Source organism: Phaseolus vulgaris, chromosome 9 (genome assembly GCF_000499845.2).
Source record: "Phaseolus vulgaris cultivar G19833 chromosome 9, P. vulgaris v2.0, whole genome shotgun sequence".
Lineage (NCBI taxonomy): Eukaryota > Viridiplantae > Streptophyta > Magnoliopsida > Fabales > Fabaceae > Phaseolus > Phaseolus vulgaris.
This window is the reverse complement of record NC_023751.2, coordinates 22,260,227-22,320,949: the sequence shown is the minus strand read 5'-3', so window position 1 is coordinate 22,320,949 and position 60,723 is coordinate 22,260,227. Positions and strand designations below refer to the sequence as shown.

Below are 60,723 nucleotides of genomic sequence, written 5' to 3'. Positions count from 1 at the left end.
TGAAGGATAACTTAAGTGAAATAAAGATTTCCAATTAGTATTTGAAAAGAGGAATGTGAAAGACTTGGAAGGTTAAAAAAATTACAACTGACATCGAAGAGGATGATTATAAAATGAAATGCACAACTATGGTCATATGCACAAAGATAAGAAGTTGCTATTATTTTCTTTAGTTAGGAAGGTCTTCACCTACTACACGCCTAATATTTAGAAGATTCTATATGTTCCTATAAGATTTAGAAGTTTCTACTTGTACCTATAAGAGCAAATTTAACATTCAAAATAAGATGTCATCCCTTAGTTTGTGTTTATGGCTGCCACCTTAAGACCAAATTAGGTGGACAATTATTTTTTGTTGTAGAAAGACATTTGAATGATGAATACTTTCTCATAGTGTTTGCAATTTCAAAAATAAAATTTAAAGAGAATTATAAATTGTTCATAAACTTATTATTCTATGATTTTACTATAGTTTAAAATTAAATATACCTTTATTAACTTATTCATACATTATCATTTGAAATTAACTTTTTGAATCAAATTATAGTTTATCAAACGGAGGAGCAATACAACTTTATTTTAGGGGTGACGAAGTGGATCAAACTCAGTGGACCGATCCGTTAACTCATCGCCACTTAGGTGGAATAGGTCATCATTTTGAACTTGTGAACCTATATTGGTTCATCTTGCCTAACCCGTCAACCCGTTTGGCCACAAGCGGGGCAAGACAGGTCAGACATTAGTCCATCCGCATTTATTTATGGTGTTTTTTAGGAAGGATGTCATATTTTTAGAATAAAAAATTAGTGGTTGCCAATATTTTATATGAAATTTTATTTACATTAATTTCTTTATTTATCATTTATTCATTATTTACTTTTTTGTTAGGCATTAAAATTTTGTTTTATTAGAATATTAAAGTTTTATTGTTGTTCCTTGTATTTTTATTGTAAAAAAATAATATCAATTACTACAACCAGATAAATAGGTCCAAAAAAAAAACAAAAAAAAAAACTATAAAAACAGAGAATTTTTAAAAAATTGAAAAGTGACGGGTCAAACCGTTAACCCGTCAACACATCCTATGATGGAGCGGGTTACCAATTACAACTCATATAACCTAGAGATGGGCTAGTCTGGTCTACTCCCGCTTTTGGCAGCGAATTGGGTCAAAACGAGAGATTGACTCGTTTTGTCACTCCTAATTTATTTTAATTAATTTTTTAGTTTCAAAATATATTGATTTTTGTTTGTCTTGAAATGTTTTTTATTTTATGTATATAATTTTTAAATTGAGCTTTCACCATTAGTCAATTGTTAAGTGTTGATATGGTAGTTTTAGGATGTCAATTTCATGTATTTATAGAGAGAATGAGTCACCTATCCACACAAATGTCACATATATTATTTTTTATTCATTCTTATTTAATATATTTTTTTACTTTTTGAAATAAATATTGTTGATGTTTGACAAGGTAAAAAAAAGGCTCATTTATTTACTCCTATGAGTTCCCCCTTTTCTTTTGGCTTCCTCAATTTTGTAATGACAATATCCATTAGTAAGTGGTTGAAGACCTTGTTGGTTATGTTCAATAGAGTCCGAAGTGTATTATGTTGTTAGAGATGGTATGTACACATGGTAGATTCATTGTATCCATAAAGTAAAGGGCATTTAAAGAAGCCATGTGAATTGGTTTCGTGCATTCCAAGGTAGTAAGTAATCTCCTTTTTCCTTTTTTTCATTTATTTAACTTGTATTTGTTGTCATTTTGTGATCATTTGTATTGTAATAGTGGTCCCTATTAACCTAGTTTATATTTGGTAGTATGGTGTAATGACTTTTGTTTTATCTTTTAATGTTTCGAATTATTGAAAACTTTGACTTATAAAACCTATTCTTTGAGCATTAGGATTTTGTGGTTCCATATTAGGATTTTTTTTGTTAAAATTGAAACAAGTTATTAACAAGCGATCATTATTTAGGCTGTGGTATTATGAAAGTGAATTTTGCATACACCAACCTTACGAAATTATGGTGGGAGCTAAAAATGGTCATTTCAAGGAGTTTACATAAAAAAAAATCATGCATTAGAGATGTTAAATTATGCAATGACTAATTTAACAATCATTGACTTATACATGAAGTGTGAAGATCATAATGATTAAGATAATTTTATTAAACTATATGGCAAAAAGGATGGTAACATGGATGGTGAATCCATGAAGGATGTGTAGTTAGATAAGTCTAAAGAATAAAGGAAAAACAAATTCGATGATGTTTTTTAACATAATAGTGGTATCCATGAATTTGGTGAGTAGAAAGGAGCAATGCATTTGACTCTAATTGATTCCCAAAGTGCAGAATGTGCACCAAACTAAATTTCAATTACATGGTGATGCGCATTTCACATTGTATGTTAGTATGCATATAAAAAGTGCATGTTTAGAAGATGGTGAATGCAACTTGATAGTGGGAAGGATACACCTAAAGATGATATTCAAACAAGTGATGTTGTTATTTTTATTCATGGTGGTGTAGGTGTTGTTGGTGGAAATATATTGGTGGAATATGTGTGTCAAGTAGTGAAAGGGGTGAAATTTATAATGGTGGCCATGTTGGTATATGAGGATCTAGTCCAAGTACATTTGTCCTTTATAATGTGGATGATTTTGGAAAGTAGAGATTCAGAATGTGTTAGGCCTAAGAAAAAGACTCAAGAAGAAACTACTATATAAAAAATTTAAGTTCAAAGTTGAGCATGAAGTTCACTCATGTGAAAGAATTCAAAGAATTTATCCTTGAACACTCAATGTTAAATGTTAAAGAGACTAAAGTTACTAAGAATGCCAAGACTAGAGAAAAAAAAAGCATAAGATTTAAAAGTTTTCTACATGTGCCTATAAGATTTAGAAGTTTCTACATATGCCTATAAGAGCAAATTTAGCATTCAAAATAAGATGTCATCCCTTAATTTGTTTTTATGATTGTCACCTTAAGACCAAGTTAGGTGGACAATTATTTGTGGACAATTATTTATTAGTGTAGAAAGACATCTAAATGATCAATACTTTCTCATAGTGTTTGTAATTTAAAAAATAAAAATTAAAAAAAAAATTATAAATGTTTCATAAACTTATTACTTTATGACTTAGTTGTCAACAATGAGTCATCATAAGCTATCAACAAAAATGAATCATAGTAACCCATCAACAAAAACAATCATCATAAGCTATCAACAAAAAGTAAGTGATCAATAAAAGGAATGATATTTCCATTGCAAATAAGTATTTTATTTTCTTAATACACAATGTATTGTTTGAAATAACATTATTTGATAAGGATAAGTATATCCATGGAAAAATTTAATGACAAAAAAGGAATAACTTTTAAATTTATGGGGTGTTTTAGGATTTTTTTTCTTACTTAAAAAATGTATTTATCCGAATGTACAAGTGTTTATTTTTTAAAAAATATATAGAAATATTCTTTTAAATTTTCAATATATTACATGTTATGCTTAAGAGTGACAATTTTCCATTTTCTACTCCTAGAACACGATTTTGTTGGTATGACTTCAAAGATATTTATTACGTATATTTTTTATAATTCCTAATGTATTTATTATATTTGACTTAAGCAATGCAATTTTAACAAAAAACTAGTTATTATTATTTTTTAATCAATTATGTGTTTTCTATTTGTGGTACGAGAATGATTATGTGGATCTCACATCTTTAATTAATTTTTTAATTTTACATATATAACAATTTAACTAGTGATTGTTTTTTATTTTTAATTTAATCCTTGTAAAATAATCGATCATTAAGATATGTGAATGCTAAATTATTTATGAGTTTAACATGTAAATACTTTCACTACAAGAAATAATGATGGTAGAATTCCAAAAAGAGGAAAAGAGAAACACAACATGAGGTTAGTGTGAGCTTAGTGTCTCAATAGAAATGAAAGCTAATATTTTGGTGGTTATGCATTAGACACGACCTTCAATGGGACACAATAAGCCCAACAAACAATCGCTAGGATATACTCGAAATGACTCTGATATCATATTAAGAAGTGAACTTTAAGCCTAACTCAACCTCATAAAACCAGCTTATAAGGTGAGGTTTACATCCATTTATATACTATGAAATGTCATAATCTCTAGTCGATGTGGGATTTCTAGTCGATGTGAGATCTCTAACAATAATTAAACTTAGCGTCACCGTTGAGGACATGAGAAAACAAATGTGAGTAAATTGTCATCATTGGAGACACTACCCGAGAAACAAATATTAGTGTCGCCTATACCTACGCTAAATGTAATAGAAAATTAACTTGCATCTACTTTGTGTCCCCAATCTAGACTCAATATTATTATGTCACTTAATTTTTTTCATTGCATCTACTTTGTTTCCCCATTCTAAACGCTAACTTATTATTATTTTAATAATTTTTAGTGAGTTAAAGGTCCATTGTGGACACAATATTTGACATTTATTTTTGTGTCTAACTTGAGTAGATTTCACCCTTCATATTAGCCTTTTTTTATAACCCTCACATTTTTTTGGCAGCTAAAATGAATTTTTCTTGTAGTGTTTCATTGTCCTTTCTAAGAAAGACACAATGTGACCATTGTTGAAGTACAAAATTAATCAACCTAAGAAATGATAGTTGAATCTTAAAAACATTACTCAAAGGTGGATATATAATTATTGGTACTAGACAATAAGTGCAAATCATCTTAATGGACTTTAGATACAAAATAGGATCACACAAAGTATGTGAATTCATCCAGATGAATACATCATCACCTTGGTGAAGTTAGGACTTAGTGTAAGACTCTTTTAGCCATATCTCTTTTTATTATTATAAGATCCACCACTATGAGTTTTTATCACTTCATCCTCACCCTATAACCTCTCAATCATTTTAGTCATCTTTATCAATACTTTATTATCTAATAGACACGATAATTGTTAAAATTAGGACAAACACAAAAATTGATGATTGAATTCTATTTTTATCAAATTTAAATATTTTTCGTAAACATTGTCTGATTAAAAATATTTAGACGATTATTTAATTCATCAAGTGATCAGATTATAATTCTTTGATTTGATGGATCATATCAAATGCACTTAGGTAACTCAATCGAACACTTGCCCAAGATATTTTTATAGTTTGCTTTAAAAAATTGTCAAATTGTATTTCTTGCATTTGATAGATGAGGACTGATGCAACTTAAAACCATAGGTATAACGATTGAATAAAAATAATTCTCAAATGTGTTTTCACAATAACTCTTTGTACTTGATTAGTACAAATGATAATAACATATAATGAAAAAATAATACAAAAGAGAGAAATACACACAATATTTTTTATTGGTTCATCTATCGTAATAGAGTACATTAAATTATCAATCAACAAATTGAGTTCCACTAGGCAGACTAATGTTGCAAAATACGTTTCGAGTATTCTTTGAACTCATAGTCACTCTTGTCAATCCCTTGAGTATTCTCGACACAAGTCACTCCTAATTTAACTGAGTATTATTTCGGTTCACAACCACTATTGGTTGACCTTGTTGCGTGTTCTTTCCCAAACCAATATTGGCTCAACAAGTATTCTTCCGGATCACAATCATTCTTGACTAACCCTGTTAAGGAGTATGATTTCTCAAGTCATTTTTGACTCAACAAAGTATTCTTTACCAAGTCACTATTGGCTAACTGAGTATTCTTTGGACACCAGCCACTCCTGACTACTTCCTTGAGTATTCTTTACCAAGTCTGATTGCAGAGCCCATAACAAAGGACCAACCACCAGGGCAATGGCTAGAATAATACAAGAAGAGTGAGACCTAGTTACTCAAGTAAAGACATACTTTTATACATTTTTGAAAAGCCATGACCTAGTTGTAAAAATTAGAATAGGATTTTAATTCCTTGCAAAATAAATTTGTTCAAGTAGGTTTTGGCTTGTAGTTTGCCTTAATTAGACTAGGATTAAAATTAGGGTTTATAAACCCACATAGGATTTAATTGGGCTCAATTATGGCTCATCTTAAACCTTAGGTCGATCATGGTAAACTAATTGGCGCACATGAAACACCTTGCATTCACATAACAAGTGTGACTTGTAAATGCCGCCTAGATTGAATTTAAAACTACCTCCACTTTTTTTCCTTTGCCTTGGCCAGACTTTTCACCTATAAATGAAGGTGTTTGGCTCATTGAAATTTAGATAAAAAATATCAAAGTTATGCTGCCAACATTGCAGCAAAAGCTCTCCTTGTCTTGCCTCTCTTTAGGTTAGACACCTTTGTTGATCGTCTCTCCCTCTTCAAGTGATTAGGCCTCACTTATTACTCTCCAAAACACCTCACGACACTCCAAGCTCCATGAGAACTCTTTGAGTTCTTCCTTGACTTCTCTCTTTCATTGTTTTCGTCTCTATCTACACTTCAATTGGTGTTAGTTTTCAAATCATGAAGAAGGAACTCCATCAAACTCACTCTTGACTTAATGAGTATTATTTTCCAAACAGTCATTTATGGTTAAGATATGAAGATTGTGGGTTTGAATGATCATCAGATCGCAGAGTTTGACTTCTGAATAAGGTTTGTGTTGAAGAGTGTAAGATTTATATTCTTTATCTTAATTCAAATAATTTTCTTTGGTCTTTAGGAGATGATTGTATCTTTCAATATAGTGAGTAACCTCTCTAAGTTCTTCTTGAAGCTTTTTGCGAATCTATAGATTTAACAAAGTTTATGCTTTTAAAACCATTTGGTAACAAGATTTGTTAATTTTTTAATTAGACAATTTTATCATTTAATAAATAAGAAGTAATTTATTTATTAAATAATTGAATAACTCATCTACATTTTAAAATAATAAAATAAATTTTTATTTTAAAAATAATCATTAATACATAAATATTTTAATACTTCTCTTACAAAATATAAATATATATATATATATATATTTAATTTTTTTTTAATTCTCGTATTATTCAATTAATTAATCATAAAAATAATAAATTTATAAAATTATATTGTTTTAATATAATAAAAATATGCATATGTGTTTTCATTGGTCCCATAGATAAAGACCATTTTTTATAATTAAACTAATTATTAATTTTTAACATGACTTTTAAGATATGTATTATTATTATTAGTTAAAAAACAATTTAGCGAGTGGGTCTTCACTAATTTGAAGTAATGGGATTTGAGGTGATAAGATCATTTGATGTTATGGGAATAGTGTATTTGGGAGTGCGTGTAGGTTCACATAGAAAAATTTCTAAAATAAACCTAAAAAGTTTAAAAGTCACAACAACATCTACCGTGTCATATTGGGGGCAAAATAATCATTTACTCTTTCATATTACTGGAAAAACTCGTCATCCATGATTGGTGATCGCCATAGACTTTGAAGCATGGTATAGTTTTTGTTTGTTGTTTTTTCTGGACAGTAATAACCCTGTCAGATTTGATTCATGCAGATTTGGGTTCATCACTTTGGGTAAAGAAGAGAAAGGTTAGGGCAGAGATGGTAAACAGAGGCTCCCATGGCTCTGGCGGCCTCTTCTCTGGTAGGTTCCATGCTAGAAAGCTAACCCCAAGCGTCATCACTTTCTATACCATCATCATGTTTGCTTTCTCCATCTTCTTCTTTTTGTTCTACGCGAGGAACGTCACTCTTGATCAAGATCCACGACGCCCTTTGCTTTCTCGACAATCTAATCCTCATCAGGTACTCTGCTATCTCATCTATTCTCTGCGTTGTTTTTCAATTCTATTAAATTGAATCTCATTTAAGAATCTGGAAGGAATTCCTGGCTTTCCTCAATCTATTCGATCCTTTTATCTTGATTTGCATTGCTGTTATTATAGATTCAAATCAGATATTGATTTGTGTAAATTGAACTGGCTCTGTCAAATTGTCTTAAGTGAATTTCTACATCCAACAAACGAAAAATAAAATTCTGTTAAGAGAGGCGCGTTTTTGCAGTTGTGGATTGTGACCGTTTTGATAATTGATAGGCAGCATGTGTGCTTGTCATCTTTTTTCTTCATACACGTCTTCCAATATTTATCTTTCTCAGAACCATTGCAGGTAGTAATATGTGTGCGCAAAGTGATTGTTTGCTTACGTATTTAAGAGTATCGATTTTTATGTTTGTCATTAGGTTTGTTGGTTCTAGCTATATATTAACTAGCACACTGTCAATTCAGGCTTCACTTTTCTTTTTCCTCCCTTATTCACACTCCATAAGTGCTGCATTTGTTTCAAATCGCTACAGGTACCAGAGTTACATGCGCACTATGCGAAGCAACTTTGGGATTCTCCGTTCAATCATAGCTTACACCAGTGTGTCGAGCCAACAACTAAATATAAAGGTTTGAGATGCTGACATCTGTTCTTGTAATAGTCTTTTTTGTTTAGTTTTTTTTTTCTTTCACTTGGTTCCATTTGTTTCAGTTAAGTGTTTTTTTTTTCAGCCACTTCTATAGTTGGCTGTTTGGCAACCGGAACAGTGTTGTTATTGTTTTTTGCATTTTTGTCTCTCTTCCTTTCTCTAAAACATGTTTCCACATTTCTACTTCGTCAGCTGCCAAAGGGTTTGATCGCTATCTAACTGTGAGAAGTAATGGAGGACTAAATCAAATGCGGACCGGTGTAAGTCACTTTTTCCTCTCTTGCACCGTCTTGTAACTCGGATTTAATAGCTTAATCATGCCCTTATACTCGTAATTGCATGTATAGCAAATATTTAGATCCAATTACAGTTTCCAACTTCAGTACTGAAGAGTTACTATTTTAGTTTTCTTGTATCTGTCTAGCTGTTTGAGTTACTTTTTTGTTATCAGAGGCTGGAATTTAATGTTTATTTGTTGTCTTTATTCATTATTCTTTTCCTTCAATACTTCAGCAGTTCATTGTATTTGTTAAATAGGATGGGTTGTTATGGTGGAATGCAGTTCAAGTTTTGTTTTTGTCTTTTATGTACAAGGGTTACAGTTTGTTTGCACTGATGGCGCCTACTCTAAGATTGGTAGTCATTGAGTGAAACCAATTGTTGTTTTACTTCTATAATTTATTTGCATTATAAGTAATAATTAAGTTGTCTATAGATATCAGACATGGTGGCTGTGGCACATATGATGAATGCAACTTTAGTCATACCTCAATTGGATAAACGTTCATTCTGGAAAGACTCAAGGTATCTCTTGTTATACACTATTCTAAGATGTGTGTTGTATCATTTTCCAACTTAATCTTCTCATTGGGTTGGATGTGTGCACAGTGTATTTTCAGATATATTTGACGAGATTCATTTCATTGAATCCCTCAAAGGTGATATCAGGATTGTTAATGAGCTTCCCAAAAACTTGGAAGGTATCCCCCGTGCCAGGAAACACTTTACTTCCTGGGCTGGAGTCGGTTACTATACAGATTTGACAAGGTTATGGAGTGACTATCAGGTAATCAAGCTTTTCCTATATGACTTCAATTTCTTTGTGGTTCTCATTTCTGGAGTGGCTTCATTGTAAAACTTCTAATTCCCTTAAATAGATTTTTTGTTTAGATCTAAATCTCAAATTTGAACATGTGAAAAAAATTAGGTGTAATTAGAAAATGAATTGTAGGTATAGCCCTCGGGGATTGTTATATTCTAGAAGTATTCAATGTAGTTAATCACCAGAGAAGTAGAAAAATGCAATGTTCTTACAAGAATTCATAGTTATACTCGAGCAAATTTTAGTATAACATATAAAAGAAACAGTCAAAGAAAGCTGTGATTCATATTTTATTGAAGAATATAGAATGATCATACTAAATTTCTGATCAACGACCACATTAAATTTACTCTCTATTTGATGATTACTTATTTGTGGAGTGTGTACAAACTCAATGCCTCTTCTCCTCAGTGAAGGGAATTTCTATTTTATGTTCATGATTGGGAAGTGATCATCGTATTTGTCATTGTTCCATGATCATTAAAATTCACTTTTTGGTTGTGGACCTTGTTTATAATTAAAATGTATTGAACAAATAATGATTTGATCTTCCAGGTGATACATGTTGCAAAATCAGATTCTCGACTTGCAAACAATGATCTTCCTCTGGACATACAGAGGTTGAGATGCCGTGCAATGTATCAGGCACTTCAATTTTCTCCTCCTATAGAGAATTTAGGAAAGGTTTGGCTTTTTTTCAGTGGTGTAGTTAGCATCCTAAACATCTTGCAAAAATATTATGTGTACGTTGTCATATTGCATTTAGTAATTGATAAAATGATGATGTAATCAGTGATTCAATTTTCATTTTGATTTTTTTCTTTATTTAAAGAAGCAATTTAGAGAGATTGAAGAAAAGAATGCATTGGCAAGGATACAAATTGAAATCAATTGAGTTTTTCTTTATTTTGTGCCTAAATATCTGAGATTTTAAAGGCGAAATGGTTGGACATTAAAAAGTGAAGGAAAGACATATCATTCTTTGGTCTATTATTGGTTTCATATTTATAATAAAATGTTACAAATCCGGAGTGTAACAGTGCACAAATGGAAAAGTGTTGATTTTAGAGGATTTGCTGGCACAAAGAGTATTGACTAATTAAATATTGTTAGTTTAGGATTTTTTGGGAAATTTGGTATATAGGGCTGACTGACGTAGTTGTCTCATCTTTTAGTAGGGGTATATAGGGCTGACTGACATAGATGTCTCATCTTTTAGTAATATAGTATTAGAAGTATTGGAATATAAAATTGAATTTTTTAAGTATTTTGAATGTCCATTAGTTGTTAGGTTAAACATTTTGACGATTTAAGTCCAGTATTTTTGTACATCATGCTAGAAAATGATGCATATGGTCCCAGGTTTGAGATGTCCTTTTCACTTTTGATGCATTTAAGATGTCTACATGGGGCTTCGTGTTAAATTAGGTTCTGAGCATACATGACGATTACAAAACAGAGGTTGGTGGATCGGCTGAGAACACATGGAGGAAGATATATCGCTCTCCATCTGAGATATGAGAAAGATATGCTGTCTTTTACGGGTTGTGCTTATGGTCTGACAGATGCAGAATCTGAAGAGCTTAGAATTTTGAGGTAGAGTGAATAGTTATTGTGTATCTGCTACTATGTGTTGAAAAAAAATGTACGTTTTTGTGTAAAACTCTAGAATAACCAATCAGTTTTCAAAAAATGTTTCAATTCTTCTAGGGAGAATACAAATTATTGGAAAGTAAAAAAGATAAATTCGACAGAACAGAGAATTGGAGGATTTTGTCCACTGACACCAAAAGAGGTGGGCATTTTTCTTCGTGCTCTTGGATACCCCCCATCTACACCAATATACATAGCAGCTGGAGAGATCTATGGTGGTAATACTCTTCTTTCGGAGCTCTCATCCCGCTTCCCTAATCTAATCTTTAAGGTTTGTAAAAATCAATGTTTTTCTGTGTTAACATGTAATCCAACGCCACATAATTTGCGAGTGAGGTGTAATGATGACTTGGTTAATTTTTGGTTAATGGCAACAGGAATCCCTTGCAACTCCTGAAGAGCTGAAAGATTTCACTAATCACGCTTCCCAATCTGCTGCACTTGATTACATAATATGTGTGGAGAGTGATGTATTTGTTCCGTCATATTCAGGAAATATGGCAAGAGCTGTTGAGGGACACCGCAGATTCTTAGGTCACCGCAAGACAATCAATCCAGACAGGTACTGAATTCATGGAACTAAAATTCTGTGGCCCGTGGATACATTTTAACCATCTGTAGGTATCCATTCTTGTTTTTCTTTCTTTTTTTTCTGATAATTACATGATTTACATCTATTCGCATTGGATGAGTGGACATACTGGACAATATGGGGTTGGGAATGGATGCATTGGAGACAATGCTGGATAGTATTTGTTGTAAAAAATTGATAGAATCTCAGCATTGGACATGTGTAACAAGGAAAACCATCTAGAAGGATTTAGATGTTAATTATTTGCATATAGAATGATTCATAATAGAATATTATGGCATCATTTGATTCAGGTAGCTACTCCCCTAGTGAGAAGACGCTTGGTCATTGTTATTGTCCCTGTTTCTTACACTGTCATTTGATACATGTTAATTTGTATCAGGCTAGTGCACCATGCTTAACGATAATGTTTGTTATGCCATAGAAGTTTTAATGATCTAATATCTCATTCTGGATTTCACTTATGTAGAAACATACTTGAATTTATACCTTCTATTCCTCTTTTTTACCCCTTTCTAATTTCTTGTTCATTTGATCTTCAGGAAAGGTCTGGTTGGAATTTTTGATAAGCTGGAAACTGGAGTGCTTGAAGAAGGAAGGGAACTGTCGCATATGGTACAGCGATTGCACAAGAACAGGTAACGTTCTTGCATACCATTCTTTAGATTCCAATCCCCTTTGGTGCCTCTATGACGTTATTATCCAATTATCAAGATGACATGATGATTAGAAGTTAAAATTGGTTACAAACTTCATTTTTCTTTTATTTTAGAATTATATTTCCTTTTGTCCTTTTAATATGCAATTATTCTCCGTTCCATCTAACATGCTTTACTAGTTCTTTCCCCTTGCAACCTTAGTTGATTTCATTTCCCCTGTAATTAAAATAAAAGAATTTACATATTTTGCAATGTTATACTCGTAGGCAAGGAGCTCCAAGGAAAAGGCATGGTTCTCTACCAGGAGTCAAAGGCCGAGCAAGATTTAGGACTGAAGAGTCCTTTTATGAAAATCCATATCCTGAGTGTATATGTGGTTCTATAAGCAAACTACAAATAACATGACGACAAACCAAACTGCAGTTATCTTTTATTTTTTGAGAGACAGGTTAATATGTAAATTTAGTTTTGACGAACAGTAATTCTAATTAGACATATCTGGTCTGCCTGATTTGTCTGTGCCCTATCTATACCCATGATCACGAACACGTGATGTTGGCAGCTTGGCCAACAATTATCTTTATTTAGCATTTATTAATTTTAGAACCCAAGAAACGAATACTTTGTAGTTGGATCACGCAGGTTTTATAAGACATTATATATTCGTAGATATATAATATATTGTCTTTGCTGCTTACATATGAACTGTAGGACCCAAGGTGAGCCCAGGGAAAAGAGAGAACAGGGACGGAAAAAGATATGATCCGAAAGTAGGGGTCAAAATTGAATAAATATAAAAGCATCATAACTGATAAAAAAATAGTGATTTTCAAAATATCTAAGAATATAGGAAAATTTATCAAATTGGTGCAGTTTCTTTTCAATTTTACCAAAATGAACAAATATTTTTTTAAATTACCAATATGAGTAAATTGTATTTATATGTCACTTCCTTATTATAAAGAAGTTCCGTTTAGGTAGCATAATAGTTGATTCTTTAAGGCTATGTTTGGATTGGTTGAGATTTGTGAGGATGGGAGGGAGTAGATTTATGAAGATTAAAGAGGATGTGTGAGAATGTGAGGTTGTTTGGATTGAGGGATGATAGAGTAAATTTGTAAGGATGATTTATTGAAATTTGTGAAATATATGATAGTTGGAAGGAATTTATAAATTTTTTTAAAGGTGTAAAATGTATGTTTGCAAGGGTATCAACGTAAAAACGTATGCTCCTACATTTAATCCTCTCAAATCTGCGCATTTTTGTGAATATGACAATTTGCTATCTACTCGCTCCTCCATTCACACAGGTACATCCAAAACAGTGGAAACAAACAAGGTAGTCACCCGCTCACCAATCCTCACTCCAACCTCATCCGCAGAAACAAATAGAGCATAAGTGAAGTCATGGGCCAAAATGACTTAAGTGTTGCAGAAAAAATCGTGTGGCACAAATACAAATTTAATTAACTTGAGTTGTTTTTGTTTTATTTTTTTATTTACAATAAAATCATGTAAAGAGACACGACTTCAATTCAATACCATTTAAACTAAACTAGTGCATGAGGGGACACAATTTTAGTATTGTGATCTAAGGTGAAGTCAAGCAAGTGAGACATGGTTTCAATATGTATTTGTAAAGCAGAAGTCGTGTTTTAAGTTCACGACTTCTTAGTTTTAGGATATTTTTTGAATTTTATAATCTGTTAGATTTTTTTTTATAATTTTATGTTTAAGATATACTTTTGTAAGAACGTTTTCAAAGAAAATTATAATTATAGAAATAATTTTTTTATCTATAAATATAAATATGTATTTGATAATATTTGTGTTAAATTAAGTGATGGTAATATTTTTTTTTAAAAATAGAAGTTTTATTTGGTAATTTTGAGAAGTTTATAACATGGTGAGTTTGTCAAATATTTTGAAATTAAAGCAAACTTTAAATGAAAAAAAAGTAAAAAATTAAAATTGCAACAAAATAACTAAATAAATATTACAATTTAATTTCTATACTAATCCTAACAAATCACTTTTGTATCTATAGATATTACAAAATATTACCAAATAAGCTTCTAAAATTTGTTGAATATTATCATCAACTAATTCAACACAAACATTGCCAACTGAAGTCATGTCCCTTGCAACTTTAGTTCAAATGACTGCTGAAGTGTAGTTATGCCCCTTGCAAAAACTCTTCACTGTAAGATAAATAATATAAAACAAAAATGAATTAGGCTAATCACTTGAGAATGAGCCTTCTTCAGAAAGTCATATTATCTAAACACAAGTTGTTTATGATGAAGTTGTCACACTAACACAATTTACCATGTTGATAATTTTTTAAAAATTTATCAATTTCAGTAAATTTTTTAAAGAATAGACCTATTTTAATAAATTTTCCAATAATATACTCTCTACTTCTCATTTCTTATGAAAGATGAGAAAAACTTAATTTTGAAAGATACAAATTTAAATGTTTCAGATATATTTTCATTAGATTTGATCATATTTGCTTAATATTTTTAGTTAAATCCGTGACTTTCTTTTTATAATTTTAGTGTGCTTATATTTGTAAAGTATTAATTATATGTTTGTTGTTTATTTATTTATTTTGGTTACTAAATAAGTGTTACGATTCTATCACTCATTGACTATTAATAAAACGTCATTTTATATTAAAACTCACCCTATAGCACATCTTAATTAGACAAAAAAAAAAATATAAACTAAGATAATAAATTTAATTTATTTATAAAATTAACATATGATAATATACATTTTTTATTATATAATTATATTACAAAAGCTGCACAACTGCTGGGTTGCAAATAATTACATTTAAAATAAGACACTCATTTTTCTCAAATACAATCTCTTTTATCAATATAATAATAAATATAAGAATTTAAAGATTTTTTATTGTCTTATTAATAGAAAGGATTTTCCTATCTAGTCTTTATTAATAAAAATGAGATTTAAGGTGAATTTTAGAAATGTGCTCTTTAAGTGAGTTTGCTGTGTAAAAGTGTTTCTAATAAGAATTAATTTGGTAAATAATATTAGATATAGTCAACGTAATTACTTCAATTATAAAAAATTAAATTTATGAGATCCAAATTAAAATATGACTTTCATTATTCAAAATGATTGTTTTTATTCCTTATAATTTTTTTTTATAAATAATTTTTTTTGTTGTCTTCAAATTTTGAAATCATTTTTTCAATATTCATTTCGAAATAATAAATTATACTTATTTTATAAATTTAAAAAAGTGTTTAAAGGTATCACATAAAATCAAATCAAATAATAATCTAATCTATATAACTAATGAATGCTATAACATATAAAAACTTATAAAATAATTTTTTATTTTAAAAGGACCAAAAAATATATAATTTTTTGATAATAACCAAGGTCAAAATAATTAATTTTACAGAACTAAAATTAACTAAAAATATATATTTATACTTTATATGTAAATTAACTAGAGTGAGATTGAGTCCATGGTGTATAAATAAAATTCTTTGGACACTGGGTGTTCATAAAGGTGAAGAGCTCTTCTAATAAAAGATAAAATAAAAATAAAAATATATAAGAAGAATATTAAATAAGAAAATATTATTTATTTACCATTTTCCTTATTTTTTTGCTATTATGTTATTCAGTAAGCAAAATAAGATTATATGTAAAATAAATAAATAAATAAATAAATAAATAAAACGATAATCTTCTTTCCCCTAAACCCCAACATGAACTTCAAAATGCAGAAACTTGATAACCACTCTGCAATTGGGAGACATTGTTGAGTGAGCTGAAGCGAAGTGTGGTGATAAGAAGATATGAACATAGCCAAAAGCTGAAACTCTTTTTGCTTATTTGATAATCGCAGAACATGAATTCTTCAATCGCAAACACCATCGATTGGCTCCAACTCCCAAAGCCCTTCTTCCCTTCCAAAACCCATTTCCCCCAATTTTCCATCTATTCACCTCGCTTTCTCACTAATGCATTCCCCCCTCGCAACTTCACAAATCGATGCAAACTCAGAATCAACGCTTCCAATTCTCTTTCCGACACACCCAACAAAGAGCAAGAGCAAGAACAAGACGCTGAATCCGCGCAACTATTCGAGGTTTGTCACAGAAGGAAAAAGAGAACGATTTTAGGAAATTCTGGAAATTGAGAATTCAGCGTTATCTAGATTGTGGGCACTATGCTGCAATGCAAATATGCAATTTTTGATATTTATGCACGTGTGCTTATTTCATTTGGAACTTGTGTGTTGATGAGAAAAGTGAACTGTGCACAGAAACTGAAGGAGGCGGAAAGGAAGAGAATGGATGAGTTGGAAGAGCTTGACAAGAAGGCGAACGTGCAGTTAGAGAGGCAGCTTGTGATGGCTTCTTCGTGGAGCAGAGCTCTGTTGACTATGCGTGGAAAACTCAAGGGGACTGAGTGGGATCCTGAAAACTCACACGGGATAGAGTTCAGCGATTTTTTGAGACTTCTTGACTCTAATAATGTACAGTTTATGGAGTACTCTAATTACGGTCAAACAGTATCAGGTGGGGTTTTTTCCTTTCCTTTTCTTTTTCAGGAGTAGAAAAAATAGTTAAATGAAAAAGTTTCTATAAAAATTAATTGCATAGTTGATTTTAAGTTTTTATTTTCTTTTCTCGTAAGTGCTTGTGGAGAAATTTGTGCTTGCCGGACACGAAACTATTTTGCTAGTTGTGAGGAAGATGTTTAGTGGGTATTATTAGTTTGATTTTTGGCTTGGTGATTTGAATATGTTGAATGAGGATCTTATGATAGTTAATGCGGAAAATGTGATTGTGTTTAGAAGTTTAGCTGAAAGAGATTAGAGAAGACTCTGTTTTATATTGTTTTTGCATTTTTGTCACTCCTGAGTTTAATTCGGTGCATTATGAGAAGTTCTTAGTGTTGGGTTGAACATGTTAGTTGGTCGATGAAATTAGTTTGTGTTTATTGCCGTTTATTTGCTGTCGGTTTGAGACAATCTTGTTTTTGTTTATTGCCTATTAAGTAATGAAGATGAAGGGATGTCATTTTTTCATTTCTTCTCCTGAAAAGAAAAGGTGGAGATACAAGGTTGGCTTGGTGGTAGAATTTGAAGGGAGAGAAGGATAGGGCATTGGTTCAAATCCCCTCACTAGCAAAAACTAACATATTGACAACTAACATTTGCCGATTAAAAAAGAAAAGAAAAGAAAAAGAAGGTAGAACAAAGAAGAGTCAGCAGAATTAACCGCAGAATGGCATAATAATATCAATGGTCCTTCAATCTGCACTTCTGCATTTAGGTTTGTTAAATTTCTGTTTTGTTGAGTTTGAAGGTTTCGTAAGCTTCACATCAGGCAATGTAAACTTCTGAAAGCATGTGCTATCTGGCATTTTATAATTTTACAATTTGTATTGCTGTGTATTTTACAAATTATTGTATTGGTGCGCTGCACTGTGGTCCATGCTATTGCTTTCAGCCCAGCTATGTAAAGCTGTATGCTGGTTGAAATGTTGTTTTGCTCATATTTGTTCCCATGTTTCTGCAGTTGTTCTACCATATTACAAAAATGGGACAGTGATAGGAACTGAAGGGAATCCTGAGGATATTATTTTTCGGCGTCATCCAGTCAATCGAATGCCAATTGATAGTTGGAATGACGTATGGAGAAAATTACATCAGCAAATTGTAAATGTTGATGTCATTAATGTGGATGCTGTGCCTGCTGAAATATACTCAACTGTTGCAGTTGCTGTCATATGGTCTATGCGTCTTGCTCTGGCTGTTGGTTTTTATGTGTGGATCGATAATTTGATGAGACCAATATATGCAAAGTTGATACCTTGTGATTTGGGAACTCCTAGCCAAACGACTAGCCAGCCACTCCGAAGTCGTGCTCTTGGATCTCTAGGACAGAGTCGGTAAGTGGATAAATTTTTGTATGTTTCCTGTTGGTTGTTAGAATTTCAGTTATGTCATTTATGACAGGTTTTTAGCTGGCTGATTGTTAGGACTATGGGAAAGGAGGAGTTAGTTAAGACAATCAGGATATCAATTAGTTAGGGGCTAATAAGTAGGAGGATGGAAATGATTTCATTCTTTGGGGTGTCATTTGTAAATTGAGCATTAGCTCTTTGTGAGTAAGAAACCCTTGGAGGAGAGATTGATCACTTGTTCCTCCTTCTTTTTACTCTACTTAAATAGAATAATTCTGGTTTGTAACCGTTGGAGATCTCACATCGAATTGAGATCCTTAAAATCCACTTTTTAAGCTGATATTAGGACATATTAGATTTTATTCCCATGTTCAATGTCCTCGGCATGAGGGCATGTGTTAGAGATCCCATAACGACTAGGGTTATGACCAAAATATAATATATAGGCGAGTGTAGACCTCACCTTACTAATCAGGTTTTGTGAAGCCCAATTAGACTTAAAATCAACTTCCTAATAGTGACATTGATACTTGTCATTCAACTTTTAATTTTTTTTTTTTATAAAAAGGTTCACATGTATTATTATGAACAATAGCCCCAACTGGCTAATACCCAAATATTCAACAATCATGTGCCATCCCATGGAAAGCATCACAAAAGGGAGAAAAAAGATACAAAAACATGGGGAACCAAACCAAACCCATGCTACACTCCCACAAAGTATACAACTAAGCAAAACAAAAATCTAGGAGCTGATACCTATTACGAAAAAAATCTAAACTAAGACTATAAGGAAAATCATTAACCCAAGTCTATTGTCAACAAAACGCTTGCCTTCGCGATAAATGTGAGAAATCTTAAAGTCCAAGCATCACAACTTTAAGACACTTAATCCATCTTCCTCTAAGAACACAAGGTACACTCTGAGGAGAAGAAAAAGCTTGACAAACCAAGGCAGAGTCACATTCTAACCACAAACATCTATAACCACGATCTACAAAAATCTCTATTGTAAGATTTGCTAGAGAATATTTATCATTATTTGGCCTTACTCAAATAGCTACTGCTTTTGGGCTGGACAGTTTTTTATTTGAGATTTAGAATTAAATTGTGGGGAAGGGAAATATGAAATTGACATTGTAGTAGAATCTATGGGTAATGCCCTTTGCCTTTTAAGTTTTTCTAGCTAAATGGTGGCTAGACTACTTATCACTGCTGTCAGAAAATTATCTACTATTATTATTTTTGTTTCATAAATCTTTATCCAACTTTGGAATAGTCTAGGCTACTGGATATGGCCACTTACTGTTCACATCCTAAATGCTTTGCATTTGCTTGACTGTAAACATGTGGGTATTAGCTCTACTCACTGCATAAATTATTTAGAACTTAGACGATATGTACTTTTCAATTAAACTTTCGAGGATTGAATTTGCCCAACCATTATTATTTATTATTTCTTTCTTGCTTGATATATGGACAGCTACTGTTGCTGCTATGTGTTGGGTCTTTGTTTTCCTTTATCTTTATGATGATATTTAGGTCATGTTGAGGGGTACACACTGAGGCAGCTATATTTGTAAACCTTGTACATTATAAGAAATGTGGTTTTGTGGTGTCTGGCTCATGAAATGAGTTAAGTTTCAAATGTTGTTGGGAAATTTTTAGTGCAACTTCTTCAAATAAAAAGAAAAAAGCATTAGGTTTTGACAGCCAATTTCTTTACACCCAGAATCTCATTATTATGTTTTCCCCTCAGGGCTAAATTTATATCCGCAGAAGAAAGAACTGGTGTTACATTTGATGATTTTGCTGGCCAGGAATATATAAAAAAAGAACTACAAGAGATTGTTCGAATTTTAAAGAATGACGATGAGTTTCAAGACAAAGGAATTTATTGTCCAAAAGGTGTACTTCTTCATGGGCCTCCTGGAACTGGTAAAACCCTACTGGCCAAAGCCATTGCAGGTGAAGCAGGATTGCCTTTCTTTGCAGCCAATGGCACAGATTTTGTAGAGGTGCTGCCTCTTCTCCAAAGATGTTCATATGCATTGAATTGAAATTTGCAAGTAGAACTTTGGAATTTATTTGGTTCACTGTCCAAATCCAAACATAGTCATTATATTTTTGAAGAAAGAGATTGTAGATAAAATTTAGGCTAAATTATACAAATGGTCCTTTATGTTTTACGTTTTATTCAGTTTAGTCCCTTATCTTTTAAAATTTTTAATTTAGTCCTTTATGTTTTTAAAATGGTCCTTCCTTCAGCTTAAACTTAACTCTATTGACATTTAAAATTAACCCACCATCCCAACCTCCATCTCCCTCCTCCCTGCCCCCCTCTTCTTCCTCAACTTCTCAACTGCACTTCCTCCCTTTCTCACCACATCCAATCTCTTTTTCCCCATCCAATCTCTTTTTCCCCCTACCCCACCTGATGCAATCCTAGGTTGCATCTTCATTTGTATCACCGCACTGTAAACTACCCCACTTGCAACTACACTTAACCCCTTCCTCTTCCCCCCTCCCCAACTTGTACCCACACCCAACACAATAGCAAACACAAAAAAAAAATAAACTTCATTTTTCAAACAAATAAAGAAACAAGTTTTCCTTTTGTATCCTTTTTTTAAATTTTCTCAAGAACAAGAACCATAAGGGTTACCTCAATCTAAGAGATGTTAAGTTGGGGTGACATTCCAGGCTGAGTACTAGTTTAAAAAAAACGTCTGATGATAATTCATTGTCTATTTTTACATCATTTGGTCCTTCAAATTGGACTATATCAGAAATTAACATTAAAGGGCCATTTTGACTTATTATTATTAAAGGACCAAAGTGATGCCATTTTGACTTATTATTATTAAAGGACCATTATTTGTTTTTTTTTATTTAAATTAACAAGGTTAAATGGTGACATCAACATATTAATCATTAACTAATAATATGGAATATAGTATTCCTCTTTCAATCAGTTATACACAGATAATGAGATAAATTTGACACTTATTAGAGTGTGCTAAGTGCGAACTATTTGTATCTACATCATGTGCTTCACAATATTCTTTTTGTCTAAATGAATGGACTTCATGATGGTATGCCCCCATGGAATGCGAAGTGTTGCATTCGATAAGGCTTGTCCTAATTTTTGTTTATATCTTATTTCTTTGGAACTTTACAGCTAAACGAAATTGACACATTTAATCTGTCTTTTCTCCCCAGATGTTTGTAGGGGTTGCTGCATCCCGTGTTAAGGACCTCTTTGGAAATGCAAGATCATTTTCACCTTCTATAATCTTTATTGATGAGATAGATGCTATTGGTAGCAAACGTGGAGGACCTGATATTGGTGGAGTAAGATATGAACTACTTTTACTTTGCTTTTTTTGTACTCCCAAATCGATATATAGAAGTTTGTGTGGGAATAAGGGAACTACAGATTTTATGTTTCTGTAGCAATAATCTTGAATCGACTTAAAATTGTCAAAGTTCTAGTGTCCTATAAGATATTATCAATTTTCGTAAGGCTTGTCTTTTTGGATAAAAGAAGAAATTAAGGCAGAAGGAGAATACATATAGAAAGAAGGATAAGAGTACCTGTTAAAATAAAAGAAGTGAAAAAGAAACCTAGAAGGAACAAAAGGCATCAATATAGGAAAACTATCCAATCCCTTAACGTACTTGCAATTTATGCCCTTTTAAAATGACATTGTGCTCCTACATGGAGGCCAAATGCATATTCTTTTCCTACAAAGCAGCTTTACTAAAGATATATACTAATAAATGCTAAAGTTACTCTCCACCTATGCAGCGTGTATCAAGTTAATAGGAAAAATGATAATTATTAAAGGGAAGACATAAAGTGGACAGGATATTGAGCGTAGCAAAGTTGATACCTTTGTGTAATGCTATGGACAATCCCAATGAAGGAGGCAAAGGGAGAGAGTCTGATGGTGTAGGAGATGTGTCTCTAGGAAGATGGGAAACAATTGGGTCAGAAGTAGTAGGTATCATTTGTAAACAACAAAGGGGTTCAGTGTAGAGAAATGTGTGGAAATAATTCAAAAAGAAACCATGACCAACTAGGAGCATACTACCAATGTCATGAAACACATCTGGAGTGAATAGGAAGAAAGGACAAGCCTAAAAAAGTCTAATAACCGCAAAATCAATATATCTGTTGTGATCTTAATAGTAGCACTTTTAACCTATTTGCAATTGAGACTATCCAAGAAATGACATGGGATTTCATGGCCAGTTTTTTTTTTATCGGAGTTAAGGCATGAACAAAACAAGTGTGAATGGAGAGGTAAAGAAGAAGAAAATAGAAGTCCTGCTTTGTGAACAATAGAAACTGGCTCACCTGGTTTTGGAGGATGGGTGGTGGCATACAATTGATCAGATAGCATGTAGTGAGTATGGCATACCCCCAAAATTATGGTATGTTGAAGGGAAAGAGCAAGGTATAAGGTATTTCAACTAGATGTTGATTTTCGTTTGGCTATGCCATTCAGTTCAGTTACTGGGTTATGATCACATGATTATTGTTGTAAAGTGATCTTCGGAAAGTGGAACACGAAACCACTGGTATAAAGGATCATTATTAAACCACTGATACCATATAGAGTTAGAAGAGGATTTGAGGGAAAACTATATGTTAATCAGTCCTTGCAGGTACACATTTATTCTACTACATTAATCACAAGAGAAATCATGTCCTAAGTTACAGCTAAGTATTAAGTACTAATCATCGATGAGTCAGTTACAACTAATACAATAATACAACACATTAAACAGGTGTTTAATATTAACAATTTATTCTAACAGTATAAAAACTACGTCTAGGAATCATCAGCATGGTAAGTAACAAAGCAAAGAAAACTACATATTTCCGTGTCTTCAGATTTGTGACATTTATTGTCTGTAGTTCAATGGATTTTGAATATAGACATCTTTAGAAGGTACTAAAATTTTCTTATTAGCTATCAGCTTTATGAAGTAGAGTGATGTTGGAATTTAATCCAATGTAATTTGAAGACCTTTTCTTGGTACTTTTGGGGCTATTCTGATGATTTTATGTCATGCAAGGTTGTTGATAAATGTTCCCGGCAGAACCTGTACATTTTTTCTAGGCTAGGACATGGCTTATTCTTTTCTTACTTCTCCAGTTCTCTTGACTTTTCTAATGAAACATCTGGAATTGCATTATGTAGGGAGGTGCTGAAAGGGAGCAAGGTTTACTTCAGATACTGACTGAGATGGATGGATTCAAAGTTTCCACAGCACAAGTAAGTTTTTAATTCGTTGCTGGGATCATATAGTTGTTATTTGATACACTGAATTGGAATTTCAGGTGCTCGTTATAGGAGCCACAAATAGGTTGGATATTCTTGATCCTGCTCTATTGAGGAAGGGTCGTTTTGACAAGATCATCAGAGTAGGTTTGCCATCCGAGGATGGAAGATATGCCATTTTGAAGGTATTTTACCACTGCAATTGTTATTTGCCGAGATCTTGTTTTCCTCTAGTATTTCATCATCTTTAATTTCTTTTTTCTCATATTTTTATAATGCACACTAGGTGCATGCTAGGAATAAATTTTTTCGCTCAGAGGAGGAAAAACATACATTACTGAAGGAAATTTCCGAGCAGACCGAAGATTTTACTGGGGCAGAGCTACAAAATATACTGTAAGTAATCTTTTTGGGATATTGCTTTACTAGTCTGTCATGAGAATATAGGCTGATATTATCTTGAACTAATTGATAGGAATGAAGCTGGAATTTTGACAGCTAGGAAGGATTTGGATTACATTGGACGAGATGAACTGCTTGAGGCATTAAAAAGGGTAGGTGTTTTCTTAGCTTCGTTGTAGTTGGGCAATAATATTATTTCTTATGACATTTTGAATCATCTTTGGTTCAATTTTATACCGTCTGATAAATCTTATGGATTTACAGCAAAAAGGAACATTTGAAACTGGGCAAGAGGATAGTACTGATATTCCAGAAGAATTAAAACTGAGATTGGCATACAGAGAAGCAGCTGTTGCTGTTCTTGCATGTTATTTTCCTGAGCCCCACCGTCCTTTTGTAGAGGTCATTGATCTCTGTTTTATAGCAAGTTCCATGTGTGTGGATATATTATTATTTCAACCTTGTCACTGGGTGTTTATCTTTTACAGACTGATATAAGTTCCATCCGTAGCCAGCCAAATATGCGTTATACTGAAATTTCTGGTCAGGTTTTTGCAAGGAAATCAGATTACATAAACTCTATAGTGCGTGCTTGTGCTCGTAAGTTGTTTTTGAGTTTCAGGTCATTTTGGAAAGTCTTATTTGCAATCTGATCGTAATTTGATTTATGTGACTTTCATCATTTAGATATTGTTCTTTAAAACATTTCAAATTCTGTTTCTTTTAATAATAATTATAGTAGATTAAATAAAAACCACCGAAGTCCAGGTTCTTAATGTAAACTTAAATTTGTATTTCATATACACTTTAACAGAAGGATACAAAGAACTTCATGTAGCTAGCCACAAGATGATTATCTAAGATTGGTACTTTTATTGATCTTTTTTGCTTATTAAAATTTGTTTGTAGCAAGAGTAATTGAGGAGGAGATGTTTGGGATTGACAACATGTGTTGGATCTCTGCAAAGGCAACATTAGAAGCTTCAAGGCGTGCAGAGTTTTTAATTCTGCAGACAGGAATGACTGCCTTTGGGAAAGCATATTACAAAAACTATAGTGATCTTGTGCCCAATGTATGTCTATGGGATCTAACAGATTGTGCTTTAATACACTTTCTTTCGCTTAACAGAAGTGTTTGATGAGTATAGTTGTATCACAACTTATGTTGAACATTTTATACAGCTTGCAATGAAGCTTGAAGCACTTCGAGATGAGTATATGCGTTATGCTACAGAGAAGTGTTCATCGGTGCTACAAGAATACCATTTGGCAGTTGAAACAATCACAGGTCTGGTTCTCTTGTGAGTTTTTTGTTAACGAATGAACCATATCTTGGGGGATTTATTTAGTTCATGATAATTTATACCTGCTTTTAGAATTTAACTTTTACTGTGTTGCATTAGTTAGCAATTTTTGATAATTTCACATGAAGAGGTGCACAGCAAAAATTGCTACATGCTTACTTGTTTTGCAGATATTTTGCTTGAAAAGGGTAAAATCCAAGCTGAGGAGATTTGGGACATCTATAAGAGCGCTCCTCGTGTAGCTCAGGTTAGATCTTAAACTAAAGTAAAGCAGCACGTTGTCCTGTTTTATCATTTGCCGGCCATTACCATTGTTATACTTGTGCTTGTCTGTGGGATTGAGATTTTCTAATGACACATTTTTGGTATTTAATGCACGATTTGGAAGTATTCTCGCATTTCAACAAGTGATTTGGCATATATTTATTACTTGTGTCATTTGTTGGATTTTTTACGCATTACAAAGCTTTTGTATAGCAGGCCTATCCTCAATTTTTCTTTCTTTCTTTTTCTAATATCTATCTTCTTGGTTGAATAAATGATACTCTTTTGAGATTCAATTTTTTTCCGAGTCTTGTTTAGCCTCCTGTCAGTCCAGTTGATGAATATGGAGCACTGATTTATGCTGGACGATGGGGAATCCATGGGATCAGTCTTCCTGGAAGGGTTACATTTGCCCCAGGCAACGTTGGATTTTCGACCTTTGGGGCACCTCGCCCTACAGAGGTACAAGTCGAAACCTTGTTTTATATTAAGGTGCCATAGTTTGTCATACAACTGATTTGTGCTCTTTCATTTTTCCTTCGTTTTACTGCAGACACAAATGGTTAGTGATGAAACTTGGAAACTAGTTGATGATATCTGGGATAAAAAGGTTCAAAACATTAAAGATGAAGCTACGAAGGTGATCGAAGAGGAGAAGGAAAACCCACAACTTTTAATGGCGAGCCATTTTCTTTGAGAGGGACTTAAACTTGACATTCAGGTTTGTTAGCGTTTGGTTATATTCCAACTTCAATTATCTTTAGTGTTCATAATTTTGGTTTTGGTTGTGGTGAGTAATTGAATAAGGTGACAATTGGAGCATGCTTTATTTAACATCAATTGTCATTTACAGATGCATCTATTTATTGGGAAAAGAACACAATCAATCTTGTCCAGAAATAGCAACAATGGGTTAACCTAATTAAGCTTGTTTTCTCTCATCTGATCTAATTTGCACGGTTAAACTTCGTGCTGCCCTGTTCTTTGAGAAGCTGCCCTTGCCCACTGTTCCTTTTCAATATGAATATCAACTTGGGATGCATATTATGAAAAGGAAGATTGATATATTCTTGAACAAGCTGAAGGGTACTGAAAAATGTTCAAATAATTCAATTTTGTGTACGCGATACCTTTTTTGCCACAGATGGAGCTCTGAGGGTTTTGGTGTGAGCTGTTATGTGAAATGCATTACTACCCACATTGTAATTTCTCACGGGGATTTTTGAGAGAATTGTAAATTTATCAAATTGTTTCAATAGTTTCATTGTAATCGATCGTACTCTTTAATGGTAAATTAAAGTGGAAAAATTGTTGCACCACTTTTCCTTTACATGCTTTTTTGAATCACCAACCCTGCTCCGCAGACAACAGTTAACTCATGTAGATCTCTCGCTTTAGATCTGATGTAAAAGTGTAGTGATGTTTACCAATAGTGGTGTGCCAACATTAGTACACTAAATTTTATTAATCCAGTAGCCTTCATGTAAAACAATTCTTAATATTGATATATACCAATCACTTTGTTGAGTTGAGGATTGTCTTGTATACACATCTTTGATTCTATGCAATACCATGCAGCCCCTCCTCTTTAGCATTGTATTATTTACTCCATTCTGGAGTTAGGGCCTTGCATTTCTGAATCCTAGATGTATTCACTGTTTGGACTCTATAATTTACACTTATAATAGTAACATCAACAATTATTAAAAGAAGATCAAGTTAAAAATTACTCTTTATCTTCATCTTTTATTTTCATTAAATTTAACGATTAAAGATGAATCACTTGTTAGAACTCTTGGTAAGAAAAACAATGTTCTTTTTTAAATTTTTTCTGAAAGTTATTATTATTTATAGCATAGAAATGAGAACGGGTGCTGAAGCAGAGTTTTATTATTACATTTCTACTTTATACTGTTTAGTAATTAAAAATTATTCTATGATTTTCAAAATAATTACAAAATCTTAACATGACTGTAAAATAATTACCTTTAATGACTGTAAATTCATTTTTTATTCAACTGTTGCCTCAGTAAGTGATTAATTACCAGTTGTTAAAAATCAATTTCATGATTGATTAGTGAGACGTTTACGAGGCCTAGAACTGTCCGTCAACGTGTTAATTTCTTTACAAAGAATGCTTATAGTGAGATTCATATCTCTGAGGCGTTTATCAGTGTTACTCTTACATCTATCTAAAATTCAAATATAACAAAAATAAATCTAACTTCCAAAAATAAAAATAAAAATATGATTTGTTAATTTCATCATTTCTTTTATGATTTAGGATTTAGGTTTAAGAATCATAAAAAACCATTTTAGTTTAAATTCATTTAAAAACAATATTTAAAAGGATAAATATAATATTTAAGAGAATAAATATAATAATCTTTTAAAAATTAAAATTTATTGTATAAGTTTCTATTATTATAGAAATAAGTAACAATTTCAAAAAAATTGAAACTTATTTAGATTATATATGTATTATCCAGAATTTTTTTATTTAAGCTCTTATTATATCTTCATATAATGTGAAATTTTTTAAAATTGTTAATTTGTCTTTAAATAAATTTAAACTAAAATATTATTTTCAATGAAAGAAAGGGATGAAATGACTTAAATAAATCATATTGTTTTTTTCACTTTTTAGATTTTAGACCGATAAATTAGATTTATTTTTGTTATATTTGAATTTTAGATAGATGAATTAGATTATTTTTTGTTATATTTGATTAATCTTGTTCATAATGATATACTATATGAATATGTCACCGTCCTACATTTTGGAGATTGGACGAAGTGTGTTTGTGTCAATATTTTAATTAAGAACCTTACAAGTTGCGTCTAATGTTATGTAGTCTGTTAGGCCTCAACCTGCTTGACTTGTTCAGTTCCTATTGAATTGAAGCCTTTAGAAGTGAGGTTTCACAAGTTGTAGGATATCTGCAATTTGGTTTGTTATTATATCATACATAAGTTCAACCACCAGAAACCAGACATTAGAATTAGAAAGACCAAAGGCGCCGCTGTTTGTAAACTTTTGTTGTTAGTCAAGGGAACCAAAACCAGTGGATTCCATGGTTTTTCTTTCTCCTACTGTTTTGATAATTTTAAACCTCGGAGATGACAATTCTTCTTCATTGGTGCACTATATATATTCCACAGAAACCAACCCGTTTCTGTACATTGAAAAAGAAAAGTACTTGTGTGTTCTGTGCAAGTGATTACTGATCAAAAAGTCAATCAAGGAGTTTAAAAGCAAAGAAAATGGCTTCAAGTACTGCTGGAAAGGTCATAAAGTGCAAAGGTAACTGCATATTTACAACTGTACCTGTTGCATTGCAATTGTTTTATTTTATTTATTGCTTTAGTTTTTACTGCGCAAATGGTCTAACTAAGATATCCATTCATTGCTTTCCCAGATTGCATGCCTATACTAAGAGTTATTTGTGGAGTGTTTACTTTAGATACTACAGTGAAGAGTATAACCAACAATTAAAAATCTTATGAGTCTTGTGATTTTCTTTTTCCACTTTTTTCCCTAATTATGAGTCTTCCAATGTGTTTTCCTCATATGCTTGCCCAGTTGTTCGTGTTGAGCCATGCAACCATCAACTTTCTTTAATTGCGTTGCATGCATTTGTCTTATCTGCTTCTTCTTAATACACATAATATGTTCCTTTTTTGTAACTTTTAGTGATTAAATAATATGTTTTCCTCTCTTATGGCAAAGTGGTAGCGCTCTCACATAAGTGGTTACTTAAAAAGGCTACTCATCCCTAAGACTTTAACTTATAACCTTGATCATACATGAGTTGATTAATAGTACTACATTGCAGCTGCGGTGGCATGGGAAGCCGGAAAACCGCTGGTGATAGAGGAAGTTGAGGTAGCTCCACCACAGGCTAATGAAGTTCGTCTGAAGATCTTGTTCACCTCACTCTGCCATACTGATGTCTACTTCTGGGAAGCCAAGGTAATCAATGGTTCTAATTTCTAAATCATAGTAGTTCTGTAAGTATAACTGAACATATGCTGAAATTGTTAGATTGGATGTTTTACAGGGACAGACACCTCTATTTCCACGGATATTTGGTCATGAAGCAGGAGGGTATGCACAATTTCCATTTATAAAACAACAGCATCTTTCTTAATCTCAAATTTGATTGTATATATCTTATGTTTTAAACCTTGTTTTTTTCTTTGCTTTCAGAATCGTGGAAAGTGTTGGTGAGGGTGTGATAGATCTCAAGCCTGGTGATCATGTGCTTCCAGTCTTCACAGGGGAGTGCAAGGAGTGTGATCACTGCAAATCAGAGGAAAGTAACATGTGTGACCTCCTTAGGATTAATACTGACCGTGGAGTGATGCTGAATGATGGCAAGTCAAGGTTTTCAATCAAAGGACAACCAATATACCACTTTGTTGGAACCTCCACTTTCAGTGAATACACTGTAGTCCATGTTGGCTGTGTTGCCAAGATCAACCCCACTGCCCCACTTGACAAAGTTTGTGTTCTGAGCTGTGGAATCTCAACAGGTTAGAATAACTACATTCTGCTCTTTTAGTCAATTGTAGACTTTCTCTTTCAATTAAGTATATCATTGGTTTTGTTATTGAAGGTCTTGGTGCTACACTGAATGTTGCAAAACCAAGAAAAGGTTCATCAGTAGCTATATTTGGATTGGGAGCAGTGGGGCTTGCTGTGAGTTGCCTTGCCTCTTCCCAATAAAAGGAAATTTTGGTGCATCTATCACTGCTCAGTAACTGTTTTTGCTTTTACATTTTCTGTAGGCTGCCGAGGGAGCTAGACTTGCTGGAGCTTCCAGGATAATTGGGGTTGACTTGAATTCCAAGAGATTTACTGAAGGTGAGTAACAGTTAAAAAACCTTGTACCCGCACACACATGCGCTTACATTACATACGCACTAGGAAGAGTTTATTTGAACTCATGGAAGATGCTCATCATATTTCTGAAATCTCCTTTTAGCTTATTCTGATAAGCTTGATAGACTCACATCACTTTTAATAAGAATTTGTTAAATATATGCGTAGTTAAACTATTTCTCCAGATATGTTCATAAACACCTTAATCAGCTTGCTATTCAGGATCCTGATACATCAAGAACTTTAAATAACTCTGCATTGATTCTGTTCTGAATGTGCTTATTCTGGTCTACAGCTAAGAAGTTTGGAGTTACTGAGTTTGTGAATCCAAAAGATTATGACAAGCCAGTTCAAGAGGTTTGTCACCAACTATTAACTGACCAGTCATGAAATTATACACATCTTTTACGCTTACTTGAATCTCTTTAATTCATTTCAGGTGATTGCTGAAATAACTGACGGGGGAGTGGACCGAAGTGTTGAGTGTACTGGCAGTGTCGGTGCTATGATCTCAGCATTTGAATGTGTGCACGATGTAATGTTCCTCAAGCTTCTTCTCAAGTCATTTGATTTTTCCATGATTTTAACTGCAGTGTATCAATGGATGTCTTCAAATGCTAAGTCCTAAATTCTCATTCTGACTTCCTCTGTATAACTCTTTAGGGATGGGGTATAGCTGTACTTGTTGGTGTGCCAAATAAAGACGATGCTTTCAGAACTCATCCAATTAATATCCTAAACGAAAAGACTCTCAAGGGTACTTTCTTTGGCAACTATAAACCACGTTCTGACCTCCCATCAGTGGTGGAGATGTACATGAATAAGGTCAGTGGGTACATCATTTAGGAAGATTCTTAGTAGAATTTAAGTTAAAACTCAACCTTATAAAACTAGTAACTTATAAGATAAGATGAGTTCACTTATATGTTTTATCATTGTTTGTTTGAATTTGAAACTAGTGACTCACTTATATTTAATATGCATCCACACATTAGTTGAGATTCGAGATTGTTATGGTTATTGGTTTTTCTGTGATTGGAAACCATCTTAATCATGTGAACATGTTACATGCCACACTGTCACCTGATCAATCTCGGTAATTTCAACCTTTTCTTCATACCTTGTCATTGTGGTTAATGACTACACATGAGAGTTTCTTTAGTCAAAGCATGCTGGAAAAACAGTGCATAGCAATTTCTTTGTGAAAAGTAGCTTTCGTTGACTAAATGGCACTGTTGTTGGATTTAGACACTAAAATATATGTATTGTCAACCTTTTCTCATAGCTTTTCAGTGGGAAACTTCCGTTTGTTTTTCTTCTGATACTTCATGTCAACCTTTTGTAACTGCTCCTGACTTGGAAACTTACTCCTTTTCTTCTTTATTGTTTCAAATGTGACAGGAACTTGAACTGGAGAAATTTATCACCCATGAAGTACCTTTTTCGGAAATCAACAAAGCCTTTGAATATATGCTTAAAGGGGAGGGCCTGCGTTGCATAATCCGCATGACTGCATAGAATTATTCAAACAACTACTTTGATAGTCGGAAAATAAGTAAATAAAATATAATTGATTATGTCTTTAGCTGTGGTCATTGTAACGAAACAATCTTCATAAGTTTGCTTTAAATTTCATGGGGGAAGTTCAGTACTCATGTAAATATCGTGTTTATACAGAATAAAACAAACTACTGATGTATTGCTGGGATTGAAGTTGATAATCTTAAGTTGGAACAGTCTACTAAAAATCTCTAGAATGCTAATAACAATGCAGGATTGAAAATTTAACTTTCAATAAAGTTGAGTCACTAAACACAAAAGTTGTTACTTTTTACTTCTGTAAAAAGAACCCAATAATTGGAAGCTAAAGCTTCTGCAGTGACCAATCCACTATGAATTGCCAGAGCAGGAACATTTGAGACCATGCTTATATTGGATTGAGAGTCTAAATTTCTTGTTGGTTTATGACCCGTGACTCTAGGCTATAAAATGTTTGCTAGCAGACAACATAACATTATGAGTACCATACTTTCTACCTTCCAAATAAAGCCTTGAATCTATCAAGAGTTTAGTAAATACAAGAAGAAAAAACCAACTAGTTTTGACAACTTAAGGCTATCCCCCCAAAAAATACTTAAAAGCAAAAAATAATTTCCAAAGAGATTCTTTCACGAACAGAGCTTATCACGTGACTCTTGATCAAACCCTGTACATCTGTTATATGCAATATATAAAATATTGTGATAATTTCACATACCCTTACCCTTACAAACCTAAAGATTAAAGTAAAGTATACATGTAATCATGAAAACACAAGACAAAGCAGATCTAAATAAGATCTTAAGAAGAAAGGAATCATATAACTCTACTTCTTGACTTTATTGCCCCACTTTTCTGTATATGAATTGTCTCCTCTCTTTTCACCCCTCCCCCTCAGAAAATCTCAAGATAGCAAGACCCTTCCATACTCTATATGGCTTCTAAGATCTTCTTCCTGTTTCTCCTCTTTCTAGCATACCCTCATCAACATGCTTGTGTGAATGGAGATGCCACTCTGATCAAGAGAACTTGCAAGAACACCAAGTACTACAATCTATGCTTCTCTTCCCTCAAATCCGATCCAAGTAGTCCAAACGCAGATCCTAAGGGCCTAGCTGTCATTATGATCGGGATTGGAATGACCAATGCCACTTCCACTTCTTCCTATTTGTCTTCCAAGTTGCTTAGCCCCTCCAACAACACAACCTTGAAAAGGGTCATCAAGGAGTGTGCAGATAAGTACACATATGCTGGTGATGCTCTCCAAGCTTCAGTGCAGGATTTGCTTAATGAGGCTTATGACTATGCTTACATGCACATAACTGCTGCCAAAGACTACCCAAATGCTTGTCACAACGCTTTCAAACTGTACCCTGGTTTGACTTATCCTCTGGATCTTGCTCGTAGAGAAGATGGTTTGAAGCATATCTGTGATGTGGCAATGGGGATTATAGATAATCTTGATTGGTAGGTGTATACATTTCAGTATAGCACTTTGTTATGCAAAACCATGTTAGTTATATCCTGTCTCTGGTGTTAAGTTTGACAACTTTGTATCTTGTTATGTTCTTGGTATAATATATTAGACATAAAAGGATTAGTCTACTTGAATTTAACTAACCATCTTAATGTATTTATATACGGAGTACCAAAATTTGAGAAAATATTAGAAAAAATCCACATTCATACTTATATACTCATGTTTACAAAGTTTAACATTCTTTTAGTATCAAAACCGTTGCAATGCACACACTACACAAACAAAACAATCTTTCAAACATGTTATGTTATATGTGTATATATTTTAAAGTTTTTACATACAAATTATGAGCATCATATATTTTATTTACATATGAACATCACTATAAAAATAAAATAGTATCCACATATAATTAGTCAAAATAACTTTTTCCACCCTTGAAAATGGAATATGCAATCAGAATATCTAGTTCTTTCATGTCAATTGTGTATGTTGAAGACTTGACAGTTGATGTATACAGGACATAATAAAAGATAAAAGTTAGAAGAAAGCTAGCTTACACCCTATGAAATCTATTTATATTTTTGGCTTTCTTATACTAGGTAAGGTTGTAAACTTTTTCGTCAATCCTTTTTTTTTTTACTAAAAACAAAAAATTGAAAATTGAAAACTTTACATGCAATAGCTATATAATCAAAATTAGTATTAATACACATTTTCCACTTCTCACACAAAGAAATACTAAAATGTAGTGTCCTTTGGATCTCAATAATATAAAAAACCGTAGTTTGTGGATTGCTTGATATGTTTTTTGTGATAAAAAGAATTTGAGACTCAAGTGAAATTAAATAAAGTTTAATAACAACACTGAATGATTAAATGATTTAAATAACCTGAAAGCACAAAACTTTTTCTTTGACTTTATTGTTAGAATATAATTTTCAAAAAGAAATAAAAGATCTCACACTACATTTCTAATATGTCTCCTCATCCTTTCTTTTGGTAAAAATGGAAATAAACTTTCCTCATCCTTTTTAAGTTTAAAACCAAACAAATATAATAAGGAATTTCTCTAATAAAGGTTAAAATATATGGCAAACATTTATTCATTCATTTCCTTACCTTATTTTAAATAAAGGATATTGTTACATATATATTGAATTTTGCAATATATATGCTAACTCATGCATTCTAAATTAATATTGCCTTTTATAGATATACTTACATCTATACCCTGTTATAAATTGTACATATTAGTAACGTGGAAGATTTTAAAAAATAATTATTAATGTTTTTTTTTTTCGAAATTGATGTCTTCCTTCTAGTTTTATGCATTAAATCTACATCCACTTGATCAAACATTATTTTTATACTCAGAATAATTTTTTTGAATAAGAGAAATAAATATAAATGATCTAAAGTTTAACATCAATGTCTGAAAATAGGTACAATATACATGAAAGAAGCATCACAACCTTTGGAAGACCTTCTTCAATGACATGATTTCCATTGATCTTCTTGAAACTTTGATTATCATATAGTTTTTAGAGCATAATATATGCATGATAATATAAAAAATGCTATTATTTTAATTGTTATATATGTTAATTTTTTTAGTTTTTTGTAGTTGTTATCTTAAAAGTCATACATTTAATTATGATTTAAAGCTTTTACAGTAATAATATAAAAGGTACTAAGTTATAGTTTTTTAACTTATTAAAAAGTTAATATGTTTTATTATTAGTTTTAATAAAAAAAATATTAATAATGGGGTAGTTGGGGTATCCAAATCCATTTACTAAAAGACTGTATATATTGAGTAAAGCTATGCAAAAGCGAATCTTTTTCAAAAATGTGTACTCAACAAAATTACTCTTATAAGAACAAAAGTTAATTGTCAAGCATATATATTTCTACAATTTCAGCTCTCCCAAATTAAGATGCAAAGTACTTGTAAGCAACTCTAGTGAGGGTTGATTTTCTTCTTGAGTTGTAACTTTGGATAACTGTGTTTGGCTTTGTCTTCAAAATATTTTCTAATATGTAGCATTTCTATAAAAAACAGACTACTTTCAACCCAAAGACCAGTGTCACTGTTATATTTTCTTGTTTTTCTCTGTCCTTTTGAACATGCATTTCCCATATTTTCTCTGTCCCATTGTTAATATGTTTTATTGTAACAATGGTAACAAAGTAAAAGCTATTAAATCTGACATAAAGATAAAGTTGGGAGTGGTTGAAGTTGTTCATTTACATTTACGTATAAACTTAAGCACTGTTAAAAGGAATGCTAAAAGAACATTGAACTAAAGAGTAAAAGTGTATTAAATTTAGTTATCTGTATAAATGATAAAAGTTAAAAAATTCATGCCTCAACTTTTATTTACTATAATAATAGATAAATAATTAAGTGATTGGGTTAATTTTGCATGCTTTATATAGCGCTTGCCCACTTGTTTTGCAGCTGTTTAATGCTGCCAAAAAGGTAGATAAGGATTGTTCAAATAATTCATTTCCCACTAATGAAAGTGTATGAATTATTTGAGAGATAATAGTGCTAGGTCATAGTCAACTAAAGAAATTATGAAAAAGGTTTAATCATTGTTTCAAGTTACTGTACCACAATAGATATCCCTGTGGAAGCTTGTGGAAGTTTTGCCTCTATTCTCCTTATAAAGAATCTAAAGATCTTAAACAAAGTTGATTGAAATATTTATTAAAAGTTGATTTACGATATTTTAGCTCAATTTGCCTTTTAACTATGCCTTTAGAAAGATATCTTAATTAAACCATCGAATTCATTTATGAAAGTATGTGAGATATTGTCAACTAGGTTTTTAAAATATGGAAAATAGTGTCTTTGAAATTGTAGTCCATCAATCAAATTAGTCCCTCCAACCTGATTTTTAGTGACATCCTCAATCAATAAACATTGTTGAATACGCTAAAAGTTTGTTACCTTTATCAAGCATAGCCAAAGTAGATTTCAATACCTACGTCCCACCAATAGATTCCAACACCAACCAATTCCTGAAACCTAGAAGTTTTGTTCTCTGAATGTTAGTTAACATATGTTTCACAAGAAAGTCATTAAGTAAAATAATTTCTTTAACTTAGATAGGAAATTTTACCATTTTTAAGACATTCAAATTAATTGAATTCGGATTGATCTCATTTTTTTTCATTTTTTAAATGTCTTATTTGAAAAATATAATTTAAATTTAGTGAATTTTAATTCTTTTGTTTAGATAAAAAAATATTTAAGTTACCACCAACTTCAAAAAAATCATTTAAATATTAAATAATTGTTAAAAATTCAAATAATATCAATATTGATAATATTTTGTAATAGATCTTGATTGATGTTATATTTCAAAGTGCTTCAAGTTTTTTTTTTAATTTTATATTTGCAAAACTTTTTCTCAATTTATGTTAACCAAATTATTTTCAAGTTTTGATATGTTAGATCGGGTCAGACCTAGGTAGGATAACATCAGGTTAGATTAATACAAGGTTGAGTTGAGTCAGCTCGGGTCAGAGTCAAGCCTAATTGACCTAAGCTTAGGTTTCGAGTTCGTTTGGACCAAGTTGAGTCGAGTAGGCCCATACTAGGTTGATCTGGGTTGGTCCAGGCCAGGTCAAGCTGACTGGACCCAAGTTGAGCTGATTCAAACCTAATCAAGGTAAAATTGAGTGGACTGAGCCAAGGTTGAGTTGAGTCGTCCCGAGCCAAGGTCGAGCTGAGTTGGCTCGAGTCTAGGTTGAATTGAGTCAGCCTGAGTCTAGGTCGAGCCAGTTTAGGTTGAGCCACCTCAGGTTGAGCCCAATCGAGGAAAGCCCACATTTAATCAGGTTGGGGCAGGTCAATGTTCATTTGTGTCGTTCCACGTTCAGCCGAGTTGGGCTAGGCCTAGGTCGGTCCTAGTCCGGTCAAGACAAGATTGAGTCGACTCCTCTTGGACCCAAGTTGAGCCAAGTCAACCCATGCTCGGTTGAGTCGAGTCAGGCAAGCCTACATTCAGTTGAGTTGGAGGGGATCCATGTTCATCTGAGTCGGGGTGACCCATGTTCAGTCGAGTTGGGCTAGTTGAGGTTGGTCCTAGTCTGATCAAGACTAGGTTAGGCCTAGCCCGATAAAGACAAGGTTAAGTCGAGCCTACCGAAGCACATGTAGAGTTAAGTCAACCCGAGCCCGGTCGAGTTGTGTCAGCCCGAGCCTAGTTGAGTCAAGTCAACCTAGGCCAAGGTGGAGGTGAGTTAGCATAGGCTCAGGTTGAGCTGAGTAAGGAAAAACCCACATTCACTCAGTAAGGGTGGGTCCACGTTCATCTGAGTTGGGATTGACCCATGTTCAGCTGAGTTGGACTAGGCCTAGGCGTGTCCTAGTTTGATTAAGACCAGGGCATGCCTAGGCTGATCAAGACCAGGTTAAGTCAAGCTCCGATTAAGCCAAGTCGGTCTGAACTTGGTCTAGTCGAGTCAGCCTTGGCCCAATCGAGTCGAGTCAGCTTGGGCACAGTCAAGACGAGTTGTCTTGGGTCCGATCGAGGCTAGTCGACTTATGCTTGGTTAAGCTGAGTTGGCGTGGTTCAAGTCAGGTGGAGCTGAACCAAGTCCTAGTCAAGCCAAGTTAGGGCGAGATCATGTTCAGTTGAGTTTGCTTAGGCCCATGCTGAGTCAAGTTCGGTTGGGTCCAACTCGAGCCATTGTTTAGGTTGGGATTCAACCTAGGTGGGATCGAGACAAATTAGGCTAGGTTTAACCAAGTCAAATTGGTTTTGTGTTGGGCCAAGGTCTCGGGCTGGGGCAATGTCAAACTAAGTTAGGTTGATCTCACATTAGGTTGGACCAAGTCTACCTAGGCCCAAGTCAACCCAAACTACATAGACCAAAATATGAATTTAAGAATATGAAGAGTTTTAAATTCTTACTTTTAGATAAAATTTGAAATTCTTTTATTGTAAGTAATCCAATTACTCTAATGAAATTCTAGGATTTCAATTTCCTAATGCGCTATCCAAGCACAAGGTTAAGCATTTTTAATTTTAGTTTTTAAAGGAAATTTTGTTAAATATGAGTGCGCTATCCAAGCACAAGGTTAAGCATTTTTAATTTTAGTTTTTAAAGGAAATTTTGTTAAATATGAGAATCATGTAGTTTGTCACTTATGATTTAATGCCTTTTTAAGTCATTTCTACATGTAGTTATTTTGAAAATATTTTCCCAATTTTTTTATTCTTTTCCAAAAAACATCTAATAAATTAAAATAGCTAAAATTTTGAGAAGGACATTTCACTGAACAATTATTTATCCTTTTGACTAAATTTTTATTTTAAAATCTATAAATAGGGACCTTGGAGTAACGTTCAAAACATCGAGAGGTCTCGAGAAATCGAGAGACATTAAGAGAGGTATTAAGAGATGGAGAAACACAAAGGATAAGAGGATCAAGTGAGATTCGAAAAGAGGTTTATATATAGAGGTTCTGTCGGATTAGACTCAAAGAGTCTAAACTTCTGAATCAATCAATATACAAGGCCAAAACCTCAAAAGAAGTGAAGGCCAATCTTTAGAGAAGGAAAACTTGAACCCAAGCTATCAACAACATTCAAGGATCCGTGTTTGTTGTGTTTCGCTTCTCATCCTAAACTATTATTGTAAGATCTTATCATGAGTTGCTAAATCTATATTGTTGAGATTGAATGACTATGTGATATTTCAAAATTATTGTTGTTTATAGATGCATGTTTCTCTTTTATATTCAAATTCTTTGGGTCTGGTAGTGTACTTAATGCTCAATGGTGAGGAATGACCATTGATTGTCCATAGGGCATGGTGATTTCATGTTTATGGATCCTATCTAGCCAGTCATATGATTCAATGGTCGTAGAGCGTGGAGCTGAGACTATGGTGAATTATTTCATACTAATGCGGAGATAAGTCATAAAAGTGACTTATTGCTCTATATAACCTTGCACGAGGAATCGACTTGGTTTGGCTAACCAAGGAACATGGATTTTGAATAAAACATTGCATTTATAAATAACAATAACAAAGAAAAAAGCACAAAGCTATGTCTTTCCCAACATTTGTGCTCTATTGTTATTTCCTTGTTTCAATGATTTGTCTAAGACTTCACCTCTCCATCTAATTATTATTATTATTATTATTATTATTATTATTATTATTATTATTATTTATAGTTGCTATTTATAAATATTACATGTAAATCATCTCCAAATCACATATTACTTTTCTTAGATTATACTAACTTTTCTAACCACTAACCCTTTTCATTTTTTTTTATTAATTTTCAGTTTTTTTTGTGTGGAAAAGAATCACTTTAATTGCACTTGCATGGTAACAAGAGGCAACTCCTTTTCAAAAGATTTGTTGTTTGAGTAGAACATTGAGAAATTTTTGAGATTTGAAAGAAAGAAGCTCAAACAAAGAAAGGAGATTCAGAAAAAAGATCAGATCCAACCTCCCCAACCTCACCTAACTCTCAATCCCACATAATCCAAATTGAAGAAATGACTGAAAATAGAAAAAATGAAGTTGGTAGACTAGGCTATTCAACAAGGACCAAAATATTTTTAAGCATAGCCATGTCCACTGCAACAAGATCATTAAAGATGAAACCAACATTTTAAAGCTTAATAAGTAGTCATAAATCGACAGGAATGGATCATGAGGATATACCTATACCCATTTATCCACTTTCTATGAATTGATAGGTACCATGGGATTTGAAGAAAGGGATATGGAATCAGTGTAATTAAGATTATCCCCTTTCTCATTAGCTTGCAAGGCAAAATAGTGACTTAAATCCTACCTTAATTAAATCTTGAATAATTGGAATGATATTGAGGAGAAATTCATAAATAGGTTTTTTTCCACTCTCTTGATTTATTAAATTCAAATATGATATGTCTACATTCAGGCAAGGACTAAACGAGTCTACATTCAAAACCCTTTTGAGAAAATGCCATAATCAAAGAGTTGGAGGACATAATGAGGTTGATGTAACAACAATTAGTCATGATGACGAAAAGACATGTTGCAGACATTTCATCAGGTACTAGTCAAGTTCACCCCAGTAGTATGCCGAAGACTTTGGTGATCACTCCCTTCCTTGATGACCAGTGTAAGTTAAATTACTTGCTCATTGTGTTCTATATTTTTATTTCCTTATATTGTTATGTAAATATAACTTTCATTTCATTTTAACTATTCTTATTTTTTCTTACATATACTTCCCATTGCTCACTTAGTCTTATACTTTGGAAAACATTATATCTATTAAATTGAAAACTTTTTTTCCCAATTATGTAATATTCACATAATATTTGTACCTTCTTTCATTAACACATTGACTGCTATTATATTTTAATTATTACTTCTTATGTTTGGTATTTTTAATTTTTATATGTTTTTTTTTATTAATTTATGGATTGCAATTTGGACTTTATTTGGATTAAAAATTACCAATTGTCATTAGACTGCAAGATTGGAAATTAATCACTTGTTTATAATTAAAGACTAATTTAGAATCTAAAGTAATTAGTAACTAAAATCTGAGTAGTTTAATGCTTGATATCAATTTAAAGGTTATTTTTTAAATTTATATTAATAATAGAAACTATTTTAGATACCAAATAAGTTTTAAGTTTATAAAATAATATCTAACTTAATCAATATTGATCACTAATTATTTTATATCTTTAAATTAATTGCTATTTAATAATTTTTTTTATAGTATATAAAACTTGGTAATCTAATTGATAAATATAAAATAACATCTAATTATATAAACTTATCATACAAATAAAAAAAAATTCTATGTAAAAATATATTATTATGTACTTATAACTTTTTTTTAAAAATTTAATGTTATATTTATTTTTTAAAGTTGTATATGTTTTTTTTTTTTAATTTGAATTAGTCATTTTATGAAAACTATTTTATTTAATGAGTATTAATAAATTTAAATTTTTATTTATTTCATAAATTACATTTTATTTGTCAATTTAAACTAATTATTTTTTATCTACCATATGAATGCTTTTTTACAATTTTTATAATGTACTAGAAAAACATTAAATAAAAGTTAATTTTAAATATAAAAAAAATTAATTACTATATTTTTAAATTAGATACTATTTTATAAAATAAAATATTATTAATATTTAATACAGTTTCTATTCTAAATTGATATTTAATTAGCTATCAATATTTTACATACAAAGTATAAAATCTAAAGTAATTGGTAACTAAATATAGTTGGTAGATAAAACCTAGGTAATTAATTAGATACCAATTTAAAAATCAGTTTATAATTTTTTATTTATAATAAAAACTACTTTAAATACCAATGTTTTTATAGCTTATAAAATAGTATCGGATTTAGTTAATATAATAATTAATTACTATTTTTTTAAATTAATTTTTATTAAATAATTTTTTTTAATGATATAATTTTTATATATATGAAAAATTTATACTTTTATTTTTTTAATTTTTAGTATATAAAAAATTTAAATGTAACCTAACAAATAATAAAATAGTGCAGAAATTATATCTATAAAACTAAAAATATATAAAAATAGATAAAATATTAAAAATATTAAAATAGTACAGAAATATAAAAAATTAAATAAACTTGAAAATAATTAAAGGAACTTGTAATTAATATATTAAAAAATTTAAATTTAAGCATTAAATGATTAAATAAAATTTAAATTCAATTGAAATAATGAATAGTGTGTCCGGTTTCTCCTCCTATAAAAATGCATTTGTTCGGTTCAATTTCAGAGGTAAAAATTTCTGTCATTTTCTTGTACTTTCGACTCCTATAAAGAAGATCTTTCTCATGTTTGTTTTTCTATGTGACAATGGCAGAAAAAACTGAATTATCCAAGACGGAAATGGCTGAAAAAAATGAATCATCCACGACGGCAACGGTGAAGAGCGCAGAGGAATTGGAAACGCACAAAATGAGCAAAGGAGAAGCGAGTGAGCCTCCCATTGAAGAACTCAAGAAGCTTACAATCATGAAGGAAGAAGAAGAAGAACCGACGGTTAAGCTAAAAACTTCTGAAGGCATCATCTACTATGTGGAAGCCTCCGTCGTGAAGGAGATGGAAACGGTGCAGTCTGTGATCGATGCCACTGGAGCCAGCCCCGGCGTCACCATTCCTCTGCAAAACCTAACCAGCTGTGAACTGGGCAGGATCCTCGAATTCCGGGCGAAGCGGAGCCGTGTTGGCAGCAACCCGATTGCATTGAGAAAGTTCGACGAAAAGTTCATGGCGAAGCTGACCCCTGACCAGATGAAGGAACTGTACCTCACTGCTAACTATCTCAACATGAGTCATTTAATGGATGTGATATCCAGGGCAATTGCAAACTTCATCAAGCACAAGAGCGCTGAGTTTGCGCGGGATTTCTTCGGCGTCGTTAGCGATTATACGCCGGAGGAGGAGGCGGCGTATCGTCAGGCCAACGCATGGGCATTCAAAAACTTAGACAAAGAGTCAGGTAAATTACCCTTTCCGTTCTGAAAATTACTCAGATGCTAGGTTAAATTGAAGTTAGTGTTCTTAACAATTGTGCAAATGCTACTTTATGACTTAAGAATTAGGGTTGCTAGGTGAAAATACTGGGGTTATTATAGCTCCAAGATTTTATTATCGAAAGAAAAAGAATTATATATAAACAAAGTATTAGAAGTTCTCAAAAACATATACAAAACAGAAAATATTTTAAAAAAATAGTTACGTATTCTTCTTCAATCCTATCTTTATTTTTCTCTGGTTATTTATGGTGGTGAACGAAATTAGTGTTACATTTGCATGATGCTTTTCCACTCACAAGATATTGTAGTTGATTCTAGTTTTGAGTTGGGCACCAATCCGTTGCATCTACTCCTTGCCTGTGACATATTGTAGTTGAAATACAATTTCTTTCTTTTATCAGCAAAAGAACAAATAATAGACTTAGATTACACCACTCTCACTACCAAAGGAAACTCCCACTCCATAACTGCTTTCAGGTTTTTCATTTCTATATGCTGCAGTTTTGATTTATTTTCCTTATTCAGTTTTGCCTCCCAAGCCTGTGTCACTCCCCATAGTTGAGTTTGTTGAAAACTAAAACTTCCTTTGCATCTAATCTCCCATCTCACATAGTTTTCCATAACTTGTTCCATTTCCTGTTAAGTTTCAGTGAAATAAATTGTTGAAAGTGATGTTTTGCTTGATTATAATAGGATGTACTTTCTCTAAACCACTTATTTCACATGTTCCACACTTGACATGCTATCATGCAGGTAAAAAGCAAATGGTTAATTGATTAATCTTTTGATCCACACATACATAGCACACAAAATACTTTTTATCTTTATTTCCCTGTGGCATATACAATAAGGGGAAATATATTATAATACAATCAATATTGAAACGAGCACTATACAATGGTATTATAATTATTATCACAAATGGCACTATATCAAACAAATATATAATGTGCATATATATTAATTATGAGACTTGGAACATATTATAGTGCATGCACTTCATTGCTAATTATACAATTGTAACTATAGTATGATATTTGTTTGTATTGATGCAGTGTAGCGTGCGGGGAAAATGTTTGTTAGGATATTCTTGACTAAAGTGGACTAAAGTCGCTAAGGAATAAATCATAAGAGCTGGTTTCACACAACATTACCCTTCAGCATATTATGAATCTTGTGAATGATTATATAAAACGAGGGTTATCTTGTACTCTGTTATCAAGCTCTGCATTATGGCCTCAAATATATATGTATTAACAAATTTACCCTTCTGGACAATGCAAGCATGCCCAGTATTTTATGGTTTGCAATTACAGATAAGAATTTAAGGGAGCCTAAAGTTATAATTTAGTTTATAACTAATTTGTTGAAACAAATAAGTCAAAAATATAAGGAATAGGTAGTTGATTTTTTTTTTATGTAATTAAAACATAATTAAAACTTATATTTTAAGAAATAATAAAATCAAAATGTAAAAAATATAAATAATTAGTATTTTTTAAATAAATAAATATTGAATAACGAACGTACCTTCCATTATTGAAACTTAATGAGATTATATTACGTATTTACGAGAGTTGAGTAAAAGTACATGTAAATTTGAATAATTTGAATTGAAAATTGATATATGTTATATCAAATTGAAAAGTTATACTTGTATTTGTATTTAGATATTAATCTAGGTCCAAAAAGCATATAAATATAATTTTATTATTTATTCACTTGAGCATTATAGAATTTTATGCATATGGATCTCCACTTAATATGTTTCATCAACAAAGTTTGACAACCATTTTGAAGAGGAATCATGTTGACTAAAGATCGGTTTCCTCTAAGTTTTTCCCAATCCACCTCGAGTGGTTCTAGTTCAACTTCGATAAGAACATTTGACACCCACTGTGGGATCTAGGTAACACTATTTCCAGACCACAAATCTTAGTACTCACTAAAAGTCAGACTATCACATCAACATCATCATATCGTGAGATGGATTCATCTTCCCTGGATGCTCTCAAAGCTCATGTGGAGAGTATTCTATAGAGGAATGAAATCAATGTCTAAAACAATATCGTTGGCTTGTAGCACAATTTCTTTGAGATTGTCTAGTGAGTTGAGCTTCACTTAGACCCTCTAGTAAGTCCAACATAAAGGGACCATTTAACATGTTTAACACTGTGAGACCGTCTAGCATGCTTTACATAGTGAGACCATCTAACAGGTTAATCATTGTGAGATTATCTAGCATATTAAAGTTGTAGACTTGTCTAACTCTTTTTGAACACAACGAGACCATCTAATGAGTTTAACTCTAAAAGACTAACTAGCTTGTCTAACTTTTTTTGAACATAACGAGACTGTATAATGAATTTAAATATAAGAGATTGTCTAACTTGTTTAACTCTTTTGAACGTAATGAGATCGTCTAATGAGTTTAACTGTGAGAGACCATCTAATAGGTGTATTATAGGACCGTCTGAGAGGTTTAATCCCAATAGACCGTTTAATGTGTTTATTTTAAGTTTTGCACATGAGGCAACTTTTTTATAAAATTTAGCACAACATATAGTGTTTGTTTTCATCAAAACATTCATAGACGTAATTATCCTTATAAGATCATCTAGTGGGGTATTAGACCATCTAATAGTGATTAAACCATCTAGTGCCTTAAAACGAGCCAACTTAGCTGGTTTTCACCTCTTCGCACCCAAGGCCATGAAAGCTCGACTTTGAAACAAATGGAAGTGATTGTGTGTTGAAAAGTACAACGAATCCTCAGATACTGAGGGACATGTCAAGGCTGACCTCATCTAGGCAAACATTTTTTTATTTAGACTTTTAGGAGTACATAGTCAATTCTTTCCTACTAATCTCAAAGGACCAATCATCAAATGATATTATTGTCTACCTTAAAATTCCATAGACACATTTGATACTTTTTGTGCGAGGTTCTCAACTTGGTTTGTTGGTTGCAAGCCGATGTTCGCATGCTCAGTCTCACTCCAACACGTCATTCAAGGAGATGTCAAGTCCCTACAACAATATAAGATGGTTTGCCAAGGCATCCACTAGTATTCCCGATTTGCATCCGACCTTGACCACACATTCTCTATTTGTAGCACTTCATCCATAGATATTTTTTTGACTCTTTGTATGTCAATCCACCCGCCAATATGATTTCAATCTAGGCCTTCACAATCATGTATATCAAAATTGTAGAAACCTTGTAAGCCAAAAAAAAAGGGCAAAGGCTCAGTCTACCACTTCAGCTCCCAATACTCAAACTTTCAAGAAGAGGTGTGTCAGGAAATATGAAAACTACACTTTTCTCAATGTTAGCCGAGATGTCACAATCTAATAAGCATTTAATCTTGAACTAGTTCGAATACCTCAACCTACATATTCTCCTCCGTTCATTGAGGTTGTTTAGACTCAACTTGTTGAATTTCAGTATGGTAGAGAGCTTTAAAGGTTTAGTCTGGATGAAGCCCTAACCAACATACCTTGTTGATACTGCAAAACCTCGATTCGGTCTAGATGGAGCCTTAATAGCCATACCTTATTGATACCTAAAAATGGTTCGGTTTGGATGTAGCCTTAACAGACATACCCTGTCGATACCTAAAAATTCGTTTAGGTCTGGATGGAGCCTTAACAGGCATACCTTGTCGATACCTAAAAATTTGGTTCAGTCTGGATGAAGCCTTAACCGGCATACCCTGCCGACACCTTAAAACAAATAATCAGACTGATTACTCTACTCGTTAAATTTTCTTTGTTCAATTAAGTTAGATGAACACAACTTGTTCAATTTTTCTTTGTTCAATTCATTATCTGACTGAGGAACCTAACTTGTTTAAATAAAGATACAATATGCGAAGAAACGACCATTTCATTAATGAAGAAAGATAGGAGGAGGCCAAACTTCGGCCTCGAAGGTAAAGTGATAACATGCCACATCCCGACCGCAGGAAGAAAAAACTAAAGTCTGAGACTTACTGGTCTTTGCAGGTTGAGTTGCGCTCTTCAATGCCCTAATCTCCGCCCTCAGCAAGATCCGACCCTCAAACACCTCGTTTTCGGGATCGAACTCACCAAACAGTAGAGAACCATTGTAGAGGACGTGAGCCTATCGAACGGCTTGGAAAAAACTTTGGTTGAGCAGCTCTAAAGTCTCATCAATGTTCCTATCCGGCTTCGCCTCGATCGCTCCATTCTCGGCCTCTAACTCGGAGTTCTCGGCAAGCATTGAGATCTTGTTATTCGCCTCCTCCACGACCTTCTTCATGCGTGCATTCTCGGCCACCATCTCTGCAACCCATTGCTCGAGCTCAGTTGCTCAACCCTCGGCAATCTCGCGTTTGGCGCCCTCTCGAACAAGCTTCTCCGCATACTTGGTGTTAGCCGTGAGAGACTGTTTTAGGTTCCTCGAAGCCTTCAAAATCTCATGCTCGAGCCGAGAGATCTCCTCGTTGTGATTACCATGGTGCTCAAAACCCAGGCGGGCCAGGACGAGTGCTCAACACATCATTTCGATGCTACCTTGGAGAAAGTCCTCCGAAGGGACCCCTAGATGAGCTCTCAGGTCGGCTCGAGCAGGCCAATCTTCACCCCCTCACAAATTGTAAGTCACCCCCAACATCGATAGGGGTGACATGGAGACCTCCATTATACGCTCGGTCGCATGAGGGGGATCGGGCGATTGAAGTCGTTTGTTGGTGGCGAGTCAACGTCGATTGGAGAGTGCCGATGAGGGTGTCGTGTTGGCATTACCCTGAGAGAACGGGTGGTCGTGGCTTTGTTGCCCCCTCTCTCGACTTCTTCTTGCTCTTTTCTGAAGGGTAACACCACCGGCCGACCCTTACCCGACCGCCAAGGCCTCAATGCTTGGCTTACCCTTTCGCTGGGCGACCCTTTCCTTAAAAGGCGTCAAGCAAGCCCTTTGCCTGAGGAGTATTTTGGTTCATGATTTCTACAACAATAAGAAGCAAAGTGTTAGTTAAAAACAAAGAAATCGACCGAGACTAGAGAAAACCAACATACCCTTAAAGGCTACCCAACGAGATGCTTTCACATACATGGTTATCAGCTTCCGTGTAGGTAGTTTCCTCGAGAGCTTATCAAACAGAGAAAGAATCTCTAATTCCTCGGCATCCATGGTCGGACATACTCCTTAAACTTTTGAGGTTTCCTAGTCCAAGACATAGGAAACCTTGACCGACCAACTTCGTCAAAGAAATATGGCATGGACTTCGGTCGGATGAACACTTTGAAAAATCTTTCTTTAAAATTTTTGTACGAAGTGGTGTAGGAGCTGAAGAGGATATTACCCGACTGAATGATCAGTGAATGCCACTGAATAGGCTCGGTTGGGTGGGAGGTGTAATAGCTTAAAAAACATGAAGGGGTAGGATGCAAACAAAGAACATCGCATATCAGGTGGAAGGCCTGGATAGACACCCAGGTATTGGGATGAAGTTGGGTAAGAGCCACGTTGAGCGCCTTAAGGGCGCCCATCATGAAGTTATCGAATGGTAAAGAAACATGTAATTCTGAAAAAAGACAAGAATACATATAGAAGAAAGGTAACTCGGTGGGAGACCGACCTAGACATATGGTCTCGGTCGGCAAGCACGACTCAACCCTAAAGAAGCTAAGGCTAGCATCTGCCTTCAAAACTAGAACCTGTCCAAAAAATCATCGATAGAGCTCTCGGTCGTAAAGACAGAGGTGATTCTGGTTACTTTAGGATCCACCTCAAGGAAATCTGACCACTGCCCGGTTCATCCCCTCTAGCCACCTCCTCTACATGGTGCAACACTTGGATTGCACCGACCGATAGAGGCAGTCAGAAATAGAAAACGAAGATGAAGACAAAGATGAAGACGAAGAGGAAGAGGGACACACGAGACGAAGATAATGGGTGGCTGAAGAAGAAGAAGAGGTAGGACGAGACAGATAAGACATGACTAACCTTATGAAGGCCGAAATACAACTGAGATTTGATGGGATAAAATTAAATATTCTCACATTCAAAGGGAAGAGTGATCCTGATGCTTACTTGGAGTGGGAAATTAACGTGGAGCATGGTATGAAGAACCCATGGTAGAATCTTGGACATAAATGAAAAGGATTATGAGGAAGAGATATATTCCAGTAAGTTACAATAGGAATTTGCAACTCAAACTTCAAAGAATGACTCAAGGAAATAGAAGTGTGGAAGAGTATTTTAAAGAGATGAAGGTAACCATGATTAGAGCTGGAATGAATGAAGAAAATGAAGCAACCATGGTTAGATTTTTGAATGGATTGAACCACAACATTAGGGATGTTGTGGAGTTGCAAGAGTATGTTGACATGGAGAACTTGTTACACAAGGCTAACCAAGTAGAACAACAACTCAAGAGGAAAGGAATCATGAGGAGGAGTTCTAACCATAATAATAATTTCAATTGGAAGGATAAGATTATGGAGGATAAAGGAGTTCCCTCAAGTTCAACGAGATCTTTAAGTGGAAAGTCGTCTAATAGATATAATCTTCATAAATAATATTATTAATAATTATAAATAGTGTTAATATTAGAAATAATATTAATTTTTTTAATATTTTTATTAATAGTATTTATATTATTAATATTACTAATACTATTATTAATAATATTATTCATATTATTAATATAATACTAATTATATTAATATTATTAATTTTATAATATTAATAATATGTGTGCTTATTAGTTATGATTATTATTATTATTATTATTTATGATTTTATAATTATTCATATTATAATAATATTTTTAATATTATATATATAATTATTATGATAATAGTTGGTAGGTAATAGAGATTCGTGGGTGATAATTCGTAGGTAATTGAGATTCGTGGGTAATATTTGGTAGGTAATAAAGATCTGTGAGTAAAAGTTATAGGTAATAAGATCTGTGATAATAGTTGGTAGATAATGCTGAATTATCTACGAATTATGAATCCGTGGGTAATATTTGTAGGTAATATTGTTCGTGGATAATATTCGTAAGTAATGTTGTTCGTGGATAATATCCGTAGGTAATGTTGAATTTACCTACGGATTCAGATCCGTGGATAAAAATTCATAAATAATACTGATTTTTTTTTGTAATGTTACTTAAATATTATCTTTTTATTGACAATTAAATTATTTAAGATCACATTATTAATATTTCTCTATTTGATTTATATAGTTATGTTGAAGGAAGTTCATAGTTAGGAAATCAAGGACTTTTTACTTACATATGTTAATCCAAAAACGAAGCCCAGGCAGGACAAGGAATACGTGTCTAGAATGTTGATGCAGGAATCCGCCATCTTAATAGTAGTTAAATTTATTGTAAGAATCACTTTAGGGTTAGTTAAATCAGAAAATTTGGAAAATAATAAAAAATAATTTTAGAAAAAAAAATATTCTATTAATTAAATTATATATTATTTTAAAAATTAAAAAAATATTAATATTTAAATTAATTTGTATTATTAATAAATAATTTTTAAATTAATATTTAATTAGTTATCAAGATTATAATCTTAAGAGCTAATTAGATATAATTTTAAAATTATTTATTATTATTAAAAATTTAAAATTTCAACATATTAATTGAGTTCATTGAGAGTAATAATTCACTAATACCGTAATTAATATTATTGAATTTGTATATATACGTATACACCCTAATTGAAAGACTGCAAGCACATGCAGCAGTATCAATATAAAGAAGTAGCTGATAACCTGTAACAGGCACTTTTGTATTTATGTACTCTCAATGACTCAAACTGTTGTCTTTGTCTGGTGGCCATGTGATTCAGTAGTTTACTAAAATGGATCAACGTCATACAATTTAATTAGAGATCATACACTTAAATAAATGCAATTTGTATTCACACGTAGAGAACACACTACTAAAAAAAACCGGTTTTAGCATTGATCAAAAACTGAAAGAACATAGAAAAGTCGACGTTAAATCATGATTAACATCGGCATTGTATCGAGGAGGCCGAGACACTCCTCTTAAATGATATACGTATTCGATATTAACACTCGTACGATACTTGTAGGATATATATCGGTAGAGTGTCTAATTCAAACATATTCAGTTAATTCCTTCTATGTTTTGTTAAGGCAAGATTGTGATGAGGAGTCGTCTTCAGTGTTCAGTAAGTTGTGGAGAAGTAAAGTCTTGTTTGGCTTGTTTGGTATCTTTGTTTCGAATGGCTTGGAGTGACGACTGTGATTCACATTGATCCGGTGTCAAATTTGTCTCAGTTCGGGTTGTGTAATACTTCAGGTTTGGTTAACGAGTTTTGGGACGTAATTTGGGTTGGAGTGGTGAGTGAAATCTGGAAGCACAGGAATAACATAATTTTTAATAAGGGTAAGGTTGATGCGTCAGAAGTTATTACAATGGTCCAAGTTAAGGTTTGGTCCTGAATTTTCTCTGAGTCTCGTTTTAGGTCGTTCTCTTATCCTAATTGGTGTTTGAATCCCTTGGCTTGCATGCGGTTGGATCGTTGATGTTCTTCGTAGTTACTGTGTAGACTGTGTTCCTTAGTTTTTGTGGATTTGTCTGTTTTTGTGTCTGTTTGCCAGGGATTTCTTAGGAGGGCGGAAGAGATTAAATTGCAATTGTATAAGTGTTGGATCACCCCTGGAGTGATTCATATTTATTAATTCATTTTGTTGATAAAAAAAAGTATCTAATTCAAAAAATATTTGTTGAATTTCTGACAATTCTAGTACGATCTTTTTAAAAATTTAGATTTATTGTATAAATTTTTATTATGATTATAAAAATAAGGAACAAATCATTTTGAACCAGTACATATCTTATAGTGTTGTGTTAGTGTTTGTGCTACATAATATAGAACACTACTAGTTAGTTAAATAAAATTAATAGTAAATATTAATTAATTATTGAATGTTAGCGCGGCTTAACAAACGTATAAGAAAAGAAATTAAATATTTATTAAAAATTACTGTCGGTTTAGCTTATGTAAAATAAATAAATAAAAAATTGAGTTTAGAGTTGTAAAAACCATGCGCTTTAATTAAAAAAAATAATTAAAGTAATAAACTATCATGCTTGACAAAAATTTTAACAAAAGTTACATTGTAGAGTTAGTTAAAATGATGCTAAAATAGAATAATAATAATAAAATGTTGTTCTATTTAGGATCAACTTAGATGATGCAATTGTAAAGTGAGATTTGCCTATATTTATATACATGTTACATGTTAATTTTTACTTTAATTTATTAGTTTGAAAGAATATAATAATGGTATTTTAACTAATATAATTAAATAATTATGTATAAAAATAGTTGTCTTGTACATATAGGAACAATTAGCTCGAGATGGAGGTTTAAATGTGATGTAAGTTGATTTTAGAATTGCATATTTTTTGGATTACTCTTTTGTTTATGAGTTTTGAGATTAACAATATATAAAAGATTCTCACTGGACACGAATTTAATCAAGAGTGTTGGAAGATGATGAAATCATGAAAGATATGCATACAATAGCCTTATAGAATTTTAAAAAGAAAATATCATCTTTTCGATTATAAAATAAATTGTGTAACACTTGAGATTCTCCGGTATTAGATGTGTGTCTTCAAAGCTTGGAAAATCTTAAAATCTTTGCAATCTTAAATTTAGACGAGTATGGAGTTTTTTTTACCTTTGTTGGAGTCAAAGTCTTAGCAATGAATTTTTGAATACCAAAATTATGGAATAACATACATCATCTAGATATTATTGATAAATTGGCCTGACCCATTTGATTTAATATCATTATAAATCAAGGATCTCTTTATAAGAGCATAGTACGTACCTTGGTTTGAGGGGTCTTATGGGATATTACAAAAATATAATTTCATCCATGGATCCATAAGGTATGGATCAATTCATTGTCGTGTCACTGAAAAGTGTTCAAAGATATAATGTCTTATTGATAACAATATTAATATCAACACCAATGTTGGTTTGCTTCAAACTTAAGCTGTATTCTCCACCCTTTTTTAGTTAAGGATGGAAGGTTTACATAGCCCTCGAGAGATGTTTTGCGATACCTCTTCGTGATGTTCTTTAAAAATTTGGAAGAGTTTTTAATAAAATATTGTAGTAAATTGAAGAGCGCATATCCTTTTCAAGGACCTCAAAACTATGAAATCTTAAGGTCCTTAGAATATCAAGATGTCCTTTGCTAACTTCTCTCTTCATGTCATCCATTTTCCAAACTCTAATATTGTTAAAGGTTATAAAATATCTTACTACAACGCATGCTTAATTAGGAATGTCTCTCTATACGAATTATAACACCCCTAAAATGTTTTCTTTTATTTCATTAATTTATTGCTGATAAAAAAAAAAATTAGTATAACGCATTAAGACATATAATAGAAGAAGGGAATGATGTTCTTTCAAGCACCCAAAATCATTCTTTAGTGAGCCTCCCAAAATTAAGAATTTTTTTATATTGAAGAATGCGACAATTTGGAATATATATTCTCTAACTTTTTAGTGTTAGACCAAGAGCGAGTAAGTTTGGAAAGTGTGAGAATTGTTAGAAAATCGAAGTTGAAGTGTGTATTTGACAATGAAAAGAAACATAATCTTGCAGTTTACCAGAGTTTCCAGCAGATTACTATTAAAGAAGGAACCCTATTATGTTTCCTTTTGTATCTTGCCATTTTTCAATTCTCAATCATATTTATAATTGACCAATTTTATTCGCATAACTTTTTATTTTATTTTTGTAAGACAAGTTTTTTTGGTTCTTATATCACTTGACTCAATTAAAAATGATTTTATTATTGTGACAACAACACTTCGCTCACATGTGTTGAGATTTGTAAACAAAGTTAACCAAGCATAAAGATTCCAATAAACTAGAACAACGAAGTTGTGCTTCTAATCACATATCTAATGCTCAAACACAAATTTGAAGCTGCAACCTCTAACCATAAAACATGAATTAACAGGATACAAAACACTATCAAAATCAAAATCGCAACATAGAACTTATCTTTAGGAAAATGAAAATAAAGGGTTTGTAGCTCCACCCAAAAACCTTTACCCAAACAAGAATTGCTCTTTGCCTCTCACCACAACCCGATTTTGAATGCCTTCTCTATATATTAAGGTTTGTTAATACTACTCAACAAAAAAAAAAAAACAATAAGTAAGGTTCTTAACATGACTAAACTTTTTCAATCTAAGGGATGACACTTACCTACGAATCAATTTTAGGAAAAAAGAAAAACTAGAAAAAAACAACGAAACAAGAGAGAGAGGAAAATACGAGAGAGAAACTTTTATACTAGTATGGAATCACTTAAGTTATATTTTCCTTATTATACCAATATCATAAGTTTCACCAAGCCAACATTACCTTATAAATAACTAAAGCGTGAATTTAGCCGACACTAACAAAATAAAATAAAAATTCATCGATTAAGTTCACACAACACTTTTTTGTATTTTATTTAATTATTATTTTCAAATTTAATTTATGACGCTACAATTTAATTATTTAATATAGAGTTAAATGCTAGTTAGTGTTCACCTTTGCATTTCCAAAATAAGTTAGAGTAGTATAATTTTAGAGTTCTTTGACCGACTTAATGTAAATTTTGTGTCATGTTAAAATCGACTTGACCAAATTTTATTTCCTTTTCTTACCAATGACTTGACCGACTCTAATAAGATTAGATTTATGATCGACACTATGGTGTGATGGGTAATCAAAATCCAAAACAACATCACTTTTACCTTTTTTTCACTACTAAACAATTATTAAATAGAAACCAAATTTAGAGATTAAGAATAATTAATTATTATATTAACTAAATTAGATATTATTTTAGAAACTAAAAAAATTAGTAGTTTCTAAATTAGTTTCTATTATTAATAAATAGTATCTAAATTGGTATCTAATTAGCTAACAAAATTTTAACTACCAATTATTTAGATTCTAAATTTGGTAGCAAAAACATTGATAACTAATTATATACTAATTTAGAAAGCAATATTTTTTTTAGTTTCTAAAATAGTATATAATTTAGTTAATATAGTAACTAATTATTTTTTGTCTATTGATTTCTATTTAATGATTTTTTTTAGTGTTTACGGATAATTAAACTATATTTAAAGACATAATTATTATCATTAGTCTTAATTCTGACCAATTTAGACTACTAGAGATGACGAATCAGATCATATATATATATATATATATATATATGCTTCGCTATACGATATAGGTAATACGATATATGCTTCGCTATACGACTTTGATATACTATTTTGCTTGTATTTTACTTAAAACTGCATCGAGTTTATTGTGTTCTTTTATATTCAAAAGGATAAGTTCTGTAGTTTATTAAATTTAATTTAGTGATTATCAAAACAAATTTCATTTTACTTACTTTTATTTATTTACCCATTCTAATTTTGATCTAACCTAATCTCTTAACTAGGTCTGGATAGTGTTTTCAGAAAAGGCTTTAAATCTATTATTATAAATAGTTGTATTCGGTTCTTCATCTTTCTCCTTTCTAGGTGAGTTCTTGAGCTATAAATAGTTATATCAAATGAGTTCTTAGATTAAATAGTTATATCACAAGGGAGTAGTACATCATGAAGATAAGTGTTTTCATAAAAAAAATAACATATTTCAAAATCTAATTGTGTTTGTCACCTTATGTATTCAGGGGGTTGGAGTTGGTGATTTTGTTCAAGTAAGACATCAGTTATATAACTCAACTTCGCCTCGTTTAACGAACAGAAAATATTGAATTTATCAGAGATACAAGAGCTAAGTTAACATATATATTATAAATAATTTTTTTTAAGCAAAACTGATATGGATTTAAGGAAGAAGTGAGGATTTCTGAGCATAGAATATAACGTTTTATTCAATGAAGATAGTCTTTTGACCAAACAAACTTTTCTGCCAACTCCTACTATATATATATGATGTGTACGTAATCCAAACCAAGCGTTATATATGATTTATTCCTCAGCCACTTAGTGAAGAATACCCAAAAACAAACCTTTTCCCTCACGCTATACTGCATTAATACAAACAAATATCATACTCCGTATTCAAGTACCAATCAATACAGCTCTAAAGTACACATACTTTCTTAAAAACTAAAGATAAAGATAAGTTAATATAATCAACTGTAGAACTCATATCTTGGTATTTTTGTAATGAAAGTTGCTATAATGTCAGTCAATAAAAAATAATTTTACGTATAATTTTTTAAATAATTATTATAAAATTAAAAAATGTGGATAACAATTTGAGGTAAATAATAGAACAGAAAATACTTAATAATTAAAAAAATCCCACGAATGAAATGAACACCACACTACACTTTATGATAAACAAACAGAAATGAAATGAAGAAAAATATTTAACGAGTGGGAAGTTAGGTTGAATGTAACTGAAACAGCACTACACTTTATTACGACATTGGAAAATGGAAAATATGGTTTTTAACTACACAGATTCCATGAGTCTCTTTAGTTACACTGGAACTAGGTACCTTTTTCTTCTAAAACTAAGTTGAATAATAACATTGAAAGTGTATAATAAGGAACGGGTGCGTTTCACGAAAAATATATAATACTGCATCATCATCAGCCTCTTAACAGTTGAATCCTTTTCTCGTTTTGTTTGTCCCCTGGTACATTAATAATCATTAAGACACATAACATCATGCACGTACCTTTCTTAATTAGCCACTAAATGGTCACTAATTGGTAATTACCTGATGAATGTTGAAGGTGGAGCGAATCAATCAGCGGCATGGGCATGAACTGTGGCGTTGAAATCCATTCCAAGAGGCAGGTTGTTGATGGAGGTGGAAGCGTGCGATGTAATTGGTGCAAAAGGGCAATCAGAGTTAGGATCAATTTGTGGCGTTGATTGAAGCAACCTGATTTGTCTCTTCAAGAACTTGACATAGCGAATGGCTTCGTCAAGCATGGAAGCAGTGTCCATTTTGGTTCCACCGGGGACAAGTCTCTGGAGGATGCGGATTTTCTCACTGATCTTCTCTCTTCTGTGGCGTGCAGCCACACTCTGAGGGTCATCGCTTATGCGGACGTTTCGCCTCTTTGGTTTTCTGACGGTGGCAGGGTCTATGTCCACCGGTTGCATCGCTGCCATCTGGTACATCATCTCCTTCATCGCTCCCAGCTCTTCCTCTTCGTCTTCTTCAAACTGGACTCCCAACACCTCCGTTAGGAAATTGGTTGAAGAAGAGGAAGAGGGGTGTGTGTGAAAAGGGTGGTGGTGATTGGACCAAATTCCAACACCCATTGGAATTTGGTGATGCTGCTGATGATGATGATGATCGTGGAGGGTGATGTTATGTTGATCTGTGGGCATGGTCTGGTGATTGTAAGTGGTGTTAACGTTGGTGAATGTAGTGTTTAGGTTGGTATCCATGTGAACATGCAGAATGTGTTGTGTTGGTGTTTTTAAGGTTAAGAGGAGTAAAAGTCTAAAAGGGTTTATAAAAGGAATGAGAAAATGGGTAGAAAAGTAGAACAGTTATAAATAACCTAACCATATCTCGCCGCATAAAAGGGTGCTTTGTAACAAGGAAGCTTTCTAGTTAATGGGTTAACTTGGTAGCTTCTTCTCTTCTCGTCCCTCACTCACAAGCCTGCAAAAAGAAAAGAGATGAAAAATAATGAATAAAAAAAATAGAAGATTCTCTCTCTAATTTGTTCTTATGGGCAATAATCCTTGCTACCTAAGCTAGGGTTACATATCTCTCTTCTAACATTTATCCATCTACCAAAAATATTTCCTTTTTTTTATGTATTTAAAAGAACAATAACACTATACGAATATACGAAAATCATGAAATAGAAATCAATGTTTAGAGACAAAAAATAATTAGTTGCTATAGTGACTAAATTAGATACTATTTTAGAAACTAATAAATTTTTTATTTTTAAATTAATTTTTATTATTGTTAAATAGTTTTAAATTGATATCTAATTAGCAACCAAGGTTTTTACTACTAAATTTAGAATCTAAATAATTGGTAGCAAAAACATTGGTTACTAATTAAACACCAATTTAGAAATCATTTAACAATAATAGAAACTAATTTAGAAACCAAAATCAAAATTGTTTTAATCACTATAGCAACTAATTATTTTTTGTTTTTTAAAAATGGTTTCTATTTCATGAATTTTTTTTTATTGTAAATAAACTATGAAATATTGTTGATAAGCTTAATTATGTACTATAAATAAATTATATGTATTTATCATTTCGATTATAACTAAAAAGTTAGTAACAAAATAAACTTACTATATTATGAGATAATTTTGTTTTATGACAATTTTTAATTTTGTAGGAATAAAAATCATAATAAGAATAGTAATCGTTTTATATTATTATTAAAAAAAATATAAGACCATATTTTATAGGAAATTAAAGACATATTTTGAATTAATTAATATTAGTATTTATATTAAAATTGTTTTCAACTTAGGATCTCAAATATCATTTTACACTAAAATATTAAAAACGTATGAAGAGATAAGACTTCTTTAAAAGTTTTAATTACTATATTTTTCATCAAGTGTAATTAATATTGTTTTAGACAAATGAGAATATTAAATGTTAATAATGTGTAGAAAATAATTTTTTTTAATAATCTCTCTCTCTCTCTCTCTCTCTCTCTCTCTCTCTCTATATATATATATATATATATATATATATATTCAGAAAATAAGATTCTTTTACTAACTTCTAATATATTTTTTTTAAAATGCCACTTGATATAACGATTTTTTATATATGTTTATTTATATAATAAGACTTTCTTATTTTTACTTGTCTATTAAAAAAATACATTTATAGTTATATATAATAATTTTTTATTTTATAATTAATTTTTATTATTTTAAAATACACTATTTATTTTAACCATTGTACTCTTAATATTTTTTATTACTTTTATATTAGACTTCATACATTGATATTAGTAATGGTATTTTTTTATTATTCATTTTTATCCATTACAGTAATTAGCACAGTGTATATTATATATGTTACACTTAGAAAAAGTATGTTATTTCTAATTTATTTTAAATTTGATTGGAAAATTTTGAATTTTTATTCTAAGATGAATATTAAATACACAGTATGAAAAATATAATAATTAAAAATAAAAAAATGTTCTACTGACCGGTATGTAAATAAAGTTTCAAAAAAAAAAAAAACTAAAAGCTAAAAGTATAAATACAACAAAATATATTTTTAATAAAATAAAATTGAAATTATATAATTTAGCACCAAACTTACGTATAGTTTTACAAATAATATTTTTGGTGTTATTATCTAATAATCAGAACCTATAGTTAGTACAATACATCATTTTTATTAAATATTAATAATTACTAAGATAAAACTTTAATTTTAATTAGAAAATAACTCTATGTATTAAATTATATTGATTACTTTACTCGTAATTTTGTCAAAAGTTTATATTTTAATGAATTAGCTTAATAATTTTTACCTACAAACTACTAATTTTAGTTATTAATTAATTTTCAACTTTCAACCAACTTTTAAGCAACTTGTGTGAAAAAAATATCAGACTTTGAAATCACAACAATCTCATGAACATCTCTAACATTCGAGTAGAAATAACCATATATGTTAAAGTTAGTCTGTCATCTATAGGAACAAAAACTTAAGTCACTATTTAATACTCTTTTTTCCGTTTCTTTTATTTATATTATTTAGAGTTATAATAAATAACATTTTCTCTTTATTAAAATTATTTATAATTTTCTAGTAAGCTGTTTATCTCTCTTATTTATTACTTTGAAATTTTATATATCGATTTATTTTCTCATAATTAAGGACACATAATTGAAATAATAAATTATTCTTCGTTCTAAAAAAAAGTACTGTGTTTAATTCTTCGAACAAGTAAACAGAGGCAGTGAATAAATCCAAAAGTTAACAAAAGAATTATCTGAGAGACATTTTGTATATTTTAAAAAGCGTTGTGTGTATTCAAAATTGAAAGTAAGAAATACTATATATATCAAATGTTAGTTCATTATCTAACTTTTATTGTCTTATTAAGAAAGAAACAGTAGCATACTTAATAGAGAAGATGAGGTGTGTGGGTTCAGAAAAGAAACATTAGAAACATCAAACATGAGAAAAGATGATAATTTTTCCATAAAGCAAAACAAAAAATTATAAAGATCTTATGTATAGAATCAAATTAGAATCATAAACAAACCACAACAATCAGAAATATGTGGAGATTAAAAGTAAGAATTTGGTTAGAAGAATTGTTAAGAAATTGATCATCATCATAATTTACAACCAATAATTAAGTCAAGATCGTAAATAATGTGCAACAATATGAAATGTGGGTGTCAAGAACTAATACAAATTGAAAGAGATTCTTCGTTAAAATGTTTTTTTTCTCAATGAATAAAATAGAACATAAAGGTCATAATCGTTCACGGTAATCGGTTCATTGTGATATT

At 31.9% G+C, this 60,723-nt stretch overlaps 6 protein-coding genes across 8 annotated transcripts; 5 read left to right on the top strand and 1 right to left on the bottom strand.

The window, feature by feature from the left end:
- Window positions 1-7,230: 7,230 nt before the first annotated feature.
- LOC137822927 (O-fucosyltransferase 38) lies at window positions 7,231-13,137 on the top strand. Of its 3 annotated transcripts, none has more exons than XR_011083024.1 (12): window positions 7,231-7,427; window positions 7,517-7,767; window positions 8,318-8,414; window positions 8,627-8,694; window positions 9,150-9,238; window positions 9,323-9,500; window positions 10,092-10,220; window positions 10,996-11,132; window positions 11,247-11,460; window positions 11,567-11,806; window positions 12,324-12,419; window positions 12,707-13,137. XR_011083024.1 is itself a non-coding variant. In XM_068627950.1 (12 exons), exons 1-12 carry the CDS (start codon window positions 7,421-7,423, stop codon window positions 12,843-12,845), a joined length of 1,590 nt encoding a protein of 529 aa, XP_068484051.1. In that variant the 5' UTR covers window positions 7,231-7,420; the 3' UTR covers window positions 12,846-13,137. The 3 variants fall into 3 exon arrangements, 2 of the variants coding, with proteins under 2 accessions (XP_068484051.1, XP_068484053.1); XM_068627950.1 differs by having other exon boundaries at window positions 11,567-11,751; XM_068627952.1 differs by having other exon boundaries at window positions 7,350-7,453; window positions 11,567-11,751.
- Window positions 13,138-16,145: 3,008 nt separating this feature from the next.
- On the top strand, window positions 16,146-26,995 carry LOC137820619 (probable inactive ATP-dependent zinc metalloprotease FTSHI 4, chloroplastic). Its single transcript, XM_068624786.1, has 17 exons — window positions 16,146-16,575; window positions 16,753-17,008; window positions 18,014-18,386; window positions 20,161-20,419; window positions 21,624-21,755; window positions 23,615-23,689; window positions 23,755-23,880; window positions 23,982-24,091; window positions 24,171-24,249; window positions 24,362-24,499; window positions 24,586-24,697; window positions 25,007-25,170; window positions 25,280-25,385; window positions 25,572-25,648; window positions 25,984-26,127; window positions 26,219-26,386; window positions 26,519-26,995. Exons 1-16 carry the CDS (start codon window positions 16,336-16,338, stop codon window positions 26,360-26,362), a joined length of 2,535 nt encoding a protein of 844 aa, XP_068480887.1. The 5' UTR covers window positions 16,146-16,335; the 3' UTR covers window positions 26,363-26,386; window positions 26,519-26,995.
- A 1,547-nt stretch (window positions 26,996-28,542) lies between these two features.
- On the top strand, window positions 28,543-32,263 carry LOC137821890 (alcohol dehydrogenase). The gene is made up of 10 exons (XM_068626684.1): window positions 28,543-28,969; window positions 29,502-29,638; window positions 29,727-29,773; window positions 29,876-30,201; window positions 30,285-30,367; window positions 30,457-30,532; window positions 30,846-30,907; window positions 30,990-31,085; window positions 31,214-31,375; window positions 31,952-32,263. The coding sequence occupies exons 1-10, from the start codon at window positions 28,930-28,932 to the stop codon at window positions 32,066-32,068; spliced, it is 1,146 nt and encodes a 381-aa protein (XP_068482785.1). The 5' UTR covers window positions 28,543-28,929; the 3' UTR covers window positions 32,069-32,263.
- A 444-nt stretch (window positions 32,264-32,707) lies between these two features.
- On the top strand, window positions 32,708-33,705 carry LOC137821891 (cell wall / vacuolar inhibitor of fructosidase 2). The gene has a single exon (XM_068626685.1). The coding sequence runs from the start codon at window positions 33,024-33,026 to the stop codon at window positions 33,558-33,560; it is 537 nt and encodes a 178-aa protein (XP_068482786.1). The 5' UTR covers window positions 32,708-33,023; the 3' UTR covers window positions 33,561-33,705.
- An 8,697-nt stretch (window positions 33,706-42,402) lies between these two features.
- LOC137821737 (SKP1-like protein 14) lies at window positions 42,403-44,449 on the top strand. The gene is made up of 2 exons (XM_068626473.1): window positions 42,403-43,109; window positions 44,202-44,449. Exons 1-2 carry the CDS (start codon window positions 42,464-42,466, stop codon window positions 44,204-44,206), a joined length of 651 nt encoding a protein of 216 aa, XP_068482574.1. The 5' UTR covers window positions 42,403-42,463; the 3' UTR covers window positions 44,207-44,449.
- Window positions 44,450-56,620: 12,171 nt separating this feature from the next.
- Window positions 56,621-57,646, bottom strand: LOC137821783 (transcription factor HEC3-like). Its single transcript, XM_068626536.1, has 2 exons — window positions 56,955-57,646; window positions 56,621-56,867 (listed from the first exon to the last, which is right to left on the bottom strand). The coding sequence occupies exon 1, from the start codon at window positions 57,635-57,637 to the stop codon at window positions 56,981-56,983; it is 657 nt and encodes a 218-aa protein (XP_068482637.1). The 5' UTR covers window positions 57,638-57,646; the 3' UTR covers window positions 56,621-56,867; window positions 56,955-56,980.
- Window positions 57,647-60,723: the final 3,077 nt, after the last annotated feature.

What these genes read in the sequence shown, in the direction of transcription:
- LOC137822927 (XM_068627950.1), top strand. An exon ending in GACAATCTAATCCTCATCAG is followed by an intron (nt 7,768 to 8,317) that starts GTACTCTGCTAT and finishes AAATCGCTACAG; the next exon opens with GTACCAGAGTTACATGCGCA. An exon ending in TCCCTAATCTAATCTTTAAG is followed by an intron (nt 11,461 to 11,566) that starts GTTTGTAAAAAT and finishes TAATGGCAACAG; the next exon opens with GAATCCCTTGCAACTCCTGA.
- LOC137820619 (XM_068624786.1), top strand. Translation starts at nt 16,336, where the DNA reads ATGAATTCTTCAATCGCAAACACCATCGATTGGCTCCAACTCCCAAAG. An exon ending in GAAGATATGCCATTTTGAAG is followed by an intron (nt 23,881 to 23,981) that starts GTATTTTACCAC and finishes AATGCACACTAG; the next exon opens with GTGCATGCTAGGAATAAATT. An exon ending in GGCAGTTGAAACAATCACAG is followed by an intron (nt 25,386 to 25,571) that starts GTCTGGTTCTCT and finishes CTTGTTTTGCAG; the next exon opens with ATATTTTGCTTGAAAAGGGT.
- LOC137821890 (XM_068626684.1), top strand. Translation starts at nt 28,930, where the DNA reads ATGGCTTCAAGTACTGCTGGAAAGGTCATAAAGTGCAAAG. An exon ending in AAAGGTCATAAAGTGCAAAG is followed by an intron (nt 28,970 to 29,501) that starts GTAACTGCATAT and finishes ACTACATTGCAG; the next exon opens with CTGCGGTGGCATGGGAAGCC. An exon ending in TGGGAGCAGTGGGGCTTGCT is followed by an intron (nt 30,368 to 30,456) that starts GTGAGTTGCCTT and finishes CATTTTCTGTAG; the next exon opens with GCTGCCGAGGGAGCTAGACT.
- LOC137821891 (XM_068626685.1), top strand. Translation starts at nt 33,024, where the DNA reads ATGGCTTCTAAGATCTTCTTCCTGTTTCTCCTCTTTCTAGCATACCCT.
- LOC137821737 (XM_068626473.1), top strand. Translation starts at nt 42,464, where the DNA reads ATGGCAGAAAAAACTGAATTATCCAAGACGGAAATGGCTGAAAAAAAT.
- LOC137821783 (XM_068626536.1), bottom strand. Translation starts at nt 57,637, where the DNA reads ATGGATACCAACCTAAACACTACATTCACCAACGTTAACACCACTTAC.